At 38.8% G+C, this 72,089-nt stretch overlaps 2 protein-coding genes and 1 long non-coding RNA gene across 7 annotated transcripts in view; 1 reads left to right on the top strand and 2 right to left on the bottom strand.

Annotated features, from left to right (window-relative positions):
* The window catches only part of CPM (carboxypeptidase M), an 87,457-nt gene extending 80,729 nt beyond the window's left edge, over nt 1-6,728 (top strand). Inside the window, exons 7-8 of the mRNA XM_004386430.2 lie at nt 3,438-3,586; nt 6,058-6,728. Coding sequence (XP_004386487.1) covers nt 3,438-3,586; nt 6,058-6,300 — 392 coding nt within the window. The 3' untranslated portion in view covers nt 6,301-6,728. The remainder of the gene's footprint in view (nt 1-3,437; nt 3,587-6,057) is intronic.
* Nucleotides 1-8,559, bottom strand: part of LOC111822358 (uncharacterized) — a 10,993-nt gene extending 2,434 nt beyond the window's left edge. The window contains exons 1-2 of the long non-coding RNA XR_002825637.1: nt 8,277-8,559; nt 6,538-6,594 (exon numbers count right to left, since the gene is read on the bottom strand). This is a non-coding gene — a long non-coding RNA (uncharacterized LOC111822358). The remainder of the gene's footprint in view (nt 1-6,537; nt 6,595-8,276) is intronic.
* A 9,722-nt stretch (nt 8,560-18,281) lies between these two features.
* On the bottom strand, nt 18,282-47,003 carry MDM2 (MDM2 proto-oncogene). Of its 5 annotated transcripts, none has more exons than XM_012558391.2 (11): nt 46,620-47,003; nt 45,813-45,903; nt 42,302-42,376; nt 39,948-40,081; nt 37,904-37,953; nt 34,963-35,030; nt 34,732-34,828; nt 30,187-30,347; nt 25,997-26,152; nt 25,245-25,322; nt 18,285-23,624 (listed from the first exon to the last, which is right to left on the bottom strand). In XM_012558391.2, the coding sequence occupies exons 1-11, from the start codon at nt 46,631-46,633 to the stop codon at nt 23,052-23,054; spliced, it is 1,497 nt and encodes a 498-aa protein (XP_012413845.1). In that variant the 5' UTR covers nt 46,634-47,003; the 3' UTR covers nt 18,285-23,051. The 5 variants fall into 5 exon arrangements, with proteins under 5 accessions (XP_023596568.1, XP_012413845.1, XP_023596567.1 ...); XM_023740799.1 differs by having other exon boundaries at nt 46,631-47,002; XM_023740797.1 differs by lacking the exon at nt 46,620-47,003 and adding an exon at nt 46,595-46,613.
* Between the last annotated feature and the right edge of the window lie 25,086 nt (nt 47,004-72,089).

The following is a 72,089-nucleotide window of genomic DNA, read 5'->3' as shown; positions in this document are numbered from 1 at the left end:
TGAGCTTTTTTCAAAATCTTATTTTTCATTCTCCTGATGTAATAGTGCTGGCTGTCTTCAGTATCTGTCTCTCATCTTTTTTCAATGTTTCAAGTTCAGCATATAGAAATAAACCATATCTTCTGGTAAAACAATTACTTCCCTCTAAGTGAAAGGCTTGGTGATGCCTTGACAGAATACTGTAAAGACACATAAGATCTGAAGAAAACTTTCATTTGGCTGACAGCATGGGGTTTTTCTTTGAACAGGAATTCCATATTTAAGCATGGTCTGTGTTTGCTCAGTAACAGAGTGACGTTCAGATGCTCCAGGCCTCCATATTCTTGAAAAACCGTCTTTAGGCTTAGGTGAGAGTCATATGGAAATAAGTCTATGGATTTTGAGAGGATGGTGAATGAGAGTCAAACGGTGATAGGAAGACTTTTAGACATTCCCCCAAATCCAAATTATCCCTCTTTTTCCCATATCTGAGAGTAGGCAGATTATGGGTTAATTGAATCTTTGTTCATTTGTGACACATACTGATATGGGTGTTATATGGGTACATAAACCCTTTTTGTGCAACTGACACAAAAAAACAAGTCTGTTCTATTAAAGTGTGACCAATTCTAGCCAGGAAGGAATTTGCTACGCTTTGTTCAGGCGCCATGACTTTTTGTCTTGACATTTTTAGCCAACTACTCTTCACTGGCATCCTGAATCCTTTATCTTAGATGTTAAGGGACAGTGCGAAGTCAATCTCAAAGACAGTTTTGTTTTCTTTTTTATGGGTTTGGGTTTTGTTTTGTTTGATTTGTTTTTGGGGAAGTCAATGAAAAATGCAAAAGAAGCCAACGACACACTATCGCCACCACAAGCTATGCTGCACGAATTCATGAATTTTCTAAGTGGTGGGAAGGCTGTATGCTAACTCAGAGCCCTGGAGAAGAAAGGTACGCGTAGCTTCTTCCTTCACACATTCCTGTCCTTGTGAAGCAAGTTTTGAACTGAGATGCCAGAAACTTGTCTAATATTTCTGTCTCAATTTCAAACTTACTTAGCCACAGTCTTTCTATTCCATTGCACAGTTTTTCTTATCCAAATAAAAGAAAGGGATTAAGATGTGTTTGTTCTCCTGCTCTGTGTTACTTGCATTTAATCTTTACAAACATTCTGGGGTGTGGGGGGATTACATATTATACACATTTTACAGATGACAAATTTGAGGCTTGAGAATGTTTAGTGACTTGAGAACTAGGATCAAGTTTAGACCTATCTGACTAGGTTCTTTCTGTCACATCCAGAGAGCTGTGATGATTGATACATGCTATGTTGTCTAAGGTTTCAAAGGCTCTCCTTAACAAGGACACAATGTAAATAAATACCTCCTCAAAGAATAATGCCACTGAAATCTAAAGAATAATTGCATAATCAAGTTTCCAAATTATTAGCAATGTTTGTGATTGGGTACTACCCAAAGAGCAAAATGATACATACCAAGTAGTAGAAATAATGTAAATGGAACTTTTTTAAAAGAGAGATTATAAAGGAATAAATGACATAAAAATAGAGGTTTTATATAGTTGGCTTGTATTAAAAAGGTGAGAAGGAAATATGGCAATTCATAATTTCTACTCTGGAGGAAGAGAGGAGTCCCTGGGTGGTACAAATGGTTAAGCACTTGGCTATAACCAAAAAGTTGGCAGCTGACTCCACCCAGAGGCACCTCAGAAGAAAGGTCTGGCTATCTCCTTCTGAAAGATCACAGCCATTGAAAACCCTATGGAGCACAGTTCTACTCTGAAACACATGGGGTAGCCATGAGTCAGAATTGACTCAATAGCAAGTGGTTCAGTTTTTTGGTGTCTGGAGAAAGAAAAAGAAGAAAGAGACAGGAATTTTAAGAAAGTAAAAGGCAACTTGGGTCAGACAGAAGTTTGCTTAATGCTTGAGATAAAGATTTTGTTGCTAAATGTCAAATTTTTTATTTTTCATTTTAACCTTTTCTGGAGGAAACCATTTAAATTCTGCTTCATATTTTTCGGCCTTGGTAAGTAATTATTGAGTATAACTGTTTTGGGATAGCTTGAGGTCATCTTATCATTGTGGCCTGTTCTGTCTCATTTACGTCATTGGGTTGAAGTGGCAGCACCTAAAGATAAGCATGATTTGTCACTGGCATGAACAAAATGGAGTGTAAAATTTAGGATTTAAAATGAGAAGAATCTTCAAATAAAAACAAACCCATTGCCATCAAGTTGATTCTGACTTGTAGTGACCATGCAGGACAGAGTAGAACTGCCCCATAGGGTTTCCAAGGCTGTAATTGTTACCCAAATAGGGTCCATGCCCTGGAGCAGTTGAGCCAATGAAACATACTCCAAGTCAGAAAGAGAGAGAGTTTTAATTTGAAAGTGTACACCACCAGGGACCCAACAGCAATGCAGGCTGTCCTTAGGAGTCCCAAAAGGCATTTTTACATTAGAGCTTATATATGATTTTTACAAAGGTTGGAAGTGTTATTATTCATTCTAAAGTAATCACAAGAGACTGTTTATCATACTAAAGAGATAAGGAACCAGACATTTCCTTATCAGGCTAAAGATATACATCTCTGACATCTGGGCTCTAATCTTCCTGTGAGGGATCCCAAGTCATAAAACAAAGCCATTAACAAAGGTATGGGCAAAACAAAGCCATTAACAAAGGTATGCAAAAAGGGAGAAGGCAAAGAAAAAATTAAAAAAAACTTGTAGGTTCATCTTGGCGTTAATTATGTCAACTCTCAGTTGCCCATTTTTGAAAAGGAGAAAATATGCTGGGGAGTATTATGGTCATATAATCTTTGCAGAAGCAGACTGCCACATCTTTCTACCGTGGAGTGGCTGGTAGGTTCAAACTGCTGACCGTTTGGTTAGTAGCCAAGCGCTTTAACCACTGTGCTACCGGGGCTCCTATTAATAATAATAAAACCCTATCAACTGATTCCATGCTTCCAAGCAACCTTGTGAGTATAATTTTGTTTCCTATGTGGTTAGTCTGACCATGAGACAAAACTATTCAGTCCCTTAGATAGATAAGTATCTTATTGTAAATTAACACAGTGACATTGGGGGTTTTATTTTGTGTAAGACTTTATGGAATCCACCTATGCAATATTACAGTACCGTTTGTTGATGGAGTAAACAACTTGGAAATTGGAGGAATGGCTCTTAGATTGTCATCTGCGTTCTATCATGCTGATAATATGGGCTATAAATGGAATATTCAACAGCAACAGAAAATTTAAGCTATAAATGAGATTAGTAGCTTGACTGTATTTTACGTGGCATAAAAAATAAGATTACTTTTCCTTCTCTAATACTTTAACTCAAAACAGCTAATAAAATAATTACAAGAAATGTTTTTATTTGACAGAAAATTTGGTGTTTACATTTAATTTTCTTTTTGTCTTGTAGGTGTAAAAGGTCAAGTTTTTGATCACAACAGAATTCCATTACCCAATGTGATTGTGGAAGTCCAAGACAGATCACATATCTGCCCCTATAAAACCAACAGATTTGGAGAGTATTATCTCCTTGTCTTGCCTGGGTCTTATGTGATAAATGTAAGTTTACAGTCCTGGTTATTGTTATTAAAATATTATAGAATTCACAACACTTACTTGCCCAGAAGGAATCTAAAATAAAGTCTGGAAAGTCCAAGGGAAGATACTTCAGGGCCAAAGAAAAGGACAATGGAAAACGGGAGAGATAAGAACAAACCAGAAAAATTCATGTTTTTTCCCCAACTGGCAATTAATTTTTTTAAACAGAGGCCAGATCTTATTTCTTTCCACACTTTTTATGATTTAAAAAAAATGCAGCTAATTTTGTTAAGAATAGTTAAATGACATAGTAAAAGTACTTCTAAGCTTCATCAAATACCATTTTAACAACCACCCCATGAACCTAATTTATACTATTTTTTTTTTTAATGGATTGGGACAAGTTCCTTAGAATTCATTATAAGTGAAATGTGAACCACAAATTTTACCATTACATTAAGCAAGTGATAAACATATTTTGCAGCACTTCATAAGCAAATAGTGGTGAGCTTTCCAATTGATGCAAGTAAAATTCCGATTTTTAATTCTAAGATACATGTTTCGAAGTCATTTCTTTCTAAGGGAAGGAGACATAGAATAGTTTGAGCCTGAGTGGGTTTATGTGAATGAACTAAATGAGTAAAGTAGCTGATTTAGTTGGATAGATTGTGCTTCTTTCTTTTGATAGGACTTTTCTGTAAAAAAATTCAAGATTCTTCTACTTTGCTGGGTGGGCCTGATGCCAGCCCTAGCAGTCATTTGGCTGTGCAGAACTACTGCTGGGAGAAGGAAGCCACCTCTTCTGCAGTAAAAAATGGGTTTTTATTGCATTATTCCATTTTTTTAGACATAATGAAAGGCATAGCTTTTAGGTTATAAAGCACTGCAGGACTCAGAGCCTCCCTGCTGCATAGGACATCCCAGCATTGCGTGCAGTGGGGCTCATCCACGGCTGATCCTCTTCTTGGGGACCCTCCTCCTGCTGCACAAAGGGACAGAGCTGGACAACTTCTACTCACTGTGAATCCTCACCTAAAAAGACCTTCTGTTTTCCTGCTTACATACTCTAAAGTTTCCTTCTTTCCACGCCTGATTTTGATATTGCTTGTCCTTTGGATGGGAAGTCAGAGTGTATTAGGAATGTCTGAATACGTTTAATGATGAAGTGAATGACTGTACTGTTAGAGGCTGTATTAACTGTAAACCTCCTCTGAGGGGCAAATGCATGTTGATACCCAAAGGATACAGCATGATTTACCAATTTTAATAAATATTAAGCTTCATGGTTTATGGGGGGGTTATTTTTTTTTCTTTCCAAACTCTAGTATTTTTCTTTTTCCCTTTTTTCCCTTTGGAACGAGATAGCCAGAACTTTGGTCTTCCCAGTGTCTAGAAATATTAATTCTACTAGAATATGTGCTTTTCCCTGTAGTGACTCTAAATTATTTTTATGCAATCCCATAAATAATCCCTTATAGAATAAAGTTATGAATCATTCATTCACCTTTACCTAGGCTGACACAGTACACATTTGCTATAGCTATCAGCTCTAGGAAGGAGCCCTGATGGTGCACTAGTTAGTGTGTGGCTGCTAACCAAGAAGGGTTGGCAGTACAAACCCAAGAGCCACTCTGAGGCAGAAGGATGTGGCAGTCTGCTTCTGTAAAGATTTCAGCCTTGGAAACCCTATGGGGCAGTTCTACTCAGTCCTGTAGGGTTGCTATGAGTCGGAATCAACTCGATGGCAATGGGTTTGATTTGGTTTATTAGCTCTAGGACAAGAATGGAAGGCAAGACTCTGGAAGTTGAATGCATGGCTAAAAGGACCAATTAGTGATTATGTAAATGTAACTCCCGAGTCTTCTCCCTCTCCACTATATATAATAAAAGTATTTCTCAGTAGACATGGCCTATAGTTAATTCAGCATTTGTCTTATTTTTCCTGATTATTTCCTCCACCAAAAAAACAAATCTGGATGGCAATTCAGACTCACACAAACAAAACCGGGTCAAAACAAAGCCTTTTAAGGAAGCAATAGATTTGTACAGTTAGATCAGTCACAGGGAAAATGGAATAAATTAGGGAAAGAATTTTATTTATACGTAATCTTAATACCCACTGAGGATCCTAAGCACAGACTTAGGACAAAGTGAATAATCTTTACTTCTGCTCCAGGTCAATTAGCATGGAAATGGTGGTGGCAGGGTCAGTCTACTGCTTCCTTCTCCTGACTTATATCACCAGATAAGGGACTTGTCTTTCTTTCATTCTGTAATTCTTGGCAGCAGCATTAACAACTATGATCCACACGAACAGGCATTGGGTAGCTCATTCAGCAAGGAGGACCAAATCTGTTACTAGCCCAGGAGGCCTGGCCGACTATTACATACGTTTCACAAAGGCGCATTTTGCAGTGGATATCAATGTTTTCAGTATTGGCACCACGAGACATCTGAAATCACTCAGATAATTGTTTCTTGTTTCCTCTCAGGTTACAGTCCCTGGACACGAGCCACACCTCACAAAGGTGGTTATTCCAGAGAAAACCCAGAACTTCAGCGCTCTTAAAAAGGATATTCTACTTCCATTCCAAGGGCAATTGGATTCTATTCCGGTATCAAATCCTTCATGCCCTATGAGTCCTCTCTACAGAAATTTGCGAAGCCACTCAGCTGCAACAAAGCCTAGTTTGTTCTTATTTTTAGTGACTGTTTTGCACATATTTTTCAAATAAAGCAAAACATGAAATTCGACCCTTGTCACCACCTGGAATCAGGGATTACTCAAACCAGGTTACTGCAACTCTGATTTCCTCTGTGGGACCTCTATGGATAAATTCCACAGGCTTCCCTAAGATGAGAAATGGATGTTTCCAAATCCTGCAGCAAGCAATGTATGCTGATAATGAAAGGAATGATTCAGTCTTAATGATGCATGAAAGATACCTGCCTACCAAGTACTGCTCACTTACATTTAAGTTAATCTTGAAGATCGTCAGAAGTTAAACTTGAGAAGCAAAAAGAAGTTCCTACAAGAAAAAAAAAAAAGAACCAGAGAGCCAGATGAACATAAGCAATAAAGGTGAACATTTATCTATCACCTACTATATATACAAGACCTTGCCGAGTGCTATATATGAAGAGGAATTGCCATATATAATTAATTCTCAGCACGGAAAGAAATTATAGGGCTGGGAATATTTAGTTTTGCAAATGGTCTGAGGAAATGTGAGGGAAAATGGGCAACCACGTCTTAGTGGTACAAGAAAATATGGGTCTGATGGGATGACAAGGTCATATCTACAGAGCTGCAAATCAGTCAGCCAATTAAGTAAGTCTCTCTCCCTCCAGAGACAGTTTTCTTGCCTTTCTGCACCAGAATGCCATAGTCTTCTTTTGGGCTGATGACTTCCAAATGTGTAACTCTAGCCTCTTGCCTAAACTTCAGCCTCACATCTGACTGCCCGCTGGACACATCCACCTGGATGTGACCCATTTTTTTTGTTGTTGTTAGTGGTCGTCAAATTGGCCCCTGACTCATGGCAACCCCATGCACAATGAGATCTGACCATTGTGATCCATAGAGTTCTCACTGGCTGATTTTCAAAAATAGATCACCAGGCCTTTCTTCCTAGTCTGTCTTAGTCTGGAAGTTACTCTGAAATCTGTTCCACATCATAGCAACATGCAAGCTTCCACTGGCAGACAGGTGGTGGCTGCCTATGAGGTGCAGTGACCAGAAATCGAATCCAGGTCTTCTGCATGGAAGGCAAGAATTCTACCACTGAACCAACATTGCATTCATAGGCACCTCAAATGCATCTTGTCAAAAATGGAGCATACTTTTGTCCCTAGAGCTGCTCTTCCTCCTATCTCAATTAGTGTTGCCACCAAGCTGAAAACCAGGTGTCTTAGCTATCTAGTGCTGCTATAACAGAAATACAAGTGGATGGCTTTAACAAACAGAAATTTATTCTCTCACACATTAGGGGGCTAGAAGTCCGAATTCAGGGTGCCAGCTCTAGGAGGAGGCTTTCTCACTCTGGGGGAAGGTCCTTGTCTCCCTTCAACATCTGTGGGCCTGGCGTTCCTTGGAGATTGCCATGTTCCTTGGCATTAACCTTCTCCTGGGTCAAGGAGGTTCTTAGCACAGGGACCCTGAGTCCCAAGGATGCACTCCTCTCCTGGCTCTTTTTTCTTGGAGGTAGTGTGGTCCCTCCCCTCTCTGCTTGCTTCTCTCTCCTTTTATCTCTTGTAAGATAAAAGATGTGACTCAAACAAAGGTGTGACTTGAGTAAGGATGTGACCTGAAGGCTGTGACTTGGGTCATGCCCTTTAGATAGGGTGTGACTCAAGAGACACCTTACCCTAATCCTGCCTGATTACCATATAGAGGTTTAGGATTTACAACACATAAAACGGAAGATAATTACATAATACCACAAAATGGAGGAAAATTACATTAAATCATAAAATGGAGGACAGTTACACAATACTGGGAACCATCCCCTAGCCAAGTTGACACATATTTTGGGGGGGGGGGGGACACAATTCAATCCATGGCACCTGGGACCCATGCTTGATATTCCCTCCTCCTTCTTCACCCCATATATTGTCAGTCATTAAAGGCTGATGTTAATTATATTGATTGATTCTAGCCTTTTCTCTCCCTGACTGTTAACACTGCCAGGTTTAGGCCATCATATCTCACCTGCACCACTGCAACAGCCTTACTGGTTGGTCTCTTGCTCCCGCTCTTATCCTCTTCAAGCCCATCCTCCAGGCAGCACTGAGGAAAGGAGGTCTACTTAAAACAAAAGTCAACAATCAGCAGTGTGTAGTTCTTCCACACATAGCATGCTGTTTGTGCCCCCTCTGGAATGCCATGCTGACCACTACATTTTCTTTCCCCCTTCTCCTTTAAAACTCAGTCCAGGTGTCATCTCCTTCAGGAAGCCTTTGCTGACCACCATTCCATGATACCCCAACCTCTCCCAGTCAATCTGGGGTTAGGGCCCTTCCTCTTTGCTCCCCCAAATAAACTTTATTATTGAATTTACGACACTGTATGATGATCAGCTGCTTCCAGGTGTGCCTTCTCTGGTAGAGCTTGAGCTCTTTGAGACCAGGGTCTATTTAACTTGTTTGAAAAAATTCATTTTTATATCCTCAGAGTCTAGCACATAGTACTGAATGAATAAGTGAGTGGATGAACAAATTGTTCCAGCAACCTGCTATTCTCCGTCCCTCCCAGAAACTGCGTAGGGCTTTGAGACATTTTATGACATAAGGTCTTATGCTTTGTCAATCCCCAGCTCACTAGTAACCCTGAAGTGTGTTTTCATGTACGTATCAAGAAATAAACGCAAAGACAATGCTTTTACGGGACTTGGCATTTAGCCTAAGGTTCACAGTAAAGGTATTGTATTATCCGTTAATAGCACTACAGGCTATATTTTTTTATTGGAAAACAAAATTTTACCATTAGTACTCAGCTTGAAGCAATAGTTATCCACTATAACAAGAGTTAACCTATCTTAAAGCATTAGACATAGAAAAAAATTATATATAAGAATTAAGCAGGAAAAAAATCAAACAGAAAAAAAAATAGCAACTTTGGTAAGCAGATTTCTAAGTGCAGAGTATCACTCATGGAAAGTGAGTCATCTCAGTTCTTGTTTTAAACTGAAAGTTCTATACGCTCTGGAGACTGAACCATACTGGGGGCTTGGTACATGGTGAATGCTTAAGAATCACAAAGGAGTCGAGGGATAGATGGGCACTGAGGAGCCACTGCTATGCCAAGCTTATTCTACATTGCTGAAATCAGACATGTTACTATAAGCAAAATTTGTAGTCTTTTTTTAACCACTTCTTATAAAATCTGGTAACAACATGAATATTTTGATTACTTTTTAATTTAAATAAGCAGTAATTTATTATGTACTTGAAAGTATGTATTAATATATTGCAGACAACGATTTTGATGTATTACATACACAAGTATATCATACTAGATTTACCATTAAGCCTGAAACAGGTTTTTCAACTGGACATCCTGAGGTCTAACTTTTCTAAGATAGTAATCTTTGAAGGGACATGAACCAAAATCTGAATTGGTTCATGAGCCTTAATGTAAATTGTTTTACTCAAACAGTGTTTTTAAAATCAGAAATTTGTATCAAAATCAAACTTAAAATCATTTAAAGAAAAACAAAACAATTAAAATAATCTTCAAACCAAATCTAAGCCAAACTTGAATTTCTTTCAGAGCAGGTGTGGGTACATATTAATGCTATGGCTCTGTGCTCCAAATTGCAGTTCACAGTGAGGGTTTAGTATGGGGGAATTCCGGTTATGCCTGCCACTAACCAAGTGACATGTCCAAGAGGAGGAACAACCCTGGAATTCTGACTATAGTCAGACCAGGTCCCCAGACCTCCCTGCAGAACACCCTTCCTGCTATTTCTCACCCTCTCAAACTGGTGCTTGTACTCCTCTGGCTCTTAAGTTCATGTATAAATACTTCTATAGAGAAACCAGCATGATAAAGGTTTTCAAGATGGGAGAAAAGCAGATAGCAATGATGAAATAAAATGGTAATTAGAAGGCAGGAGTCCTAGGGTCAAGCCCTCCACACGTCCAGTTTCTTTATCTATAAAGTGAAGGTCCCTGCTTGACTGTGATTGTGACTCTTAGAAGCAGTGGTTTAAGATGCCACAGTTTGGTGCCATTTTTGGTGCTTGCCCAGGTGGACGAAGCATAATTAACACTCAGGTGACATAAATATTTTGAAGACAGTATATTATACCTTAGTAAAGCCCAAATCCTTTACCTCAAATATAAACAGAATTGGCCTGAAACATTAGTTAAAATGATCATTTAACAATATTTAAAGAAATTTTCATGAGATAACTTTTTCTCATGTACCGCCTCAAATTATGACAAGTGTTAACAAACATTACATGCCAATAAGCCAAGTTTGTTACTTGGTAATAAAATCACCTGCATGTAAATTTGACTTCAATAACTCAATAATTGGATATCCTTTCACGAATGAATCTAAATGGTGAGTATTTTGAGAAATGTTAAGTCTGCAGTATTGATTTTGGTGCTTAATTTATCACATTCAGACTAGAGCTGTTGGGTATATCAGAAAAGTTAAAATCCTCTTAACATTTCCAAAGTCTTTCTAAGTAACCAATGTTGCATTTTGTTCCAGAAGCAAATTTGCATTTGTAATCCATTTGTTTCTAAAAATGGCATAAGAGGTGAGCTCTACCTTTAAAAAGTAAAAAAAAAAAAAGATCTGAAGTTGGGTTGGAAATATCTTTTCTTTCCTAGGGGATCCAGAAAAATGAACATAGCATATTGTCCTACTGTAACAGGAAAAGTTGCTTATTGAGAAGTTTAATTCTTACTCTGTATATCAATAATATAGTTGATATTTATTTTGTGTGACAGATCCCTCTTATTTTTCTCATGACTTTTGATGGGGAAAGGGGGAGAAATGATGAACAGATTGCTTAAAGAGCACTGAAAATTCACAAAGCCTAAAACAGAAGTTTGGGGAGAGAATCCAGTTTCATTACAGACACTTACATTGCATAGATAATAAGCAAATATTGCACTGTATTGCTCAGAAACCATTATACTGTAGCATATGAACTACTCCATAGTCTTACAGATGTTTTATATCTGATTTTTGACGTTTTCTCAGTGAAAAATTGGAGGGAAAAATTCTGTACTATAATTAAGAACTTATTAAAATGCACAAATTGTCAAAGACTAAAGTTTATTGGGTAGGGGACATAACTACCTCTGAGTTTACTAAATCTACAATATTTCTTATTATCAATAAAGAATTAATATTCATGTAAATAATGAATGCTATTTCCTTCAATTCCATTATCTTGAAAAAATACTTATGTATGCGTAACACAGTGCACATATTAGAGAGAACTGATTACCATCAAATAAAACCTGGGAAAGACCAAATTAATGACCATTTATTAAGTCATTATGAGGAGCCCTGGTGGCCCAGTGGTTAAGCACTTACCTGCTAACCAATAAGTCAGCGATTTGAACCCACCAGCCACTCTGCAGGACAAAGATGTGGAAGTCTGCTTCTGTAAAGATTTACAGCCTTGGAATAAATGCACACATCCAAAAAGAAGAAAGGGTCAAAATCAAAATATTAACCCTACAACTCGAACAAGTAGAAAGAGACCAGCAAAAGAAGCCCTCAGGTGCCAGAAGAAATGAAATAGTAAGAATTAGAGCAGAATTAAATGAAATAGAGAATAGAAAATTGAAAGCGTTAACAAGACCAAAAGCTGGTCCTTTGAAAAGAGCAACAAAATCGATAAACCACTGGCCAAACTGACAAAAACAGGAGAGGAAGCAAATAACCCATACAAGAAATGAGATGGGTGATATCACAACAGAGCCAACTGAAATTAAAAGAATCATAACAGAATACTATGAAAAATTGTACTCTAACAAATTTGAAAACCTAGAGGAAATGGACAAATTTCTAGAAACTCACTACCTACCTAAACTAACACAGAGGTAGAATGACTAAATAAACCCATAAAAAAAGAAGAGATTGAAAAGGTAATTGAAAAACTCCCAACCAAAAAAAAGCCCTGGCCTGGATGGCATCACTGGAGAATTCTACCAAACTTTTGGAGAAAAGTTAACACCACTACTACTAAAGGTATTTCAGAGCATAGAAAATGATGGAATACTCCCAAACTCATTCTGTGAAGCTAGCACAACCCTGAAACCAAAACCAGGTAAAGATACCACAAAAAAAGAAAATTACAGACCAGTATCCCTCATGAGCACTGACACAAAAATCCTCAACAAAATTCTAGCCAATAGAATTCAGCAACATATCAAAAAAATAATTCACCATGATCAAGTGGGATTTATTCGAGGTAAGCAGGGATGGTTCGACATTAGAAAAGCAATCAATGTAATCCATCACATAAATACAACAAAGACAAGAACCACATGATCTTACCAATTGATGCAGAAAAGGCATTTGAGAAAGTCCAACACCCATTCATGTTAAAAATTCTCAGCAAAATAGGAATAGAAGGGAAATTCCTCAACATAATTAAGGTCATTTATACAAAGTCAACTGCCAACATCATCCTAAATGGAGAGAGTCTGAAAGCATTTGCCTTGAGAACAGGAACCAGACAATAATGCCCTTTATCACCACTCTTATTCGACATTGTGCTGGAGGTTCTAGCCAGAGCAATTAGGCTAGAAAAATAAATAAAGGGCACCCAAATTGGTAAGGAAGATGTCAAAGTATCTCTATTTGCAGATGATATGATTTTATACACAGAAAACCCCAAAGAATCCACAAGAAAACTACTGGAACTAATAGAAGACTTCAGCAAAGTATCAGGATACAAGATAAACATACAAAAATCAGTTGGATTCCTTTACACCAACAAAGAGAACCTCGAAGGTTCAATACCATTTACAATAGCCCCCAAGAAGATCAAATACTTAGGAATACATCTAACCGGAGACATAAAAGACCTATACAAAGAAAACTACAAGACACTACTGCAAGAAACCAGAAGAGACCTGCCTAAGTGGAAAAACATACCTTGCTCATGGATAGAAGACTCAACATTGTGAAAATGTCAATTCTACCCAAAGCAATCTATAGATACAATGCAATCCCAATACAAATTCCAATGGCATTTTTTTATGAGCTGGAGAAACAAATCACCAACTTCATATGGAAAGGGAAGAGGCCCCAAATAAGTAAAGCATTACTGAAGAAGAACAAAGTGGGAGGCCTCACACTACCTGATTTTAGAACCTATTATACCGCCACAGTACTCAAAACAGCCTGGTACTGGTACAACAACAGATACATAGACCAATGGAACAGAATTGAGAATCCAGACAGAAATTCATCCACCTATGGGCAGCTGATATTTGACAATGGCCCAAAGTCTGTTGACTGGGGAGAAGACAGTCTCTAACAAATGGTGCTGGCATAACTGGATATCCATCTGCAAAAACTGAAACGAGACCCACACCTCCCACCATGCACAAAAACTAACTCAAAATGGATCAAAGACCTAAATATCAAATCGAAAATGATAAAGATCATGGAAGAAAAAATAGGGACAACACTAGGAGCCCTAATACATGGCATAAACAGAATATGGACCATAAGTAACAATGCACAAACACCAGAAGAAAACTAGACAACTGGGAGCTCCTAAAAATCAAACACTTATGCTCATCAAAAGACTTCACCAGAAGAGTAAAAAGACAACCTACAGACTGGGAAAAAAATTTTGGCTACAACAAATCCGATCAGCGTTTAATCTCTAAAGTCTACAAGATACTGCAAAATCTCAACAACAAAAAGACAAATAAACCAATTAAAAAATGGGCAAAGAATATGAACAGGCACTTCACCAAAGAAGACATTCAGGAGGCTAACGGACACATGAAGAAATTCTCACGATCATTAGCCACTAGAGAAATGCAAATCAAAACTACAATAAGGTATCATCTCACCCCAACGAGGCTAGCATTAATCCAAAAAACACAAAATCATAAATGTTGGAGAGGTTGTGGAGAGACTGGAACACTTAGACACTGTTGTTGGGAATGTAAAATAGTACAACCACTTTGGAAATCGATTTGGTGCTTCCTTAAAAAGCTAGAAATAGCAGTACCATATGATCCAGCAATCCTGCTCCTTGGAATATGTCCTAGAGAAATAGCCATCACAGGAATAGATATATGCACACCCATGTTCATTGCAGCACTGTTGACAATAGCAAAAAGATGAAAACAACCTAGGTGCCCATCAATGGACAAATGGATAAACAAATTATGGTATATTCACACAATGGAATACTACGCAATGATAAAGAACAACAATGAATCCATGAAACATAACATGGAGAAATCGGGAAGGCATTATGCTGAGTGAATTTAGTCAGTCACAAAAGGACAAATATCATATAAGACCACTATTATAAGAACTCAAGAAAAGGTTTAAACACAGAAGAAAATATTCTTTGATGGTTACAAGGGTGGGAAGGGAGAGGGGTATTCACTAACTAGATAGTAGACAAGAATTAGGTGAAGGGAAGGACAGCACACACTACTACAGGGGAAGTCAGCACAACTGGACTAAACCAAAGCTAAGAAGTTTCCTGAATAAAACCAAACACTTTAAGGGACAGAGTAGCAGGGGTGAGGGTCTGGGGACCATGGTTTCAGGGGACATCTAGGTCAATTGGCATAACAAAGTTTATTAAGAAAATGTTCTGCATCCTACTTTGGTGAGTGGCATCTGGGGTGCTAAAAGCTAGCAAGCAGCCATCTAAGATACATCAATTGGTCCCAACCCACCTGGAGCAAAGGAGAATGAAGAACACCAAAGACACAGGAAAATATTAGCCCAAGAGACACAAAGGGCCACATAAACTAGAGGCTTCATCAGCCTTAGACTAGAAGAATTTGATGGTGCCCAGCTACCACCAGTGACCGCCCTGACTGGGAACACAACAGAGAGTCCCTGACGGAGCAGGAGAAAACTGGGGTGCAGAACTCAAATTCTAGTAAAAAGATCAGACTTAATGGTTTGACTGAGGCTGGAGGGACCCTGGAAGACATGGCCCCGGACCTTCTGTTAGCCCAAAACTAAAACCATTCCTGACGCCAACTCTTCAGACAAAGAATAATTGGACTATGCGACATAAAATGATATTCGTGAAGAGTGTGCTTCTTAGCTGAAGTAGATAATGAGATTAGAAGGGCAGCTCCTGTCTGGAGGCAAGATGAGAAGGCAGAGAGGGTCAGGAGCTGGTTGAATGGACACAGGAAATCCAGGGTGGAAAAGAGGAGTGTGTTGCCACAGTATAGGGAAAGCAACTAGGTTCACATAACAATGTATAGATTTTTTGTACGACAGACTAACTTGAATTGTAAACTTTCACTTAAAACACACACACAAAAAAGATTTACAGCCTTGGAAACCCTATAGGGCACTTCTACTCTGATCTATAGGGTCGCTATAAGTCGGAATCGACTTGACAGCAACGGGTTTGTTGGTTTGTTTGGTTGGGTTTTTTTGTTTGTTTTTTGCTGTATGAGGCAATAATGTTACAACAGCTCTTCACAACCCAGATATGCCTTTCAGAACATTTTATATGATATATTCCAAATTAACTGGTACCACAAAGCAGTGTGTTCCATGGACAAGATGCTGGATGAAAAGTGTGCTTACAGGTCAAAAAGATTTTGGAAAACTCTTGATGCAATTAATGTATTAAAAGGCTCTAACACCATAAACCTGATAGCCAAACCAGACAAAAACACCACAAGAAAAGAAAATTACAGGCCAATATCTTCTATGAATATAGATCCAAAAATCCTCAAAAAAATACTAGTGAACAGAATCCAACAGCATGTTAAGAGTCCTACACCATGACCATGTGGGATTTGTTCCAGGAATGCAGGGATGTTTCAACATTAGAAAATCAATCTACGTAATACACCACCTCAATACAACAAAGGAAAAGAACCACATGATCATCTCTGGATGCAGAAAAAGTATTTGATAAAATTCAACACCTTTTCTTGATGAAAACCCTAAAGAAGATTGGAATAGAAGGTAAATTACTCAGTATGACTCAGCATATATGAAAAATCAACAGCCAACATTATACTTAATGGAGAAAGACTAAGAGCTTTCGCCTTGAAATTGGGAACAAGACAAGGGTTCCTGCTCTCACAACTTCTATTCACCATTGTATTAGATATTAGAAGTCCTAGACAGGGCAATAAGACAAGAAAAAGAAGTAAAAGTTATCCAGGTTGGAAAAGAAGTGAAACTATATCTATTCATGGATGATATGATCCTACATATAGAAAATCCCAAAGAGTCCACAAGAAAACTTCCAGAGCTAATAGAGAAATTTAGCAATGTTGCAGGGTACAAGGTCAACAAACAAAAATCAGTTGGGTTTCTATACACCAGCAATGAGAATTCTGAAAGGGAAATTAGGGAAACAATTCCATCTACAATAGCATCTAATAAAATACCTAGTCCTCCCAACATGGAGCTTCCACCTTGTTAAAAAGTGCTTAACTCTGAAGAGATTTGGTCTTCTCACGTGCTTCTTAGAAAAAGAGACAAAAGAAAAAAGTCTATGAGAAAAGGTGAAAAAAGTATCTTTTAAATATAGAAGGATTTTTTTTTTAAGAAAAGCTTTCCAAAATTCTGTTATAATGCTGACACCATCTCTATCTTTTTGTACACAGGAATATCAGCTTCTAAAGCCCATTATTTTGTTAGAATGGTTTTTTGCCTCTTAGTAATCTATTGCGGGGACAGTATTTTTTTCAGTATGCTTTTTAAAAATTGTCCTTTCCCAATTTAATGACAAGCAACCCAATCAAAAAATGAGCAAAGGACTTGAAAAGACATTTCAACAAAGAAGATATGCAAATGGCCAAAAAGGTACATGATAAGATGCTCAGTGTCATTAGCCATTAAACCCAAACCAAACCTGTTGCCGTCGATTCCACTCATAGTGACACTATAGGACAGAGCAGAACTGCCCCATAGGGTTTCCAAGGAGCAGCTGGGTGGATTCGAACTGCCAACTTTTTGGTTAGCAGCCGAGCTCTTAACCACTGCGCCACCAGGGCTCCATTAGCCATTAGGGAAATGCAAATCAAAACTCCAGTGAAATATCACCTCACTTCCATTAGAATGGCAATGATCAAGAAAACAAAACAACAGGTGTTGGGAAGGATGTGGAGAAATCCATTGCTGGTGGGAATGTAAAATTGGACAGCCACTGTGGAAAACAGTTTGGTAGTTCCTCAAAAAATTAGACATAGAACTACCATATGTCCCAGGAATCCCAAACCTAGGTATATACTCAAAATAATTGAAAGCAGGAACACAAACAGAAACCTGTACACCAAAGTTCATAGCAGTACTTTTCACAATAGCCAAAAGGGGGAAACAACCGCAATGTCCATCAAGAGATACATGGATAAAAACCAAAGATTATTAGTGGTTACCAGGGGTGAGGGGAGGAGAAAAGGGAGAATTTTTGCTTAGGAGGCACTGAGTTTATGTTAATGGTGGTGGAATAACTTGGAGAAGGATAATGATAGTGGTTGTACAATATGAAGAATGTAATCAATGAACTTTGATTACATCAATGACATTTAATACATTGAATTGGCAATGTTTTGGTATGTAATTTTTACCACAATTTAAAAAGTGGAAAAAATTGTCCTTTCCTCTTCTAGAGGCAACTGCATAGCTGCTTTCATTCCAATTAATATTCTTTTCTGAATGCCTACTGTATACACGATGCACTATATCAGGTACTGGGGGGGAAGAAGGAGATTACAATCTGCTTGTGAAGGGAAGATACAACACAACATGTCAGGGAATATAAATGTAAACAGAGTACCTCGGTGTTGAGACAATGTAGAAAAAAAAGATAGGGTTAATTCAAGAAAGGCTACCGAATCTGGGTTTTGGAAGAGGTTACGGTTATAAAATGGATGTGAGAAAAATATTATTAAACAACTGCCATTTAATAGGTACTTGTTGTTGTGTGCCGTCGAGTCGATTCCAACTCATAGCAACCCTGTAAGACAGAGTAGAACTGCCCCATAGGGTTTCTAAAGCTGTTAATCTGTAGGGAAGCAGACCGCCACATCTTTCTCCCGTGGAGCCACTGGTGGGTTCAAACTGCTGATCTTTTTGTTAGCAGCTGAGCGCTTAATCAAGCTCCTTATAAAAGTGCTTACTACCAGCCAGACCCCATCCTAGGCTCTATACTTTTATTATCTCTAATTCCAAGGTCACGAAGCAAGTTAAGTACCAGATCGGTGATTTGATTTAGTCCTTCTCACTACACTAGAATGAAACAAAATCAAGTCCTGTGAGAGTCAGGAGCTTATGAACTTTGTTGCAGCAAAAAGGGTTTGCGAAGAGAATGGCATCCATTTCAGAGACAGCTCCAAGTCTAAAAAGGCAGAACATCTGACATTTTATCCAACAAGCAATAATTAAAGGTTTTTTTTCAATATTTAAATCAGAGAAGTGACACAAAGTTATCCATAAATTACCTATGAATGAACCCAAAATGGGGGAGATCAAAGGCAGTGAAGTTAATTTAGGAAGATAATACTCTGATCTAGAAGAAAGGTCTAATAAAGGGTGGTGGTCTCGGAAGGCGTGCACCAAAACACAAAAGTACTAAAACCTAATCCCGAGAAATAGATGAAATTTATCTAACATGACAGTAATGGATAAAATAGAAAGGGCTGAAGTTTTGAAATTAGGAATGTGAAAGGTACTATTTTGGTAAGTTATCTTTAAGCTGTTGGCAGGGTTTTTAAGTATGGAGTCATATTCTACAGAAGTACAAATGTGGGACTGAAAAAAGGATGAGAGGAAAATTGCAACTATGTTTTAATATCACGCCCTCCTAAAACCAGTCCAGTATGGTTTTATCCAAAACAGTATTACTCTAACAGTAATACATTCCAAAACACACGGGGGCTTTTCCCAACTGCTTATCACTTCACTACTCTTGTTCTATTTTCTGTTGCTTTTTATCAGTTCCACTCTGCTAGTGTCACTTTTACAGCTCATTAACATATTCAACACTTTTGGGCATCTTCTATGTGCTGGTGTTTTCAGATACTTTTAAAACATCATCTGTAAATGTCAAAAAATACTTACACATAGATAGGCAATATGGCCACTAACATAAACAACTGGTACTTTCCTAAGCTGAAGAAATATTTTGTAAATATTGTATTAAAACCCAACTCTGAACCCAAACCAGAAAGTGCCACTACAAACTTTTCACAATACAATGCCATGACAACTTGTATTATTTATAATCATGAGTCTACCGACCTACACACCAATTAGTATCTTTAAAACCCTTATTAGAAACAAAAATAAAAACCTAAACAAGATGATGCCAATAGCTAATCCTGTTCTGGCTTTGAGGTCCACGGGTTCCTGCTTTGAAGGTCCCAACACTTGGATTCCTTCAGTAAATTCTTACTAAACACCTACATACATGCGTGACAAACGAGGTTCTCAGCCTCATGGAATTCAGTCTCACAGGTGATCCAGAGGAGTAAACTGGCAATCACATCAGGGCTTTTCATGTCACCACAGGGCGGCCAGCCCTAGCTCCCTCCCTGTCCCAACTACACCCCTTCTGGACTGTTCACAATCACTTGTTGAGAAAGCACTTCAGCCAGTCTGCCAGGTGGTGGCACAAGTGAGCAAAACTGAGAGAAAACAGCATTTCCTGCCCTTAGCAAAATCATGCTCTCAAGTTGGTCTTAGTCAATGTCTTGGAGGCTCCCAACTGCAATCAAGCTGCCCAGTGATATGTATACTTCCAGAGTGGGCAGGCATGGCCATGCCAAACAAAGAAACATATTCCAATTACCCAAACAGATAATAGAATTTTTATTTTAGCAAAACTTTCATGAATCTGAAAATATTAGGTTTATAAGATCTAATAATCACTCCTGAAACATTTTTAATCAAACATTTAATAAAGCATTTGTGAATCAATAAATATGTATACTATAGACCTAAAAATTTAGACAATCAAAACATTAGTAATCCACATATACGCATGAGACTCTATCTACACTTAGATCTCAATGTTTTGTACACCGCATAAATCACTGCATACGAAGATATACTCTGTACATCATTTCATTTATACTATCAGCTCTCCTTGATAAGGATTAATTCTGTTTTAGTTCTAGTTGAAGTATCAGAAAATCCAAAATTAATAAAGCTATACTGTATTTGAAAACAGTTCTTTGGCTAAAGTACTGATGCTCTCAGCCATTTGTTTCCTACTAACATATACATTGGTAAGCCATGTTTGGGGCGGGGTGTGAAGTTGTAACAATCTACTGCTAGTAACTAGCATACAAAGTAGCTGTATAAAACTATCCTTCAGTTCCACTCCAAACTTAAAATTTTATTGTCCTCATCCTGAGGATGGACAACTGTCATACACAGCGGAAAAATACTGGACTTAAATCAAAACCCAACTTCATTTGCATAAAGCTTTGGTTAGTCACCATATTTATATACAGATCAATAAGTTAACTTACTCGGTTGAGCAATACTTTAGAATCTTATATTCTGACCTGTCATTCTTTAAGAAAAGTGATACATTTATGGGAGTTATGACCTTTCCTTCTAGTTTGAAAATGAACAATTCTTCTGTTTATCTCATTTCTAAATACCATCTTCCTGAATTCACTGGTTTCTAAAACTGGCCTTAAGCAAAGGTCTGTAAGCTAGGCAACTATCTGCGATCAGGTGACCCAGGCCCAAGAAGCTACTTCAGAGGGTCTTAGAATTGTTCTTCACATAGCGGGGGAAAACAATTCCCACCAATTCTGGAAACAAGATGTTGTAAGCGCCTGGTATGCCAGGTTGGACCTTCACCTCAACCCACCCGCCTCAGGACAAATCCACATTCTAAGTAACCTTAAAAATGTTTCATGTTGTGGATAAATGACAGCTAAAAGCCTTTACTTTTTGTGAAAATATACAAATCATACCCCCATTCAACAATTTCTCCATGTACAGTTCAGTGACAATTGCTACATTCTTCACATGCGTAACCATTCTTGCTATCTCTACCCATATTATTTCACCACCACTGACTTACTCACTGCCCCATAAACTTATCTATGCTTTAGTTACTGATATCAATATCTGATACAATTCTTCAGAAGAGTGCAATGCTCAAGGTGAACATTCTCTACATATTCAGCTACACTGCTGTTTAGCTTGAGATGACTTCAGCGGGAGTTATGGTTCAAGATTCAAGAATTTCCTCAGGCCAAGATGCAGGGGTTCCTCTAGTCTCAGTGGATCTATAAGAAATTTGATTCTATGACAGTTTGAATTCTATAACTAGAAACTCTGTTCCACATTCTTCCCCTTTTGATCAAGGACTCATCTCTTGTGTCCTTGATCAAAAAGTTCAGTAATGTTTGCTGGGCACCATCCAGTTCTGGTCTCATGGCAAAGGAGGCAGTAGTTCATGGAGGCAACTGGACCTACAGTCCAGTTCCTTTTCTGGTTCCTGTCTTCTTCCTCTGCTCTGCTAGGCAAAGACAGACCAATTGTTGTTGTACCTTGGATGGCAGCTTGCAAGCTTTTAAGACCCCAGACACTAGTCACAGAACTGGGTGGTAGATCAGAAACTCTAAATTAAAGCCAATTGGCTAGATAATCCCACGAAGTCATGACCCTAAGCCTTGGAACCAAGAAACCTAATTCCATGAGGTGTTTGGTTGTACCCAAGTAGTATCAGCAACTGCATCTTTCCCCCACCCCCACCCCCGAGGCAGCGAGTTTGCTGTTGTTATAAAATACAACATTTGCTATTCTGTCCTTTTTCTAGTGTAAAACTTAATGGTATCAGTTACTTCAGCCAAGTTTTGTAACCATTACCCTCAATCAATGCTAATTTTCCCATCACCATAGACATAAATTACCTGCTAGAGAACTGATTCCCTCTCTCCCTCTCCCCTCCCACCATAGATAAGCACCAGTGAGACCACACAGTATTTGTCCTTTTGTGATTGAGTTATTTCATTCAGCGTAATGTCTTCAAGGTTCATCCATGTTGTAGCATGCCTCAGGACTTTTTTTAACGGCTGAATAGTATTCCACTGTATGTATGCACCACATTTTGTTTATCCATTCATTTGCTGCCGAGCACTTAGACTGTTTCCATCTTTTTGCTACTGTGAATAGTGATACTGTGAACATAGATGTACAAAGGCTTCTTAACTGACATTACTCCCTTAATTACCATCTATATCCTTTCCTATGTGAAAGGAATTGGACAGTAAGAAGTACATTTTTAGCACCAAATACTACTACAATTTTTTATTGGTAAGAATATTTTAAGAGGCTCTGAGACAGCAGAGAAACCAAGGACTAGGGGGCTTAAGAGTATCTAAAATTTAAATATTAAATCTTGCACACAAACGCTATCTCCTTACATAAAAGACACTAAATAAATTACATCTAAAATGTCCTACTTATAGGGGGGAAAAAAAACAGGTATTTCTCATTTAAGATAAAATAGAAATGATTTAAAACACGAGGGGGAAAGGTAAAGTATGAGCTATAAATCCAATTTAAATTATATTAAAACTCCAAAATAAACAGATGTGAAATTTTCCTAAAAGAAGGTGAATATTCACTACCCTTCCCCCAAAGTAGGAAAATTACACTAAAGAAATTGATATGGACTGAGATACTTTCTCACTTTATGTATTTAAAAAAATAAAAATAAATTTCATTTTGGCAAAATAACTGTCTGAATTTTTAGGTTTATATAGATAGAAATATATAATTTTACTTTTATAGACAGGTCAACTAGAGGAAATAAGTTAACACAATCATTTGAATTGGTTGTCTACATACTGGGCAGGGCTTATTTCTTTTTTTTAGCTTCTTTGCACATGTAAAGCATGCCATAAGATGTCCTGTTTTGCCGTGGACGATGCAACCATTTTTAGGTCGATCTTGGCAAATCACACAAGGTTCAGTTGCAATAGGGCGATATCTAGATTCCACACTTTCTTCTTTGCCTTGTGTTTCTTCCCTCTCAAACTCTCTGACATCTTGGCTGCTATAAATGATGCTACTGGAAGTTGATGGCTGAGAATAGTCCTCACTTTCTTGAGAATGGGAAGCTTGTGTTATTTTATCATCATTTTCCTCAACACATGACTCTTTGGAGTCATTCACTGTCGTTTTTTTACAATCAGGAACATCAAAGCCCTCTTCTACCTGCACTGTGTTTTCTAGTTTAGCACTCTCATGCGTCTTCTCTTTATCTTTCCTCTTATCTTCAGGAAGCCAATTCTCACGAAGTGCCCAACATCTGTTACAATGCGGTGGAAGAGGAGGGTTCATTTCATTGCATGAAGTGCACTTCCAATAGTCCTTCAATGAAATAAGAGAGTTAATTTCTATAATCCTCTAATAACTAGTCATAGCAACGTTAACACCTTTGGTATGTCTAAGGTAAGTATCACACAGCACAGTTTTCAGCCTTTATGCTTTATATAAAACATTCAGTGTGCAACCGTCTCTCCTCAAGTCTGAGATTTTAAGTACTTTTTTTTTCTGGCCATACCATGCTGGAGAACCCTAAAACTAAACATGTATTCACTGTAACCTTAACCACAACAACTGAGAAGTTATCTGTTCAGGGACACAGATAATGCAGTTGTTTGTTTAGACGAAGCACGTGCTAGGGGATCTTTAACTCTGTAACAGGGCCTCTCTTAGAGGCTGAACTCTGGATTCTGTACCTAGAGTCCACCAATCTAGAGGACGCTTGCCTCCTAGAGAAAGACCAAAACCTCCCAGTCCCCCACAGACTAGGATTGCCTAAATTGTGCTCGAAAGCCAGGGCTCAAATGGGTGTTCCCTAACTCCATCCACAAGGGAAATGCTAAAACATTCATCTTTGCCAGCTAAAACCTGTTATCCTTGGCCACTATCCAGTATGTTTTTCTCTCGTCTATCCTTTTCTGTGTTCTCATCTCTGAAACTACTCCCTGCTTCTTCCTTATCCCAACTTCTCTCTCAAACCTTTCAACCATGAAATCTGGATAACAAAGTCCCCATATCACCAGCCTCTTTACTGAGCATATCCTCATCTCCCTGCCTTAAATGAAGCATGGTTCTTGCCTGAGGATACTGCACGTGTAAAGTCTGCCATACGATTCCTTCTCAACAAATAAGCCAGTAGCAATAAGGGTGGAGACTTCGTTCTCCAACACTGGTTCTTCAAAGTTATAAAAGTAGGTTTCTACTAGCTGATAAAACCAAAGACAACCGTTTTGCAATATAAGAAAAGAACGTGCTTCAAAGAGCCTATATTGCAAGATCTAGCTCTGAAACATTTCACTTGACTTGACCTCAAATGAACCAGCTAGTTACTTGAGTTGTTATTTTCTAATACAGCAAAAATTTGAGATTTGCAATTTCATCTTTTTTTTCATTTGGATAATTAATATTTGTTTCCAACTCAGAAAAAATATAGGACCTATTTCCTATTCAAATATAATAAAAGGCAAGAACAAAAGTAATAATTCTTAGCTAAAAAAAAATACAAAAAAAACCAAGCACTTCTAATACCTCAGGAACCCATTGAAACATGAGATGTAAACATTTAAATCCTAATTTCTTTAATGGCAAATCCTACCACATTCTCTAATACAAGTCAATACTAAAAAATATTTACATTCAATAAGGCTGACAAAATGTTGGTAATTGTTAAAGCTCTATCATCAGTACACTGGAGATACAGTATAGTATGCTATACATACTCGACATTTTCTATAATAAAGTTCTTTAAAAGCTCAAATTCCAGGACATAAAACTAAAAAATACAGCAACAGATTCTAACACAACAAATAAAGAACAATAATGCCATAAGTCTAATATTTTAACTTCATAAAAATTCCCTCATTTCAGCTCAGACTAGACATTATTTTTCTAATCTTGACCTCAGTGTCATTTTTTGATTCCTTAAAAAAGTAGATGTATACTTACAGCTAAGGAAATTTCAGGATCATCTTCAAATGAATCTGTATCACTCTCCTCTGCCTGATAGACAGTAACTCGATACACCTAATAAGACAAAATTCATTCGCATCAATTCATCATCATTTTTCTTCAACCAGAAAGGCTTCTTAGTGGTAAGCCCTCAACAAATAATGTCTACTACTATATATAAGAAATTCTGAGACAAGGGTCAAAATGGAGTAAGTGTAAAAACAGAAAAATGGAGGAGAGTGAAATCCTCACCCACCATGGTAAAAAGTCAATAGACGGAACGTTTAAAATGAATAAAGCAAAAAATTCAGTACAAGCATTTTTATTTTATAAATATGGAAGTATTACATGACAGTGGAAACAGTGAGAAATGTTGAAGGTAGTCAGTCACCTCCAGAAAACAGATTTAGGGTACTATTTGACTTTAACTGTGTGCAAGTTTTACTTCCATAAAAAGCAAATTAATTTTAAAAGGGGTGAATTGAAGTAAGTATTTTAAAAACCGAATAGGCCATTATAAGAATGCTCATCAAGGCCTACTGACTTTTTGGCATTAGTTATAAGAAACTAAATCAGACAATAAGGAACTGGAAATACTCAGGTACACAACCAACACTTTAGTTTGAACAAATTAAATGACAAGGATTTCAAGTAAAACCTGAATATATTAGTATTTCCATTTTATCAAAGTTAATGAACACAGAAGGTATTTAACAACTTTCTAATATAATTAGATGAAAAAAATCTACCTCATCATCTTCATCTGAGAGCTCTTGTCCTTCCTCACTAAGGTTATAATCTTCTGAATCAAGAGATTCAACTTCAAATTCTACACTGAATTGATCTGAAACTGAATCCTGGTCCAACCAATCACCAGAATGTTCACTTACACCAGCATCAAGATCCTAAAAAAAGAAAAAAAAGTGACTTAATAGGCACCACCTCTTGACCTCTGTAACAGGTTCCTAACTCATCCTTGTGCCTCTATTTCCTCCTCAAATCCAACCCATACTAGATTAAGATTCTGGGTTATTACTATTTCTCCATTCAAATCCCACTACATAAAGGAAAAAGGCCAAAGCCCCTTGGCATTAAAGGTACATACCAAAAAAAGAAACAAGAAACATTGCCATCGAGTTGATTCCAACTCATAGCAACCCTATATAACAGAGCTGAACTACCCCACAGTTTCCAAGGAATACTTGGTGGATGTGAATAGCCAACCTTTTCATTAGCAGCCGTAGCACTTAACCACTATGCCACCAGGGTTTCCAAAGTACGTAGAGTATGACTATATTAACATTCTCATGTTACCTCCAACTAGACACAAGCCCTCTTCTAAGTATGGACTATTCAGCTAGATCTAAATGGTTTTTCCTAAACCAATCTTGAGACTTTAACCTTCACACTTCCCTCTCTAACTAGAATAACTTGACAGTTTCCAAATCCTACTCATCCTTTTTGGTAAAGCCTCTGTCAATACCGTAACTGAAAGAGTTCGACCTCTTTTAATTATCTTTACTACTTACATAATGATTATATATTCTTACACATAAATTGTACAAAATATGATTTTGCATGCATGCTTCCTATTGGAATTGTAAACACTGTGAGTGCTAACACCATGTCCTAATCATCTTTATTTCATTCATACAGATTGGTAGAATGCTAGCTACAAGATACACAATAATTACGGGATTTATTTTTTTAAGTGAACTTTGAGAATAATTTTTGAAGAGCTTTTAGACTTAATTTTTTAAATTTTATTTTTAAAATTCTGTATCTGCTCATCTGATTCCTTATCTTAGGGCCCTCGTTAATAGTATAAGAACTTAGTAAGACCTTCGGTCCCCTAATCTTCGCTGTCAGTGGCTAAGGTTAGGGTCATATTCAAAGCAGAGGAGCCTAAAACAGCTAGAACTGGAGAGAGTACATTGGTCTAGAAGTCAGGATATAGACAATCTTATTCTAGATTTGCTAGCAAGTAGCTATTTAAACTTAGACATACCATTTAACCTCTAAAGACAACAGCTATTTCTTCTATAAAAGGAGTTTGGGTTAAATGATCTGTAATATCTCAATCATCTATAAATATCAAATAAAGTATATTATTTTACAACCACTGAGGGCCCTTGACACTCAGAAGGTTGATTTTTAGAGTATGTCAAGAAAGTAATACTAAAAGCGCCATTCATCAGGTTGCAGCTCCGATTTCCAGTGAGGGCTCTAATTAACCATTAGGTTAAAATCACAAGTCAAGCTGGAACAATAACATCTCTAATAAGATAACCTAACTAACTAGATACTTGAATTAACTAAAGTCTTTAGTGTACTGGAGCGCTGATGGCAAGGGCCAGCAAACTGGCCTAGCAGCAGTCTACTTCTGCAAATAAAATTTTATTCAAACACAGCCATGCCCAACATGTTATCTACAGTTTATGGCTACTTTCATGTTACAACAGTGAAGTTTAGTTGCTGCAACAGAGACCACGAAGTCCAAAATATTTACCATCTGGCCCTTTACAGAAAGGTTCGAGGGTACAATGAAGGAAGGTTCTAAGGTACCATGAAGAAAGCAATATTAAGAGTTGTTTTTAAAAGTTTTGACTGATGTTCAAAAAAGAATGACCTAGAAAAACTTTTAAATAGTGCATGTTTAAAAACCATCAAACATGTTTGATTTGGAAAAATAGACTTTGTAAAGAAATCCTTGGTTTTTATCGGAATTCCATTTGTGACTATTAACTAGTTGTGGCAACCTTAGATAAGTTACTAAAAATTCCCAAGTCTTAGTTGTCCAATGTGTAAAATAGAGTTTGAGGCTGCTGAGATAATAAAGTAAGACATCATGATGTACAGTGCCTAGCATAGAGCTTAGAATATAGCCTTAGTTTCTAAATTTATTAAACCTAAGAGAAAAGACTGGAGGAAAATACACTTTCCTTTAACTCTACTAAAACACCAAGAGGATGTTCTCCCTTCACAGTCAGTGGATGATGATACCAAATGATAACTTTAATATTCTCATGAGGTAAACTAAAATGGGGGGGAAAACTGGCCCTGCCAAAGGCTTTCACAACCAAGAACTTAGCCTTAAAAACAACAGAATTTTAATGGACATCATTTTTATTAGAGTGTAGAATAAGACTAACAAAAGGCGAAAAAAAAAAAAAAAAAAAAAAAAAAAAAAGAGATCCCTTCCACGTTGGTTTGATAAGGCACTGTCCCAGTTACAAAGCAAGAAAAAAGTCTCTAAATAACATTTAGCTAGAATTCTGATACAACTTTATCAAAGACTGTAAGCTAAATGGGGCAGAGTAGTTCTATTTTTTAAATCATTTACAAGGAATAAAACTAACCAAACTTGAAATGTGTGGACATGTCAAGTCTTCCTTAACTGGATTCAATTTTCAGGATCACATACACTAGTAAGCTCTGTGTTTTGCTGACGTAGTACAGTCTAGTCTGAAAAAGAATATTTTATCTTTTCATGTGCCCAGCTTCTGGTCAGAAGCCTAAGGTTGGGCAGATGAAACAATGAGCACTAATAGTCCGGATAACGGACAAATGTCATCTAGTTACCCAACAAAGTTTTTTCCCCACCTAAAGGCTTTTGCACATGCTACCTGTTCCCTCAACCTAACACCTCCCCCCCACTCCTTGATGATCCTCCTTTTCATCCTTCAAACATTTCTCTCTCAATTTACAAGCTGTCTCCTCAGAAAAGCCTTCCATGGCCACCTTATCTGAAGTTAGTCACTCTACCACCTGTACCTTCACTCCCCAACCCCACTGTTATTCACTCTGGATAACCCGATTTTTTTCATATCATTTACTAAATATTTTAATTATGTTTACTTGTTTATAGTCTCTCTCCCCATGAGGGTAGAGATCATGTCTCCTTTGATCATCACTGCACTTTGAGTGCCAAATATGGCATCAGGCATAGAAAAGGCACTTAAATATTTACTGAAGAACCTGGTCTCAGGCTGAGTAGTTCACTATGCCATCAAGTGGCCTCCACAGGTAACAGTTCTGTCAAATGTAACTCTAGAGGGTACGTCTGCATCCCTTCAATCACAGACAATGCGGAAGTAACAAGAATGCGTATAGTAAGAATGCAGCCACTATCACAATTGGTTCGTATCCTCTATCTTCTAGAACTATAAAACGATCACTAATATCCAGAATAATGACCACAAGACACTTCCTTACCACAAAGAAAGATTCCAATTTTAACATTTTTAAAGACAAATGTTTAATGGTAAGGAAGAAAACATTCTACTTGTCAGGCATTCTTGTTAGCAAAAATTCCTTTACCAAACTTCTTTCAATGCTATCTATTAGAAATGTTACTACTAATAGTTTGGAATTTTGTATTAGTAATCAGAAAGTATTAATACTCTCCCATCATCCAGGCAATAGCGGCACCAGTATTTCAGTCTTAGTAAACAGACCTTCCCTGATGTCTAGCCCTATGTATGCAAATGTTAAACTCAGACTATGCTGACTTATTTGCTGATGGCTGTAATAAAAAAGACATTTTTAGTATAAAAATTTAAGACATATTTGCTTTAGAATCCAAAGATGTCTAATTAAACCAAATTGTTATTTTTGTTCTCTTAATTTTTAAGAACTTCCAAATTCTGATAATTCTACACTCCGATTTATTTTAATCTGCTGTTGGTGCAGTGACCCACAAAGGTTCTCCAATATACAAGGTGACATTAATAACTTAATATTGGTACTAATTTTACCAAAACACCCCAGTGCAACTCAGCCACCTTCCACCATCCTCCCCAAATGTGGAAGGGGCAGGCGGCCCTATATAGCAGCAGTCTCATATCATACATGTGTGTTCTAGCTGCACACTTATTAAGATTACCAGATTTTTAAAAAAAAGAGAGTGAGCCTTGTTTTATTTAAAATGAGACGTTACCGGATTTGATGGGGTTTCTGTTGAGTCACTGCTACTGCTTCTTTCACAACATATCTCCCTTATTACACACAGCGCAACGCTTTCATCAAAGGAAAGGGAAACACTATCGGATCTGTGGCGCTTTCTTTGTCCTTCACTGGCTAATTCATCTGAATTTTCTTCTGCAGAAGGAAAAAAATTAATCAATTTGCTGTACTCTATTTAGAAATTTGAGCTGTCTTGCATACCTAACTATTTGTACTGAAATTCCAATAAAATTAAAGAGAAAAATAGTGACTTACTACTAATATTCCAAAAGTTAATACTTTTATTGGATTTGTCCAACTGAGAGTTACAGCAGAGCACTGTAAAAAGCATTTTAAATCTTTCAGAACTTTATCTCTATAAAATCATAATAACTAGATCTATCTGGAGTTTTTAACCAATTTACAATTTTTCTCTCAAGACCAAACTTCAGGATATAAGATTTCAACTTTTATTTTTCTGAAAAGAATAAAAATGTTTAATTTATTTAGAAAATATTCTAAATGTTTCAATTTCTTCAGTACCTTGTTATTTTCAACAGGAATCAAAACCAGCGAAAGTTGTCCATTTTAAATAATTATATGTGACTTTAAAAGTTAGAATGTTAATCATTGTCATTGAATTGTATCTGTAAAAATTGTTGAATTGGCAAATATTTTTTTTTTTTACCATAATTAAAAAGTAAAAAGGCAAAAGGATTGCGGGGAAAAAAGTCAGCACATTACCCAAATCTGTCAGGAACATAATTTAGAGCCCTACCTTATACCAGACATAAAAAGAAATTCCAAGTGGACTAAACATAGAGAACAAAAGAACACAAAGAACAAAACCATTCAAGTACCCTGTAATATTCTTACAATTTTGGAGGGGAAGAAGTGAAGTATGACATAACACCACAAAGCCTTCAAGAGACTATCAAGATTAGACTACGTTAAGATTTACGTGGCAAAACATCATGACTAGACAAATGTCAGACTAGAAGAAACTATTTGCAACATATATAATAGCAAATGGTGAATATCTATATTATTCGAAGTCCTCCTATACAAATCAAGAGAAAGACAAACTTGATTTCTAAAATAAGGTCAAAGATAAGCAAAAGCAATACGTAAAAGAAAAATAAACTACTAACAAACATATAAAAAAATACCCAACCTCCTAATGATCAAGGAAATGCAAACAGAAATGAGACAGCATTTTTCACCCATGAGAGTAACAAAAATTACAATTGAGATTATCATCCAGTATTTGTGAGAACTTGAGAGAAAGGACAATTTTATATACTGTTGGTAGAAGTGAATAGTTCAAAATTTTAAGGGTAACTTCTCTACCCTAGAGAAATACCTGCATAATTAAGGGTTTAGGTACAAGGATGTTCACTGCAGCCTTATACGTATCTAATAGGGTTATGAGAATAAATGAAATATAATCCATATGCCTGAGACAGGTACAACTCTCATACCTTTGCTCACTCTATTTCCCTCTTCACCTAGTCAGAAGTCATCTTTTTCCTCTGAATTCCCAGAACACTCTTATATCCTATACTGTATTTTTGTGTTCATCTCTGCAACTAGATCCCAAGTTCTGGATGTATGTTCTTAAGCACTCCCTATTAGAAAAGGGGATCTTGGTTAAATGATATGCGCTGGAAGTCTAAATCATGCTACTGGTAATTTGGTAGTCAAGGTAAAAAAAATAATGAATGTGGGGCTTTCTTTCCTGATTATTAAAGTGATGTATTACTCACTATAAAAATCTAAATAAAACAGAAAAAAAAAGAACAAAATGTAAATCCCCTGTAATGCTACCATTGAGATAACCACTATTAACATTTTACAGCAATAACTTCCCAATGTTAATTTCTTGAACTACTTACTTTCCTTTAAAAAAAAACTTTTTGAATCATACTGTATGTACAGCTAACAAGCCCTCGTGGCACAATGGTTAATCTAACTGCTAACTGAAAGGTTGGTAGTTCGAACCCACTCAGTGGCTCCAATGGACAAAGACCTGGCGATCTGCTCCGGTAAAGATTACAGCCTAGAAACCCTATGGACAGTTCTACTACTCTATCACATGGGGTCGTTATGAGTCAAAATTGACTCAACAGCACTTGATAACAATGTATGTACAACTAGGTCCCTGGGTGGCACGAACAGTTTTGTGCTCGACTACAAACCTAAAGATTGGTGGTTCAAGCCCACCCAGTGGTGTTGCAGAAGAAATGCCTGTCAATCCGTTTCTGTACAGATTACAGCCAAGGAAACTCTATGGAGCAGTCCTACTCTGTAACACACAGGGTCGTCACGAATCGGAATCAACTTGATAGTAACAGGGGTGTTTTTGATTTTTGTATGTACAACTGTTGCGTTGTTTTTCTCACATAACATCATGAGTCTTTTCCATGCCATTAAATATTCTTTTACGTTGTTTTTAATGGCTGCAGAATATATAGTGTCCATCATATAGGTTTATATACTGATTAGCACAACTGAACTATTTAATCCACACATTTGAGTACCTGCTCCGTTCTGACACAGTGCAAGGCAATGCATATAGAACACTGACGAGAAGTCAGCCATCCCCGCCTCCCTGTCTTGCAAGGGAATTTATCTTCAAACATCAAGGCAACAGAAATAATTATTCACAAGCTGAAATGAATGCTACGAAGGAAACAGAGCACAAAGGAAAAGAAAAACAAGAGGGATCTACTTTTCTGGGTGGCTAGGAACAGCCTCTCTGAGAAGGTCAAACTTAAGCAAAAACAGAAAAGTGAGAACTGGCCTTGAAAAGTGGAGGCAGAAAAGCTCCAGGCAGGGAAAAACTGTGTGCAAAGGCCTTCAAGTAGTAAAAAGTTTGACTTGTCAGAGGAACCAAAAATCAGTGAGGCTGAAACAATTTAAAGGAAGGGAAAAAGCCAAGAAACCAGGTTAAAGATAGATCAGGGCTTTGTGGGTCAAGGTAAGAAGTGTGGATTGTATTTGAAACCTAATGGAAAGTCACTAAAATAGCTAAATGGGGGAGTGACACAATCCAATTTATCTTCTACGATCTCTTCTGGTACTGTGTGAAGAAAAAGAAAGATCAAGAGTAGAAACAAAGAGAAAACTGGAAGGCTGACACAGTGGTCAGGGCAAAAGATGACAATGGCCTAGACTAGAGGGATGGATGGCATTCTCTACTGTTATATGTGGCATGTTCTCAATTACAAATGATGCCATAACAAATATTCCTACAAATAAATCTTTGAATTTCTCATTATGCAGGTAGGATTCCTACAAGTGGAGACACTGGGTTACTGGCAAGAACTATAAGCCTTTTTTCTAATTCATAAAAGTTTAACCAATTTATACACCAATAGTGTTATCAGTGAGGAGTCCTGGTGGTGCAATGGTTAAGCACTTGGCTGCTAACTGAAAGGTCAGTGGTTTGAACCCATCAGCCGCTCTGTGGAAGAAAAGACCTGGTGATCTGCTCCCATAAAGATTACAGACTAGGAAACTCTATGGGGCAGTTCTACTCGGTCCTAGAGGGTCACTATGAGTCAGAATGGACTCGATGACACACAATAACAGTATATCGGTGCCACATAAGTTAGGAAAAATGAGTCAAAAATTTATCTTTGCTAACTTGATACACCAAGACACTTTTGCATTCTTCAGTATCTATAAAGCTAAAATCCACACCTCTTCCCCCATATTTACAAGCCATTTCTATTTACTGTGAGAACTTTTTTTGCTCTGTTTATTTGGATCTTTAATGTTTTTCTTACTGATCTTCAAATTTAAAGGGAATATCTTTTAAATATGTTGTAATTTTTTCATTTATCTTTGAAACTCATTTAGAATTCATTTGGGACAAGGTGCAGGTATAACTTGATCCTCCCCCCCACCCCAAATAACTAACCATTTGTTCCAGTCTGCCTTTATTGCTCTCTGCCCTTATCTATAAGATTCTATTCTAGGTTTATCTATTTTGCTGATCTGTTGAACTTTTCTTCTACCTGAATCATAGTCTTAGTTATTATTACAACTTTTGATCAGGCAACAGCCTCCTGTCACCTTTCTTTTCTTTGTAAAAATGTTTTCAACTACTTTCTTTACCATTTCTTCATTTCTAAGATGTTATTTATTTTCTCTGTTTAAACTCATTGGTATGTTTTATCATTTAACAGAAACAACAATTCAAATTTTTAACTGCTAAGGCGTGTAAGAATAGTGGCTAAAGTAGACTTTATATCCTTGTCCCCATTATACTGAAGGAATAATTGAGAGCTGATATTATAAACTTCACTAGGGCACAGTGAACTGTGCCTGCTGTAGTCAGCCAGAAAAAAAATGTTGCTAAAAGAGCAATTTGAAACCAAATAAAGCCATATAAAAACAAGAAAGAGAAAAATCAGAAATGTGTTCATCTAAACCAAAAAAGCAGAACAATTTCATTAAACCTAAAAGTGCTAACAGCTTCATCAGAAGAGACCACAAGGCTGTCTGAATGTGCCAATTCAATATTCACACATACCTGTCTCACTGATTGCTCTCCTTCTAGATGAGGTAGTTGGTCTAGAAATCAAATTTGAAGATGAAGGTTTCTCTTCCTGTAACTCTTGCACAGAGTCCTAAGCATTCAAGGGGGGGAAAAAAAAGACCATAGAAGAACTAAACCTATACCACCAAGAAGCTAAAAATTCTGTTTTAAGTAAACCTTTCCTACTTTTAAGAAATATACTAGAATGAGAAGTTTAAAGATTACCTTTTGATCATTTCCATCTTCAAGCTGACAACTATTTTCACTCACAGATGTGCCAGAATTCAATGGCTCTGATAAAAAAGAAAACCACAGAATAACAAACTAAGAAAGAAAGAGCTAGTTAATAGACACCAGCCCAGGACAAACCTCTTACATAATTTAACCTTCCAACAAACATTAAATGTGTCCCCTGGGTGCCGGTCCCCATGCTAGATACAGAGATGTAAATGAGTAATTCAATTTTAATAGAGAAGAAAAATACATAAAAGATTAACTATAAAAGTGTAGTAAACACATTAAAAGAAGTATTATAAAATAGACTAGTGGAGAAGAGAGAGCAATGATTATTTGGTATAGAGAAGGCAGAGTATGAGTAGTAAGAAATCAGGAAAAGTTTCACAGGAAATGCATGGAAGGCAGGGCTGGGAAAGACCATTACAGATTGAGGAAACCCAGGTGAAAAAGCATTCAGAATGGAACTAACAGTGGCCTGTTGCAGGAACTAGAAGTTGCTCATTATTACTGGAATATAAGCAGAGTCAGATCATAAACGATCCTGTGTGTCCTGCTAAACAGCCCAAGACTGTCAACAAGCAGTGTTCATGATGTCATTCATGCTGTTACTTCCACATCATTGTGTTCTTCCCTGCTGATACTACAGAATCCTCCCTAATACAGTGTTGCACCCACCCACCATACAAAAGGTTTAGTCTAAGAGATAAAATTTATTTGCTAGCTCATAGCAAACACTTTATCTAAAGAGCGATAAGGAACCCCTAAACAGTAATTTTAAGAAGTGACAAATAACCCTCATGAAATAGACTGCAGAGACAGGGAAACCAGTATTAGACAGTAACTGCAATAAAACAAATGAAGAAGTATTAAAGCCTAAGTAAGGAATAGAAAAAAAGATCAATTCCAGAAAAATTAGAATGACAAAAATCAGTAAGACCTGGTATGTAATACACAAGGCAAGGGAGAAAGGAGTCAAGGAGTCCAAGATTCTACTTTGAATGAATAAACGGGTGGTACCATTCACCAGGAGAGAAACTTCAGGAAGGTGAACAGATCTGGATGGAAAGGTAATGAACTAAGGTAGCTGAGAATCATTCAGTCAAGACAGATTTAGTCTGTAGTTGGATGTATGAACCTAGCTCAAAAGTCAGAGTTTTAAATATAAAACATATGCAATTATCCGAGAGCATAATCAAATGTGGCAGCAACCCTTTAGGATATAAGGTAGTAATACTTCTTTAATAATAAACTGATCTCCTGTTTTCTTCTACATATACAACAATGGTTCTCAAAGGGCAGTGCTACCTACCCCCTTGGGAGCATTTTCACCTTAACAGTGAACTCATGTCTGAACATTAACATTTTGAAATATACACTATCATAAATCAGTTTATTTTTTCTTTATATTATGGTTAAGGCATTATATTGATTTTCTTAAGCTGAATATATATATTATCCAAAAATCCCATTTTAGTATAATAAAGATGTTACAAAATACATGTAATAAAAAGGAAACACTAGGATGTGACAAGGTTGAGAACACCGATACAGGAATTTTGAAATTAATTCTCCTAACCTGAAACAGAAAACAAACTGAATAAAAGTAACATAAGTAATCTACAGGTTACCATCTCATTAATGTAATTTTCCTAGCAAACAACAAAGGTTTATTTAAATGAATGAATGAATTTCTGATACATACATTAGAAAACTCAATATAGTACTACAGATACTACAGCTATATATATTAGAAAACTCTACAGTACTACAGATACTACAGCTATGTATTTCATTTGCCATTATTTGATTTCCTATATAAAGAGCATTAAAGCAATAAAATGTTAAGTAACCAGCCCAATAATTACTTTTATTCTGGAATAAGATGGTGATCCCCTTTCCTGAGTCTTAAATCTTAACTTTGGAAGAGTTAAGTAGTCAATTCAATTTACTAAATACCATATCAGTAAGACATTACACTGTGTAATGCAGAATGCACAACGAGAATAGGACAAAGGAAATATAAACAAGTGTAAAAAAGAATTTATAACAATGAAGTCTGAATATGGAATACTGGGGGCACAAGAGAGTGGTCAATTAATTTATTCGTGCAACTAAATAAGCCTCCGAGAGCACTTCTTAATTTTACTTGAGCAAGGGCTTCAAGAAGCCTATGGTGTGGTGGAGCCAGTTCCTATCGGCACTCATAAAGATCGTGCACATCTCTTCAGAACTCCATGTTCATAGCCTGAAATTGGCCATGGTGGAAGTATTTACACCATGAAAATCAACAACTGCTACAAACCAGGACCTTTCCCCCAGAGAGCTATTAAACATTTACCAGCATTTCACTGTAGGGGTGTGTTTGTGTGTTTGTATAATAATAAAAGAGGAAGATAAATTTAACAGGAAGAAATACATATGAACTAAAACAACATACATATGCATCTTTCTGGGAAGAGAACCCAGGATATGTGAGCCAAAAATAACCAGTTCAGTACTGTAAGTCTAAAGGTAGGTGAGCAAAATGCCACTTACTTATATAAATTGGTAAACAACATTCTGTCTACTAACAAAAAATACAAAAGACCCATCCTTTTAAACAGTCTTACCTGGGTATCTATACTTCTCAAAGCTTTTTAATATATTTTCAAGGTTTGATCACATCTCTACTAAGCAGGAGCTTTTCAAATTATTTATCTTCTTAAATGTATCCCATTAAATTAATATAACAGGATATTTAAATATCATAAAAGTCCACAGAACCTTAGTATGCTGTTTTAGTTCATATGTATTTCTTCCTGTTAAATTTATCATCCTTTTATTATTAACTATATAGCCAAAGCAACATTTTAAAAAAAACACAATTATAAAATCAATTACGTACAAAAATTTTCTTTGAAATGTGTTTATGATATTCAAAATTACTTACCCTGCTGATTGACTACTACCAAGTTTCTGTAGATCATCGTATATATTTTCCTTGTTGGGTGAAAAAATCAAGAAATGTATATTTTAAAATAAAAAATTTATTAAACTGGATTTAACTAGACTTTTAAATGCATGTTAGTATGAACTATTGCACACATTCAAAACCAAGATTTAAATTATTGCATTCAAATTGTATCACTGGCAAGATCCTAGGCCCTACAAAGCATCAAAGTAATTAGTAGCACAATAATTACACAGTTACTTTTAATGCAATCACTAAGGTCTCTCTAGCACAAAGATTTCACATCTCCACTTCCTGAAATGTGCTTCATTTTGGACTTTACCAAAAATATCTGGGAGTGGGTGTGCACACAGGAGGCAAATCAGTATGCTTACTTTCAAACAAATTTTCTAACGCTGTACTTAAAAGCAGACTGTCTAAAAAAGTAGTGGGTCATGCAAAACCCTCTATTATAGGAATTTCATTATAATCTTGACTTTTATCAACCTTGGACCAATCATCTAATGGTTTTTTTTCCCCCCACTGGCCTTATATTTTAAAAAAAAGCAGTACTGATTCAATAAAATACAGACTAAGCACCCACTATGATGCAGGCACTGATCTGGATATTGGGGAAAATATAATGAAGCAGAAAAAAATCTCTGCCTCATTGAGCTTATGTCCTAGTATTCTAGTATTCATTTATGTCTCGTATGTTTTTCTTTTTAAACTAATGATTTCTAGAGACTGTTGGTCACAGATATCATTTCTAATTCTCGTTAATTTTCAAGGGTGAGAGGAAAACTGCCAACTCCAACTATCTCCCTTTACCCACCCTTAAGTTCCTTAAGATGATAGAGTTCCTTAAGTTCAGAAAACAATATTCTTCTTCATATCCCTTTTCAAGTCGGTAATTTCCCCACTATTCAATCCCTCAACATATTAGAATTCAAGTCAAAGACAGTTTTCAGATTATGCTTTCAATATCAGAAACATTCAACATTATCATTAAGATTTAATATTCAAATGGCACAAAATCACCTATGTAATTATTTCTTCAATTTATAAAATTAAAGCTTACATGAAAAACATCTCAAGGCCAAGTAGAAAATGATAACAGAATATAAAATTAAATATAGTATGTTCACAATTAGGTTGAAACACACCATCATATAAAAATGACTGATAGAAACACCTTTTGGTGACAAACTATAGATTTTTTTTCCCCTATTCTTCTTTTTAGCTTTGTCTTTTCCTGATGTTCAATAATGAACATATAGTACATTTATAATAAAGTTGTAAAATATTCCATTTAGTTACCTTCTTTTTCACTTGTTATTGAGCATTATATACCAGTTAGAATCTAGTTAACTGTTTCAGAAGTAAAGTATCAATCCCATTTATTAAGATATACATCATAAGTTCAACACTGCTAAATCAAAGGGGGCAAGGAATTTCAGATTTAAGGTAAGAATGACTAAAAAATATAGTCTTCAGTTCCCAATAGAATAACTATAGAAATATCTCCTGGGTCAAACCCAGCTGATTAAGTACCACAATAGTTCATGATGAAGAAAATTATCTCCAAAGTAACTAAAGATCAAATTTAAGCCTTTACCACATGGTGGTATGAAGACTGCCTTTGGAAGTGACTGCAATAATAATAATCTATTATACATAATAACGTATCTAATATTTGAATGCTTTCTGTTTGCTAAACAGTATGCTTTCTACAGACTGTCCCTTCATAACCTCTCAGTCAGGTCCTTATATTATCCTTATTTTACAGAGAAAATAAGGTTTAGAGGATAAGTCAATTTACCCATCACAGTGCCAGTACATGACTAAGCTAGGTCTCAAATCCAAATTTATAAGATTCCAGAGATCAAATTCCCAAGCAACACACTGTATTGTTAAGAAATTAAATTTCCATATCTTTTACATATGTAGTAACAATTCTTCTCTGACAAAAGGGAGTAGGGATGGATACGAACTGAAACGTTTCCCGTTGTATTTTTACAATGAACTAAACTGAAGAATTTACCTGTGGTCTTTCACAGAGAAGCTTGGCTCACCAAACAAATCCCCCAGAAGATCATTTGAACAATATACCATATGTTGTTGCTTCTCATCATATAATCGTTTAGCCATAATATATTGGCCAAGATAAAATATAACCTGAAATGAGAAATATGATTTCTAAGCATCAAAGAAAACTAAATGTTAGTTTCAAATACATTCAATAATATTCTACTTACCTGGAGAGGGTTGAGCAACCAGCAACCACGTTCATAACCATGTAGAGTTAACAACCATTCTATAAATAAAGCTGCTTTTAAACCTTTTCCTTTTAATATAATGAAAGTAGATACTGTTTCTCTGATTTACTTAACTAAACCTTAAAATGTGTAGTTATTTTTTTCCTTGCAGACTTCAGCTCTGCCCAGATATCTAGGTACTATGTATTAGGAAGAAGGGAAAAGGCAGCAAAATGCAAAACCACCGACAGCAATAAAGTTGCAGAATCAAATAAACTTCAAAATACACCAACTAATATGAAGCAGTGACTGGAGTCATTTAGTAAATAATCACGAACACCTCAATGACCTGTGATGTTATCATAGAGGAAGAAGACAGGAAAATGATCAATTATTACTGCATGACAGCTTGGGACAATTCAGTGAATGAAATGAGTCCTCAGATATCATCATAATCTATACTATAATGATCAAAATAATGACCCTGAATCATTACTATAAAGTTAAATTACATTTCATGTGCTCACTAATACAAAGAAGTAAGCAATAATTTTAAGACATCCATATACAAACCTATTAACAACCACCTAAATTTCAACGGCGTTTTACAGTTTACAGTCTACTAGGATTAGCTCATTATCATTCTGATACTTCACAGAACTGTTATCACTATATTAGAAATGAGAAAATAAAAGCTAAGAGAGATTAAATAGTTTGCTGAAGACAGAGAACTAACATACGAGTTAAGACCTGACCCCAAGACTTCTGACTCTTAGTCCAATGCTCTATTACCCCATAATAGCTTTCATCACTCTCCCTTATGCCCCAGAACAAAAATCCTGGAACCTAAAACTGTTATCACATGGCATACATATTACTGTTACACAGTTTATAGTATAAGCATTCTAAGTCTTTAGAATCATCTCATTTCTATCTACTACCAAATTCATACTTTGTTTCCTTAACTGAACATATGATAAAAGTCAAATCCAAGTTAAAACATTTTTTAAAAAAGCCAAACCCACTGCCCATCGAGTCGATTCCAACTCGGAACAACCCTATAGGACAGAGTAGGACTGCTCCATAGGGCTTCCGAAGAGCGGCTGGTGGATTCGAACTGCCGAACTGCCGGCCTTTTCATTAGTAGCCATAGCTCTTACCCACTGTGCCACCAGGGCTCCAAAAATTCAAGTTAACAACCCTAAAAACATCATTTAACCCAACACTTCCCTACAAGTACTATAGATTTAACTGTTTAATTAAGCAGACTTCAGACTAAAAGGAATATTCCTACATGATTATGAATTGAAGAGATGGTTGCTCAGCAGTAAAAAAGGAAGAAGGAAGAAAACCTAGAGTCCTACCAAACACCCATTAAGGAAGCTTATAAAAATGTGGCTGAGCAGTGTTTTAAGCAACCTGGTCCCCATAAACTATGTGGGAGAAACGTGAACAGGCACATTTCATTCACGCTGAAATTTTGCCTAGGATCGCCCACACTCTCACCAAAAGTCATGTTCTGTGCAAAAATTTAAAGTTCAGTAATAAATACATTGAAATGTTGTATCCATGTAACTACAACATGTGCATCAATCAGGTCACCTCTGCCCCAGAAAGAATGGTATACTGTACTCATATATCTCTAGTGCAAAGCTTGTTAACCTGGAGGCCAGGGACTCCCAAGAGGGGCATGGACAGAATTCAGGGGGTCTACTAATTTGGATGAGGAAAAAAAATGTTTCTATCCTTATTTTCACTAACTGAAATTTAGCTCTTCCTTCAGTTATGAATGCAGGCAACAAACCACAATGGTATTAGCAATATCTGTGTTTCATTTCATACTATACTTGTTACAAACATCCCAAAATATCATTTATACTCCTCACTACTCCAAGATTGTATCTATTAGATCTGCTGCTAAATCTTATTTAATATGTTAATAGCTTCAAAATATAGTCCAAATTACCATAAACCCAAAAAACCAAACTCAAGTCAGTTTTGATTCATGTACTACATAATATTGCTGCTTATTGAAAATCCCTTTATCTAGCCAATTATCACCATGGTCTTAGAAACCGTAAGTATGGTTATATATAATAGTACAACATTAGTTATTTCTTTATTTCTAAGTTCAGCTTACCTCTTTCATAGTGTAAGTGTCTTTTTGTGCACCAACAGACTTTAACAACTTCAAAAGCAATGGCTTTGGTCTAACCTATAAAAAGCAAAGAGTTGCTATTATACTTCCAAATTTAGTCCAGAACTATAAGCCTCTCAGCAAACACACGTCACAGATACTCAATTAAGGTAGCAGACTCTATGTTTAACAATCTCACAAGCTCAGACCTCAAAAAATAGGTCATAGTGTTTAAAAAAAAAAAAAAAAATACTAGTTAGCCTATATGAACTATATACCATAGACTGTTAAGGGGGTTTGGAAAAAAAGCTGGGGAGGATCTAATATTATGCAAATATCACAGAGGGCTAAAGTATCGTTGTTGTTGTTGTAGTATGCTGTCGAGTCGATTCCGACTCATAGCGACCCTGTAGAATGGAGCAGAACTGCCCCACGGGGTTTCCAAGGAGCAGCTGGTGGATTCAAACTGCCAACCTTTTGGTTAGGAGCATAAGCTCTTAACCACTTTGCCACCAGGGCTCCTAAAGTATCATTAGTTGCTATCAAAAACAGTACCCATCTCAAGGCAATGAACACTACGCTTTTCCTTCACTATTGCTATCATCATCTGTTACTGCTTTACAAACTCAACTACAAATGGATTACTCAAATGAGCTTAAACTGTTACAGAACCCAAGAAAGAATAATGTTTTAGAATAGGGTGGGTCATTTTATCAATCTTCTCTTCTGCAGATAAGGTTCCTGAAGGCTAGAGAGCTTAAATAACTAACCCAAGCTGACACAGGTCACATACCTCAACTATAACCCAGATTTATTTCTTACTATATAATACTGCCTCTTGGTTGCTCTACAATTTAAATATCTACTTGACAAACATTTACTGAGCTTCAGTATGCACCAGACACTACTAAGTATGGTGGGGGGGGGGGGGACAAATGACCTGCACTCAAGCCTACCACCTAGATCAGGGGTCAGCAAACTTTTTCTGTAAAGGACCAAATGGTAAATATTTTAAGCTCTGTGTGATAGACGGTATGTCACAACTACTCAAATCTGCCATTATTAGTAGTAAAGTGTAAGAGCTATGGCTGCTAACCAGAAGGTCAGTGGTTTGAATCCACCAGCTGCTCACTGGAAATTCCATCAGGCAGTTCTATTCTGTCCTATAGGGTTGCTATGAGTCAGAATCGACTCAATGGCAATGAGTTTTTTCATAGGCAACATGCAGACTAATGGGCATGGCTGAATTCCAATAAAACTTTATTTACAAAAACAGGCAGTGGGCCAAATCTGTTTAACGGGCTACTAGTTTACCTGATCCTGATCAAGAGGCTCTGCAAGTGGCATTGAGAAAATAAATGGCAAGGGGAAAGGGATATAATGTCCTTATGCTCTCTCTCTACATGTTACTACATTAAAATCTGCAAAACTCAAGTATCCTTACAGCTTGCCACTCCCACAGACTGCCTCACACCTCTCTTCAATATGCCCCTATCTTTTGTCTAAACTTGAGATCTGACAGCATTCCAGTTTGGGATCTAACTCCCAAAACCAGATTTAAGAATATTGCCTATTTTCAGCTAATCAACAGAAAAACATTATTTACACTGAAAAACTGAAAATGCACACTAAATACTGGAACGAATCATTAATTATTTTGATCACACAAATTTCTTGTTATATACTTACATATGCATTTTACTTTTCAGCCTATGTAAAGAATGAATGCTATGCTAGCTTCAAGTTACATGAAATAACTTCAAAGTAAAAATCTGCAATGGAAAGCCATCGGTCTTTTATTAAAAGACTTAAAACATGTGCAAGGAGCCCTGGTGGCACAATGCTTAAGTACTCCACTGCTAACCAAAAGGCTGATGGTTTGAACCCACCAGCTGCTTCGTGGGAGAAAAGATCTGGCGATCTGCTGCTGTAAAGATTACAGCCTAGGAAACCCAATGGGCCAGTTCTACTCTGTCATACAGGGTCGCTATGAGTCAGAACTGACTTAACAACACACAACACACGCACACAAGATACATGCATTAACAAGGAAAGTATGATAAAAGACAACACCATTCTTAATTTTACATTTAAGAACAAAAAGATAAATTCCACTTGAAGATTTAGATATAAAAACAAAAATACTAGAAGAAAATACAGGAATGTATTTGCATAATCTTGGAAGTGGAGAGATTTTCCAAAATATATGAAGTTCAAAAAGGAAAAGATCAACAAATTCTGAGTTCAGAAAAATTCAGAACTTGTCAATGATGAAAAGGCAACATAAAGTTAAATGAAACCTCTGTAACAGATAAAAGTTAAATGCACTTCATTCACAGAAAACTACTACAAATTGTTAAAATACGGTAAACCTTAAAGAAAAATAAGACAACCGGGCAAATCCCAAAAGAAACACAAGTGACTTAAATGAAAAGATGCCCAGCCCCATCAGAAATTAGGGAAATATAAACAGTACCTTTTCTCCCTCTTCCAAAAAAATGGCCAAAAAAAAAAGATTGATGATAGTCAATCATAAGATTGTTAAGGAGTGAAAACTTACAACCCTTTTGCTGAGCAATCTGCCAGTACCTAAAAGATATGTGTATCCTTTAGGACCAAGAGGTCAATCTTTCTTACATAAATATACATATAACACTTGGTTTAGGATACATGTACAAAGCCAGTTTGTAATACCCAAAATCTAGAGACAATTTAAAAATCTATCACTAAAGGCATAAATAATAAAAAATGGTGGTACAGTGGTTAAAAGCTTGGCTGCTAACCAAAAGATCAGCAGTTTGAATCCACCAGCCGCTCCTTGGAAACCCTATGGGGCAGTTCTACTCTGTCCTATAGGGTCGCTATGAATCAGAATCCATTCGAGGGCAAAGGGTTTTTTGGGTATACTCATGTTACCGAATACTATGCAGCTGTTAAAAAGAATGTAGCAGGTTTTATTTATTGACATGGGTGGAGGTCCATATGATATAGTAAGTGAAAAATGCAAATTGCCGATCACCCATTTAATCCTGTTTTAGTAAAACAAACAGGAGTATAACATAGATTTAAACACACGTGACTATATACGTGAGCATACACATAAAAAAAGATCTAAAAGGATACATGGGGAAAGAGAAGACTCGAATTTTCAGTTTTCACTTTATACATTTCTGTGACGCCTAAAAGCTTTACAAGCATGAATTACTTTTGTATTTTTAAAAACCATTTGACAGTGCAAAGTAGGGGGGAAAATAAACCAGTCACATAATAAACATAACTTCAGCATCCATGCTTAAGAATGTAATGAAATTCATTTTTAAAGCTCGCTGGGGTAAAGGGCTAAAAAAATATTGACTGATTCTTCAAGTAAACTTTTATTCCAAGCAATTATGCCTGAGACAGGTGGCAGAATTTAAGCTATGTACTTAAAATTTCATTTAAAGAGCTATGTTATTATTGGGGTCTAACAAAATAAAATTTTATAAAAAGTTAGACTTGCAACAAAAATACCAACCAGGGTCTCTTGTTCTGAAGCAGGAATCTGTGAGGTGCTTGCAGCAGCACCATCGGTAGCAGACACAGACATGTTGGTATTGCACATCTGCCTACAAGTGTAGAAAGGGAAAAAACACACACAAATGAGGAAAACTTGAAACAATGAAACATCTGCGAAAACGACAAAATCATACAGAAAGGAGATAAATGATGCTTTTATTAAAACTAAACCCATTAGCAAGCCGGTTCTTACCTGGATTAGTAGTACAGAAAAAGGTGCTGTGCTGTCAGTGATCGCCAATGAACACAGCTGACAAAAGGCATGGTTTTTAAATAGCCTCAGCTGGAGGCAAGTCCGGGCTTAGCTCCTCTTACTGCAGACTCGGAACTTGTCCGAACTTGACCAGCCCAAGAGGAAAAGCTGAGTCAACCTGTCCACTGAACTAGCCCAATCTCGCCCAGGGGCGGAACCCTGTTCAGACAGGCTACCGAACAGGCACCTGTCATCATTCGGACCCCCAGCCAGGCGGCGACGGCGACCTGCAGCTCCCTGCCCACGTGACCTTTACCCTGCCTCCGGGGAGACCCCCACCCCGCTCTCGCCCTACCCCGAGCGCGGGCCCGAAACCCCGCCCTCCTCTAGGCTGTAACAACCTCGCCTCCTTCCAACAAAACCTCAACCCACGTGCCCTGCGACCCCTACCACCAATAACACAAAGACTGCGCCGCGGAGCGTGCGGAGAAGAGGCGAGACCAGCCCGAGCTAGGGCACCTAAGTCACAGACCAGACACAGGACTGACCGTGCGCTTCCGGGCCAATCAATACCTGCTTCTCACCATACGGGGTATTTCTGCGCCAGGAGCGGGGGAGTGGGGGGGATCCCTCGAGGCTCCGCGGTTCCCTTCACGGGGCGCGAGGAGGCCCGACGTCCTGGGCCTTGGCGACCATTCCACTCGCAGGGCCCACGCCGCTGGGGCGCTCGCACGCTGTAGGTCCGAAGGAGGCTCCCGGCGGCGAAAGCGGCGGGACCTCGCTCAGGGGGGTCAGGGCTGCCCCTCAGGCTCGGCTTTTTGCGCCATTTTCCTTCCTGTCACACAGGGCCGTACAGGCCCCGAAAGGAACCTAGCTTGTTGAGATTCCCCCCGTGCGCGCCTCCTACCGCCAGCGGGGAGCGCGCCGGAAGCTGCGGCCTATCCGGGCATTTGCGCGCGCGCGCCCAAGCCCCGCCGCCTCCGCCAATTGGGGAAGGGGTCTCAGCGGCGCGTGTGCAGGCTACCGTCGCCTCCGCGAATGGAGGTTCGAGGGTTCAGCGCCCGCGCGCCCAGGCCCCACTGCCGCCGCCAGTTGGGGGAGGGGTCTTGGCGCGCGCGGCTGGGGCCCGGGGGCCTCTGCAGGTGGGGAGAGGAGGTGCTCGGCGCGCGCCACCGACTGGCCGGACCTCGGCCGCGGTATCACTCCGAGGTGTTCGGCTTGCCCTGCCCGCCGCTCGCCTGGTTTGCCGGCACCGCTTGGGACTTCTTTCGTCGTTGTGCTGTTTTTGTATTTCGTGTGTATACACCTCCCGACTGCTGTGGAAACTGCAGTCAAATATAAACCAAGTCCCGCTGCTGCGGAAAGAGAAACAAAATTAACTGGTCTATGATATATTAAGCCCATACCAACAACCTCTGGAGTCGTATACAAATCAGAATTATTTCAAGCTTTTTTTTTTTTTTTAAAGTAAGATTTAAAATAGCACACAATATACGCTTGGACACAGGTGCACAGAAATGTTTTGGTTGGGAAGTAAGACAGTAGTGGATACCGTTGGAGAATGGGGGTGGGGGGATAAGGAAGACGGTTACTCTTCACTTTATTTTTAGAATATTTGCATTTGTTGGCTGGTTACCACTTGTCTTCTTGGTATCAGAGTGGATTCTGACTCATTGTGACCCTATAAAAAAAACAAACCAAACCCGTTGCTGTGGAGTCGATTCCGGCTCATCATAGGACAGAGTAGAACTGCCTCATAGGGTTTCCAAGGAGCGCCTGGTGGATTCAAACTGCGGTAGCTCTTAACCACTGCGCCGCCAGGGTATAGGACAGAGTAAAACTGCCCACAGGCAGTGGCATCACTGGGGGTGGGGGCGGGGGACCACACCAGGTGACACTGTCAGAGGGAATGACACAGAATGACTGTCTATAAAATTTTTGTGCAATGTTTCCACAGAAATATTTTTTATAAAAATATCCCTGTAGTAATAACAAAAACATTTTTCGTAAGCCCAGCTTACATGTATCGATATACCTACAAGGCTAAAACTCCGTGCTAATTTACTTTTTGAACCTTCTTTTGCCCTCCTGTCAAAGCTGTCATTATTACCCAATTACAATGACGCTTCAAATCACATGGTTTCATCAGCACCCGCTATAAGCACACACTGTTGTTTTCGGTTCTGCTAGTGTTTTGTAGTCTCTGGTTTTGTCAAATTTTCTGGTATTTTAGCTACGATATTGTGGTAATTAGCATGGGAGGGTAACACCATGAGTTACCTCACTGGGTGATGCCAACCCTAGTGACGCCACTGCCGGTATGGGTTTTTAAGGCTGTGATCTTTAGGGAAGCCACATTCTCCTCCCATGGAGCAGCTGATGGGTTCAAACCGCTAACCTTAAAGCCCTTAACCACTGTGCTACCAGGACTCCTTGGTTGGTTAGTTGATTTATGTTAGGCACGCATATCGCTGATACACGGAAAAACCTACTTTTCCCTTTTGGCACGTATCCATAGCGAGTATTTTTGATGCAGTGTTAAAAATGAACAAGGACACAAGAATTGAGTTGACTCAACCCAAAAAGTGCAGTCACTGCAAAGAAGAGCTTCTCCTCTGGCCAGTAAGTGATTAGTTAGTTCCTTGAGAGGAAAAACCACGTTTTTTTATAAAATTATATCCTCTTCTGTCCCTCCTTAACCCGCTAGAAAGGAACTTCCCTTAAACAGAGTGTTCATTCAATTAATTTAATTGCTAACAATATTAATTTGAGGGATTTGGTGTGGCTTTTTAAAAATCTTGTATTTATCGGATGAAATATATAAGATTTCTGGTTGTGAGACCTGGTGTTTGACACCAGATGCAGGTAACTCCAGAGGTGAAGAAAATGTGAACACAAAAAGAAATGATATGGCTTGGCATTTGTTAAATGCCGAATGAATGAACACCTGTGTGCTCTAACAGTGTAAAAACAGGATTGATCAGTGAATACTGGGACAGTACACAAAGGCCTCAGAGAGGGTCATACATATTTTGTGCCTCGAAGGATGGTAAGACTTAAAAACAGAAGACTAAAGAATTTGGATCCACCCAGTGACTGGGTAGGAGCGATACCTGGTTATCTGCTCCCATAAAGATTACAGCCAACAAAACTTAATAGGTAGTTCTATGTCATATGGGGTCGTTATGAGTTGAAATCAACTTGACAGCACACAACAATTTCATCTGCAAGAAAAATATGATTTAAAAAGTCCAGAAGTGAAAATGTAAGAGGAGTGATGAAAAACAATAAATAAATCAGTTTGACTTGCATGAAAGTTAGGAAAAAAGAAAAAAATTCTTAAGAACTTGAAGGATCTTTAAATGCCAAGCAAGGGAATCTGGGCCTTGGACAGAGTAGGCAGTGGGTAGACACTGGAAGCATGTAAACAGGTGGTTTGCTTCAAACTGTATCTTAACAGGACCACCAAGAGCCAATTCAAGCTCTGAATAGTTGGGCCAGCCCCTTCTGTAACAACTTTCATTGTTCAGACCCTTCTCATTGGCTCTGTGAATTATTAGAGCAGAAACAAAGGGCAGGACTAATAGGATTAGTGTTTTTCTAATGGAACTCAAAAAGGAGGGGCAGAAATGAAGAAAGAAGTGATAAAATATAGAGTTATGGAGGGAAAGGAAGAGAGATGAAGCAAGAAGTCAATCTTTCAAGGAATTGTTGAACACTTACTGTTGTACCAAGCACTACCCTAGCCCCAGGTGTGAGCAAGATAGTCATACTCCCTGTCATCATGGAACCTAGAAGGGTGTATGGCAATGAATTTCTCTATATATGGCCTTTCTGGCCCTGGGTTTGTAGTTCTGATAAGATAATTTGCTAGGCTACAATCTTGCAAAGAGATTGGTTAGTCTACTATGCAAATAAGGTACATAAAACCCCTGCAGGTTTTGGTCAATTACTATGCAGACTAGGTGGCTGTGGCCTACCGAGGCAGTTGGTCAGTTTTGCCATCCTGCTAGGCTTAAAAGAGCCAGTCCCACAGAGGTTGACTAGGGAACCTCAATACCACGAAGAAGAAGAGCTGGGAGTGGAGCATGTCCTTTGGACCCAGGGTCCCTGTGCTGAGAACCTCCTAGACCCAGGAGACAGAGAGCTGTAACACTGGAGATGGCGTGAGATAGCACGAGATGGTGCAAAACGGTACAAGAACGAGGAGACTGGCATGAATAGCTGTGGTAGGCTTCCTGGCCCATGAGAGCGGCAGCTGCAGTGGGCTTGTTGACCCATGGAGTGAGAGAACAAATCGCCTACAGGCAGGAGGCTTCCTGGCTGAGTAGGGTACCTCCAGGCACTTATCTATGGAGTTAAAGAGTTGTAACACTTGCCTGAGCAGGGCAGTGTGCCCAAGCAGAAGGGCCCAGCGGCAGTAGGAGCTGAGAGTGTTCTTGGTTGTAAGCCATCCTGACTGATGAACTGTATCCTGTCTCCTGAGTTGTTCATCTTACTTCCAAGTTGATCCTGATCCTGAATTGTAACCTGTTACTCCATAATAAACCCCATAATCATGAGTATGGTCTGTGACTTCTATGTGGCCATTGCAACAAATTATCGAACCCACCAGAAAAGTAGAGAGTGCTGTGGGGAGGATGGCTGGTGTCAGAATTGGTAAAAAGGTTGGAGAGTGGTGGTATGTCTGACCTCCACCTCATAGGACTCAGCTTTGTGCTGGTCTTGATTTTCATCTATCCCCCTGAAGTTACAGGACTTCTGCCACTACCGTGTTAGACAGCGTGACTCTCAATTTCTAGCCAAAGAGAATGATGATACTCTGACAAAAAATAAATGAGTCTGGAGGGGATAAAAAGTTGGGTTGTTGTTGAGTTTTAGGTGATGCACCATGTAACGGAGAGGTCAGTGATAGAAAATCGAAGCTCAGGGCTGAAGACAAAGCTTTGGAAGTGATGGTTGGCCCAACACTTAAGAATTGATGAGTTCCTCAAGGGAGGGAAAAGACTGACTTGGGATATGGCAGCAGAGGTAGAAACAGCAAAAGAACGAGAGAAATTACTAGAAGGCCAACCAACACAAGACCATATAATGGTGTCTCAAAAACCAGAGGAGTCAGTTAATAATACTGAGTACTGCAGACATCAAAGAAGATGAGGAATGAGAAAGGAAGCTGAATCTGTTCACTCTAAAAGCGGTTCCTATTGTTTGTGACCTTATCATAAAAAAAAGAAAAGAAAAAAGCAGACCAGCTGCTGTTGTTTCTCTGCATTCCACAGTTATCCTATTTCACTTTGCCCTTTGTTGTGCTTACCTGAGGCTTTTCTGGGAGCAAGCTTATGCTTAATTTCTAGTAGGATTGTTCTTGGCACTCTCCTTTGTTCCAAGAGATACCTTGAGAATCTTTATAGTCTTTGGGACCTAAACTCTGCAAATACATCCACAGTGGACTCTTATTCTCATCCAAGGGTGACTTCATAACTTGTATTTATTAATCACAACTGACCAGTCTTTAAAGAATGGTAGAAAAGAAACAAAGAAACAAGATTTATCTCAAAAATGATGTTTAGAGTATGTTTAGAATGCTGGAAGTTTCACAATATTTTTAAGACTGTATGAAATTGTACAGTTAGTTCACATTCCATATATCATTCCAAACATCTGCAGGTGAATGTTGTGAGTTGCATCGAGTTGGCTGCAACTCATGGTGACCCCATGTATAAGAGAACAAAACGTTGCCCAGTCCTGCACCATCTTCATGATTGTTGATGTGTTTGAGTTCATTGTTGCTGCCATTGTGTCATCGAGGGTTTCCCTCACATTCTACTGCCCTCCACTTTACTAAACACGATATCTTTCTCCAGTAATCAGTCCTTCCTAATTATGCGTCCAAGGTAAGTAAGTTGAAGTTTTGACAGTACTGCTATTTTATATCTTTTTTTCTATTTTATTTTCTATTTGGTTATTGCTTTACTGTTATGAATTGAACTCTGTCCCCAAAAATATGTGTTGTAAATCCTAACCTCTGTGCCTGTAGTTGGAGCCCTGCTGGGGCAGTGGTTAAGAGCTATGGCTGCTAACCAAAAGGTTGGCAGTTCGAATCCACCAACTGCTCTTTGGAAACCCTATGGGGCAGTTCTGCTCTGTCCTATAGGTTTGCTATGAGTCGGAATTGATCCAACGGCAACGGGTTTGTTTTTTTGTTTGATGCCTGTGGTTATAATCCCATTTGGAAATGGGTTGTCTTTGTTATATGAATGAGACAGGATTTGTATAGGATGTATCTTGAATCAATCTCTTCTGAGATATAAAAGAGATTAAATGCAAGCTAGCAGGTAGAGAAGGGGGAAGAGAGATGCCGAGCGACATGAAGATCTCCCAGGAGCAGAAGCTAAAAGAGACAAAGACCTTCCTGCAGAGCCAACAGAGGGAGAAAGCCTTCTCCTAGAGCCGGCACTCTGAATTTGGACTTCTAGCCTCCTAAACCGTGAGAAAATAAATTTCTGTTTCTTAAAGCCACACCCGTTTGTGGTATTTGTTATAACAACACTAGAAACTAAGACACTGACATACAGGATAATTACTATTTTTGTATTTTGACCTTTGTCTTAGTCATCTAGTGCTACTCTAACAGAAATACCACAAGTGGATGGCTTTAAAAAAGAGAAGTTTATTCTCTCACGGTCCTGTAGGTTATAAGTCCAAATTCAGGGCATCAGCTCCAGGAGAAGGCTTTCTCTCTCTGTCGGCTCTGGAGGAAGTTCCTCGTGATGTATCAGTCTTCCCTTGGTCTGGGAGCATCTCAGCACAGGAACCTCTGGTCCAAAGGACGCGCTGTGCTCCCAGCACTGCTTTCTTGGTGGTGTCAGGTTCCCATGTGTCTCTGCTTGCTTCTCTCTTTTATATCTCAAAAGAGATTGGATTAAGACCCTATCCAATCTTGTAAACCTCATCAGTATAACCTCATCACAAGTGATAGAATTTGTAACACATAAGGAGATCACATATAACCTGATCATAGTGATAGAGTTTACAACACTTAAGGAAATCACATCAGATTACACAATCATACAATACTGGGAAACATGACCCAGCCAAGTTGACAGATATTTTTGGGGGACACAATTCAATCCATGACAACCTTATAGCCAGCAGTACTGCTTCATTTTCTTTTATAAATATTATTAGTTTTTCAGTAGATTCTCTTGATTTTTATGTAGATAATAGTATCATTTGCAAAAATCATCAATTTGTCACTTCCTTTCTTATATCTCTTATTTCATTTTTTTGCCATGTAGCCATTAGACCAGTTATTACTTTACGGAATAGTAGTAATGATAGTGGGCATCCTTATCTTATTCTTGATTTTACCAAAACTGTTTTTTAAAGTTGGATGTTTGCTGTAAGTTTTAGGTAGGTTCCTTTTATCACATTATAAAAGTTGTGTTCTATTCCTGTTTGTTGGTTTTGGTTTTTAATATGAACGAGTGTTCAATTTTATCTAGTGCTTTTTGTGCATCTAGAGATGACCATGGGGTTTTCTCCTTTAATCTGTTAATGTGGTAAGATTAAGACAACAAATTTTCTAGTATTGAACCATCTGCATATTACTCAGATAAATCCTACTTGTTTATAATGGGTCCTTTTTTTGTTTGTTTGTTTAAAGACACTAATGAATTTATACCAAGAATAGTGTAACAGGATAATATGGAGCATAACTGAGATCTTCTCCTGCCCTTGGAAGTTACCAAGTATTTCAGGGATTTCAGTAGAGATATTGCCCCGTTGAGAACAAAGTTACTCAGTTTGCCAAGATAAGTTCAAATAAGGCCCAATTCTTGGCCTGAGACTCTCGTTCCCACAGGGGAAATACAGGCTGAACTGGTTTGATGACTTTTACAATGGAGAGTTTTAAGGGAGGACCAGTGACAAAAGATGCCACCGTTTGGAGGAATGAAGAGTGTATATAACCTTCCACACTCCCCAACTGAATCTGAGACTTGTGATCATATCTTGTCTGAAAATTGCTTAGCCACTGAACTGGCAGAAGAGGCATGGTGAGGTTGAGCAGCATCTCTACTCCTTGATGTGGAAAGGTTGTTGGAGTTTCCCACAGGTGAAGTGGCCCCTAAAGAAGATGGCAGGGGTGTAAAGCAGTTTTGCTGGTAGCTCCTAAGATGGCGACTATCTGGGTAGTAGAATTCTGACAGCAAGAGACTGTAGGTGTCTACTGGCAAGTGTGCTGAGTTGGGGAGAAAGAAGTTGAGCTTCGTTCAGATTTCCGCTGCCCAACTTCCCACAAAGACCATGCCATAGGACCCTTTGGAGAGCTATCATTTGGTCAGCTGGTACCCGGAGGAAACTGATGGTGTCTTAGTTATCTAGTACTGCTATAAAAGAAATACCACAAGTGGATGGCTTTAACAAACAGAAACTTATTTTTTCACAGTTTAGGAGACTAGAAGTTCGAATTCAGGGCACTGGCTCTAGGGGAAGGCTTTCTTTCTCTGTCAGCTCTGGAGAAAGGGCCTTATCTCTTTTGAGCTTCTGCTCCTGGGCAATTTTCATGTGCTTAGCATCTGTCTTTCCCCATCTCTGCTTCTCTTGCTTGCTTGTTTAATCCTTTTTATATCTTAAAAGAGATTGACTCAAGATATACCCAACACTAATCTTGCCTCATTCACATAGCAAAGACAATCCATTCCCAAATGGAATTATAACCATTGGCATAGAAGCTAAGATTTACAACACGTATTTTGGGGGAAGGGGGGCACAGTTCAATCCATAACAGATAGCCCATTGGAATTAAACAGAGAAACCAGGACAACCAACAGAGAGGGGACAGAAATGTCTATTTTCTAGCTGGGTGGTTAATATAAGGAAACTATGGTCATAACCAACTAATAAGAGAACAACAAACTCTTCAGGGTCAGTCATATAAAGAAATGTCATTTTTTTCCTCCCTCCTCCTTCCCACCCCTGTGCCAGAGGAGTATATGTATTTGTTTTCTATTGCTGCATAACAAATTACCACAAATATAGTGGCTTAAAACAAACTGATTTTCCCAAAGTTCTGTGTGTCAGAAGACTAGGTGGGCTGGACTGGTTCCTCTGCTCCAGGTCTCACAAAACTGAAATCAACGTGTTGGCCAGCTTGGGCTCCTACCTAGGGGCTCTAGGAGAGAATCCTCTTTCTAGCTCATTCAGATTGTTGGCCAAATTCAGTTCTTTATACTTGTAGTGTCCTTACTGGCTGTCAGGGGCTACTCTAAGCTCCTAAACACTGCCTGTATTCCTTGGCACACAGCCCCCTCTATCTTCAAGCCACCAATGATGTGTTGAATCCCGCTTGCCTTTGGAGGAAGGGCATGCAATGGCAAGCTGCAGTGGTTGTTGCTATGTTCAGTGGGTGCCCTGAGTGGGTCAGAGAATCCACGCCCTGGAGGTCAGCCGGCTCTGCCTGACCACTCAGTTTTATGCTGTGCTGGTTGTTGTGATGTTTGGAACTAAGCACTACAACCAGCCAAAGATATTTCTGCTGTTGATCCATCACATTGTTCTTCAAAGTGGTTACAAAGACGCCCTGCCTTCTCAGTTATGAGGAGCTGGCTCATAGGCATATGAATCTTCAGTTTTTTTCTAATGCGGCTAGGCCTAGAATGGACAGCTGACCTTCTGTTTAGCAGTCACCCAATTCAGGTCACCATAACGTCTGCTTTTTTAAAAATGTCATGATAGTCTTTGTTTCTTTATTGCAGTCAACACTATCACTTTCATAGCTTATGCCAGCCATTTGGGTCAAACTGTTCCCCAGAAACCAGAATAAACAGAAAGATAAGGCAAAGAAGCATAAACAGCCCACACCATAGGATATGATCAACTCAGGAGAGCACGCATTGGCTGAGAGTCTTGGTAGCATAGTACACTTACTCTCATTGGCTGGCACAAACAATCTAGATGCCTTACCAGCTCTAATTGGCTGTAGCCATAGGTGGCCCTGAAACCAGGAGAAAAATGTATCTATAAACACAATACTGTAATGGATTATTAGGTAAGCGGTGGGGTTGCACATATAACTTGCTACACAGCTCAGACATGCAGAATAAAAAGCAACGCTTTTACTTTGCCTACAATCATTCCTAAACCTGCACCTGGGGTTTAATAGGAAAACTAATTAAATGTCCAATCTTTAAATCCTGGCCAAATCTAATATTTTAAACAACTATTTAGGCAGTGTCCAGTCTCTCTTAAATAGAAATGTTCAGTCTTTCTCTTAGATTTCCCTCATCCCCTGCTTTTGTCCCTAAGTAGATATCCTAGTATGGGGGCTGAGCCTGGCCTTGTGCTGCGCTGTCAATTCTTCTCAGGTCCACTGATTTCCAGCCTGACGTCCCTGTCCACTTCCTCGCTCCACACTCTGCTAGCATCTGGTGCTGCCACGTGGAACTTAAAGCCCATCCCCAGCTAATGAAATCTGATCCCGCCGGAAGAGGCCTTAGCATCTGCTCGCTGCTTAGATTTTGGGGCTCCCTTTTCATTTCTCAGAAGACAGATGTGGCAGTCTGCTTCTGTAAAGATTACAGCCTTGGAAACCCTGTGGGGCACTTCTACTCTGTCCTATAGGGTCGCTATGAGTCGGAATCACTCGATGGGAGCGGGAACGTGTTTTTCATTTCCGGTAAAAAAAAAAGAAAATAATAGCTTTCTTGATTTCAAGCTAGGCTTTGTTGTTGTTCATTCCCGTCCAGTGGGCTCAGACTCACGGCAACCTTTAGTATAACAGAATGAAATGTTGCCTGACCCTGTGCCATCTTCATGATCGTTGGCATGTTTAAATCCATTGCTGTGGACATTGTGTCAAGCCATCTCTTTGAGGGTTTCCTTTTGTTTTCACTGGCCCTCTACTTTGCCAAATATGGTAGATTTTGTATTTGATATTTTATGCAGCATTTCTATATGTAAAGAGGAGTATGCATATTTCTCCTACATCAGTAATTAACCAGAAAACTGACTCATTTTTACAAATACAATTAAATACATTAATTCTCCACGTTAAAAAAAAGGGGGACATTATAGACAAGGCCAAAGTCCACTTCAAGCCCTACCAAAATGCCTGCCCCTCATCATCCCAAAGACAACATGCGTTATCATTTAGGCTTGCTTCCTCAGTTCTTCTTTCATACATTTTCATATGTCCCTTAGAAAATATGTCATTTCATTCTATGCTAATTTTTTAAAAAAAATTTTTACATAAAAAAGTATCATAGTGCTGAATCTCTAACTTGTTTTTTTACCCAATAGGATGCTGTGGAGATCTCTCCAAGTTAGCACAGACCTACCCCATCTTTTAATTGCCTCATAGCACCGCATACATAGCATGGGTCTACAACATTTTATCAGTCATTCATCTAACTTGGGACATTCTCGGTGTTTCTAGTTTTTCCCTATGAGGAGTCCTGCAATGAACATGTTTGAGCATGTTTTCTTGTGCATAACTGCTAGTGTTCCTCAAAGGAAGACACCAAGATCCAGAACTGTTGAGTCATAGCACACATGGTTTTGTTTTGGTCAATATTGCCAAACTGCCCTTCAAAACGGCTGTGTCAATTTTATACTCCCACTTGCAGTGGATACATGCACCTGTTTTCCCACAACGTTTATCAACACATTTTATTAAACTGTTTAATTTTCACCAGTATGATGATTGAAAATTATCTCAATGTTCTAAATGAAATGAATTTTTCTTGATAATTGGTGAGGTTCAGCTTCTGTTTTTATGTTCATTGGCCAATTGTATTTTCTAGATTACCTATACTGTTATTTTTCTCTGTTCCTGTTGGTTTATTTGAGGGTTGGTTTGTTTGTTTTCTATGAGTGCTTTGTAAATCTAAATGCTAATCCTTTATATGTTATATGTGTGGTAAATATTTTCTCCCAATCTGATACTTGTCTTTTAACTTTGCTTAGGATATCTTTTGTTGTCCAGAACTCTTAACTGCTTTCCAAATTTATCAATCTTGATGAAGTCAAATTTATCAGTCTATTCCTTTAAGTCTTTTTTGCATTTGGAGTCTACTTCAGAATGGTTTCCACTTTCCCAAAGTCATAAACATATTCTTTTTTTTTTTTTGATATTTTTACAGTTTTGTTTTTATGTTTGGGTTTTTAATCCCCCTGGAATTTATTTTGAGGAATGGTGTGAAGTAGCAAATCTAACTTTACTTTATCAAAACAAAGGATCAATTGCTCCAGGGCTATTTACTGAATCATTATTACTTACCTACTGATAAAAATGCCATCTTTATTGTGCATAGCAACCTAAAGTGGGTGAACTTAACCATCTGCAGGAACAACCTACTTTAAGAAAAAGCTTGCAAATATGCTACTGAAATTAGGCAAATACCCCATGATGTGTCCTTAAGATGAAAATTATAACTTAATTATTTTAGAGTCTGTCTGGAATAATATATAGTAATAGGAGTGTTGTGTTTATATACAGGAAATATATGAAAAGGAAAAGTAAATAGTAAAATTTGATCATGATTGTCTAGCATGGGCAAACCAAATGAAACCCATTGCTGTCGAGTCAACTCCAACTCATAGCGACCCAGTAAGACAGGGTAGAACTGCGCTGTAGGGTTTCCAACGCTTAATCTTTATGGAAACAGATTGCCACGTTTTTTCTCTAGCATGGGCAGATGAGAGTAATCAATTCACGAAAGAAATACATAAAATTTTCCAGGCCTTTCCATGGCTTGAGAAAAATAGCATTCTACATTAGTCTACTCCCTTACCTCTGATTATATACCCACTTAAAAACTATGCTAACCTATCCAGTTTCACAGATACCTCAATTCAAAGAAAGGGATGCCCAATAGAGAGGAAATGAGTATTCTAGGTATATCTACCTCTCTGAATCGAGAAACTAATATTCCAGTCTATAAATCACTGGACTTCAATTGTTTAATTTAAACAGTTCAAGCCTTACACGTTTTCTTAATTTCTAATCCTTTGGTTCAATCTCCAGGGCTTGTTTGCATAGTACTTGGTACACAGAAGGTACTCAGTACATCGGTTGAATAAATGTGTGGCCAAGACAACAGTGTTGTTTTGGTAGGTTAAAATTTCAAATGCTATAAATCATAGTCATTTTTTCTCTATAGTGTTATTGTTGTTGGGTGCCATCAAGTTGATTCCAACTCATAGTGACCTCATGTGATAGAGTAGAACTGCCTCATAGCGTTTTTAAGGCTGTAATCTTTACGGGAGCATATTGCGAAGTCTTTCTCCCACAGAGCCGCTGGGGGGGTTTGAACTGCCAAACTTTTCCTTAGCAACCAAGCGCTTAACTGTGTTGCACCAGCAGGGCTCCATGATGCTAAGCTCCAGGGAATACAATAATTTTACAAAGAAAGGAAGGAAGAGAGAGAGAGAGAGAGATGGTTCTTTTATTTAACCAAAGTTGAAGGTGGAGAGAGTTGCAATTGAAATTTGTTGGAAGTTCTCAGCAATGGGTTGAAAACACAGCAGGGAAACCAAGCTGTTTGTACTCAGAAGTGAGAAAATACTGGAAGTTATCAGCTGGAGAGGTCTATGGTCATCCAGGGTCCTACACATCCAGCTGAGGTTCAGGGGACAAGTGCAGGGTAAAAACCCCAGGTCTTTCCAGGGGACTGGGGAACCCCACAGATTAGTGGACCAAGAACTGTTGGATATTTAGGTGTTTTCCAAATTTTTACTATTATCAATAATGCTGTGATAAAATTTCCTGTGCAAAAATCCTTGTGTACATCTTTACTTCCTGAGGATAAACTCCTGCAAGTGGATTCTCTGGGCCAAAAGGCATGAGCATTTTTGGTACTTTTGCAAAAATGCTGTCCAGAAAGGCTATGCCAACTTACAGTCCCACGATCAATGTAGGAGAGTACTTGCTTTCCTGAATTCTTGGCTATATTAAATTTGGAAAGATAAGGATTTATAGGTCTCTATTAAAATAAAATGTTTGTCAGTTTTATATATTTAGAAATTCCATTTTTCATTTCATACCTAATTAAGCAGTTGGAAAGACATATATATTAAGTTTATAGAAAAGGCAATTCACTTTCTATTATATTGCTATGGCCACCAGGGTTTGGTTTGTATGTATTGATACTCCTGAGTCAAAGTAGAAGTGATCAACAATGCTTTAACTGGTGGGCTTCAGCTAGAAGTGTGATACCAAAACCAAAAAAAAAAAAACCCAAACTCGTTGCCATTGAGTCGATTCCAACTCATAGTGACCCTATGTGTCAGAGTAGAACTGCTCCATAGAGTTTGCAAGGAGCGCCTGGTGGATTTGAACTGCTGTAGCTCTTAACCTACACTACCAGAGTTTCCAGAGTTGTGATAGAAGGAAAAAAGAGTGGTGGAAAGGGATAAGAAAAAAAAGAAGAAAAGGAAATGAGAGAGAAAGGAGAATGATGGAGGCTGGAGACAGCCCTGCTCTGCCTGTGCTTGCTCATTTTCTTGGGTGATTGCCCTGTCTGATGTTTTGTGTTCAAACATTTAGCAACTGCAGCTTCCTTTATCATTAGAGGAGGAAATGAAAGGGCAAGCACAATTATGAGCTGAGGAGTAACTACTGGGGCCAAAATGAGAAATCAGCACAGTATTTTTTTGTTTTGTTTTGTTTTTTTAAAGGAAAAACCCATGTGTCGCAATTTGCTAGGCCATCAGGATTTTAATGTTCTGACCTTCAGACATCAGTCATTCCTTCCTTTTCTACAGTTGTCTGCCTAGTTTTTTATTTTTTTAAACTCCTACTCATGTTGTTAATAAACACAACAGGGCCCTTCAAACCTCTCTGAAGATTCTGAAAATGCATTCATATTCTAATAAGCAGCATTTCTAAGGGTTAAAATGTGTATGAATTGGCTATGTATTTTATCTTTGCCTCTCAAGATCTTTCCTATTTAAGGGGAGTCACTGAGTTAGAATTTAGTGTTAACTACTTCTAAGAGGCTTTGGTTTTAAGCTAACTGAAGAGGAAGTTAGAAATAGGTTTAGATTTAGAAAACCACTGGTAGCAATGGCTCCACCTAACGACCAGAAAATGACACAGTCTAACGGTGGTTTTGTTTTCAAACTTAGAGGCTGTCGTCTGCTTTAAAAATCTCCATAAGGCGAAATGTTTATCTCTCATCACCTTACTTAAAAGTGTTCTCATCACTTTTAAGTTATTTAAAGGCATAAAACCAAATACACCACATAAAAACATAAACAAAAATTAATAAAGTAATTTTTAAAAAGCAAGTCATTGTCTATTTTTTTTAAAGTAAACTAGAGTCTAGACCAGAGCTTTGCCCAGCATAGGTGAAAACAGTCATTTAACTCAGTGAGGAAAGATAAATCCTGTCCAGTCACTCATGTTGAGGGGGACACCATCAATCAGATTCTTCAGTCATGACTACAATCTTACAGGCCAGGTGTCAAAAGATTTTAAGCAGGAATTTGACTGTGATCACTAATTCATGTAATTAACAAATATTTATTGGTACCGTGCAAGGCATTTGACATGTAGCCTGATCAAAACATATATACTTCCTGCCTTTTTAGAGTTTTCAGTCTATTGCTAGGTTACATTGAGTTGTTTCCGACTCATAGCGACTATGTACAACAGAATGAAACACTGTCTGGTCCTGCGCCATCCTAACAATCGTTGCTGTGTTTGAGCCCATTGCTGCAGCCACTGTGTCAATCCATCTCGTTGAGGGTCTTCCTCTTTTTTGCTGACCCTCCATTTTACCAAGCATGATGTCCTTCTCCAGGGACTGGTCCCTCCTGATAACATGTCCAAAGTCTCGCCATCCTCATTTCTAAGGAGCATTCTGTCCGTACTTCTTCCAAGACAGACTTGTTCCTTCTTCTGCCAGTCCATGGTATATTGTTCGCCAACACTATAATTCAAGTGCATCAATTCTTCTTCAGTTTTCCTTATTCATTGTCCATCTTTCTTATGCACATGAGGGGCAATTGAAAATCAGTCTAGGGAAGGAGAAAGACGAGAAACAAACAAATATGTGTATAATTGCACGTTATGATGAGGCCTTAGAAGAACTGGGTCCCTATAAGCAAGACTAACAGGGGCATCTGGACATAGAGCTAAACTGCTGAGATCTGCGTAAGGGGGAGTCATCCAAGCAGAGGGTGGGGAGAGCTTCAAAGGCTGACGGAAACTCTGACAGAGACACCATGACTAACGATCACTCGATTACTCAGAGAGCTTCGTCATGTGGTATGGTTTGTGGTATCGTAATGTTTTCTTGTTCATGTGTGTGTGTCACTGCGTAACGTTATAAAGTGTTTTGCGTATGGCTGTGTTCTTTGGCCTTTAGATTGAGAGCTGTGTGATGAAAGGAACTGTCTTCTATTTCTTTTCACTTTTCTGGGTTTGGCACAGTGTGCCGTATAAGGAAAAACACAAATTGAAAATAAGAGGTTTTAATTTTCCCTCTTGAAAATAAGGGAACAGGCTCCCCTCTTCCCCTGTTCTTTCAGATTCCACTTTAGTTAACTTGTAACTGTAAATTCTTTGTCACTTTGAAAAGTATGTAAATCAAGGATGTTTCCTCCAGTGCTTGAAGTGCTTAGGAACCATCCTCCTCTGCAATGTAATCATCAGGGAAGATCACCCCTACCTCCCAGCTTCCTGTAAGGCGTCTAGCATAACTTCAGGTATCCTAATGATATTAGGAAATTAGCAATATTATCTTGAAAACATGTAATAGGTTGTATCAACTTAACTATATAAAGATAATATTTCTTTCTAGTTTTGCAATCTCTTTAGCAGATTGCCCTGTTACTATTGCCTTCCAATTGATTCTGATTCATAGCAACCCTGTAGGACAGAGTAGAACTGCCCCATAGGGTTTCCAAGGCTATAATCTTTATGAAATAGACTGCTACATCTTTCTCACACAGAGCGGCTGGTGGGTTCGAACCACCAACCTTTTGGTTTGCAGACAAGTGCTTTAACACCAGTAGGACTCATTATACTGGTGTTAATCTGACTAAACTCGGCACAAAATGGAGTCACTTGTGCTGAGCCCCACGTCAGCAAACAGAAACCTAAGTTTCTATTTCATATATATACCTAACCTTTCCAGGAGCCAAAATCCAAGTAAATCCATTCACTCTCCTGGAAATGGAAACCTAAACTAGCCAATCAGACTTGATTAATCAGGTTAACCTGATTCAGAATTTCCCCCTGATCCCAAATAAGGACGAAAATGCTCTCCAGCCATCCAAAAATTGCCCCGTTTATCTTCCTTGTTCCTGTTTGTCTGCCATTGCAAAAGCCTTTCCGAGTGTATCACGCTTTGCAACTCTTGTCTGACTTTTAGACTAGACATTTCATGGTTCATTAACTGAAAAATAAAACTTACAAATTCATACACAAATTTAATATTGTGAAATTTTTATTTTTAACACTGGTTTAATGCTTATTCAATAATAAAACTTTGCTTTCCCTTCTATTTTTGTAGAAAAGTTTTCTGGATTGGAAGTAAATTTTGTTTTTCAGTTATTTTTCCCCAACATGGGCTAGAAGCCCAAATGTAGAAACAATCCTGTTACGTTGTTGTTAGGTGCTGTCGAGTTTGTTCCGGCTCATAGCGACCCTATATTTAGCCCATTGTTGCAGCCACTGTGTCAATCCATCTCATGGAGGGTCTTCCTATTTTTCACTGACCCCCTACTTTGCCAAGCATGATGCCCTTCTCCATGGACTGGTCCCTTCTGATAACGTGTCCAAAGTACAAGAGACCAAGTCTCGCCATCCTCACTTGAAAGGAGCACTCTGGCTGTACTTCTTCCCAGACAGATTTGTTGGTTCTTTTCTCAGCATATGGTATAGTCAATGTTCTTCACCAATGCCATACTTCAAATACATCAGTTCTTCTTCAGTCGTCCGCATTCATTGTCCAGCTTTCGCATGCATATGAGGCCATTGAAAATATCATGGCTTAGGTCGGGTCACCTTAGTTCTCAAAGTGACATCTTTGCTTCTCAACACTTGAAAGAGGTCTTTTGCAGCAGATTTGCCCACTGCAATACGTTGTTTGACTCCTTGACTGCTGCTTCCATGGGTGTTGATTGTGGATCCAAGTAAAATTAAATCCTTGACAACTTCTATATTTTCTCTATTTATCATGATGTTGCTTATTGGTCCAGTTGTGAGGATTTTTGTTTTCTTTATATTGAGGTGTAATCCATATTGAAGGCTGTAGTCTTTGATCTTCATCAGTAAGTGCTTCAAGTCCTCTTCACTTTCTGTAACAAGGTTGTGTCATCTGCATATCACAGGTTGTTAATATGTCTTCCACCAATCCTGATGCCATGTTATTCTTCATATAGTCCAGCTTCTCGGATTATTTACTCAGCATACAGATTGAATAAGTCTAGTGAAAGGATACAACCCTGACACACACCTTTCCTGATTTTAAACCACTCAGTATCCCCTCGTTCTGTTTGAATGACTGCCTCTTGGTCTATGTACAGGTTCCTCATGGGTACAATTAAGTGTTCTGGAATTCCCATTCTTCGTAATGTTATCCATAATTTGTTATGATCCACACAGTCGAATGCCTTTGCTAGTTAATAAAACACAGGTAAACATATTTCTGGTATCCTCTGCTTTCAGCCAAGATCCATCTGACATCAGTGATATCCATTGTTCCATGTCCTCTTCTGAATCCAGCTTGAATTTCTGGCAGTTCCATCGATGTACTGCTGCAACTGCTTTTGAATAATCTTCAGAAAAATTTTACTTGTATGTGATATTAATGACATTGTTTGATAATTTCTGCGTTCTGTTGGATCATCTTTCTTTGGAATGGGCACAAAAATGGGTCTCATCCAGTCGGTTGGTCAGGTAGCTGTCTTCCAAATTTTTTGACATAGATGAATGAGCACCTCCAGCGCTGCATCCATTTGTTGAAACATCTCAGTTGGTATTCCATCATTCCAGGGGCTTTGTTTTCTGCCAATGCCTTTAGTGCAGCTTGGACTTCTTCCTTCAATACCATTGGTTCTTGATTATATGCTGCCTCCTCAAAGGGTTGAGCATTGACCAATTCTTTTTGGTATAGTGACTCTGTGTATTCCTTCCATCTTTTGATGCTTCTTGTGTCGTTCAATATTTTGCCCATAGAATCCTTCAAAATTGCAACTTGAGGCTTGAATTTTTTCTTCTGTTCTTTCAGCTTGAAAAATGCTGATCATGTTCTTCCCTTTTGGTTTTCTAACTCTAGGTCTTTGCATATTTCATTATAATATTTTACTTTGTCTTTCTGAGCCACCCTTTGAAATCTCTTCAGCTCTTTTACTTCATCATTTCTTCCATTCATTTTATCTACTCAGTGTTTAAGAGCAAGTTTCAGAGTTTCTGCCGACATCCATTTTGGTCTTTTCTTTCTTTCCTGCCTTTTTAATGATCTTTTGCTTTCTTCATGTATGATGTCCTTGATGTCATCCCACAACTCATCTGGTCTCTGGTCATTAGTGTTCAATGTGTCAAATCTATTCTTGAGATGGTCTCCAAATTCAGGTGGGATATACTCAAGGTTGTATTTTAGTTCTCATGGACTTGTTTAATTTTATTCAGCTTCAATTTGAAATTGCACATCAGCAATTGATGGTGTGTTCCGCAGTGGGCCCCTGGCCTTGTTCTGACTGATGATATTGAGCTTTTCCATTGTCTCTTTCCACAGATGTAATCAGTTTGATCCAGGTATAGCTGTAGCTATAATGGTTTTATTCAGCAAAATGAGTTTCTACTGACACTGATAGTTCAAAGGATCTTACTCTTCTCTTTTTATAGAGAATACTTATTCTCCCAGAGAATTTTCAACATGAAAACATTCAGAATGAACTGGCAGAATTCATAATGAATTAGGGATATCACAGATATCCCTAATTACAAATACTTACTCAGATTTACAATGAAAATGATGATTAATTTTTCATCCAAGTCACGTTGTATTCATGATTTAAGTTTATATTGCAATCACAAATCTTATATTTTTAAAAATGTTCTTAGGAAATTCAACCTGAATTTTCCTTCCCCAAAGTCATTCCTTTGCAACCACAGTTTAAATAAGGCTTTCCTGCTTCCTCCCCTCTGTGATGTGATTGTGCATTCACTCTGGGTTAGCACAGACTCTGAGCCTATTCCTTCTGAATCAGCGTCTGTCTAGAAGGTAGACGTTGGAGAAGACAATGCTTCTTTTCATAGGCTGGAGTGCAGCAAACTGCATGTCTCCAACCTTAGGTTTGATGGAGGAAATTCTTCAAATTAGTTAGAAAAGCAGAATATAGAGATTTTTTCCTTTAGTAAAAAGTGTAACTTTAGAAAATATTAAGATTTTAAAATTTCAAAACACACTTAAATAAAAAGAATAACTGACTTCAACTACTGTACTACAAAAGGGGTGAGGTGGGCAAACCCCACCTTTATCACTAACTGTATGGTAAGAATCAGCATGAATGCAATTTCCATCTGGAAGTGGACGCCGGGTGGGGCCTGTGTAGCCCCCTATTTATTTACACATTTTTAAGGAGTCCTGGTGGCACAACAGTTAAGTGCTGGCTGCTAACCGAAGGTTGGCAGTTCAACCCACCCAGCAGCTCCATGGCTTCATGGGAGAAAGACCTGGCAATCTGATTTCATAAAGATTACAGCCAAGAGAACACTGTGGGGCAGTTCTACTCTGTCACATGAGGTCACTATGAGTGAAAATCCACTCGAAGCACCCAACAACAAGTGTAGCCTGGCTATTTTAGAAAGACAGAAAAAAAAAAAAACCATTGTCATCGAGTCAATTCTGACTCATAGTGACCCTGTGTGACAGAGTAGAACTGCCCCATAGAGTTTCCAAGGGGTGGCTGCTGGATTCAAACTGCTGAACTTTTTGGTAAGCAGCTGAACTCTTAATCACTGCACCACCAAGAATCCTAGAAAGACAAAGACCAGCTTAATTGCTTGGGCTATTTTCAGAAAGCAGAAACAAAAGGCCAAATCCAGTTCTTTACCCCACTGTGATAAAGATAACCAGATGTTCACTATTAGGAATAATATTAGAAATTAACAATCGGGGCCAAACAGCTTCTGTCTGGAGATGAGATTGGAAGAGGCTGCATAGGCCCAGCTTGCTATTATTTACTCCCCATTGCTAACTATCACATTGTCTCATGATCTTGTTTTTTTATCCCCCCGGTTCCAGTCTCTACAAAAGGTTTAAGATTAACCAATGTTCCTCTTTTGGAGGGTGGAAAACAAGTGGTAATGATCTAAGGATGAAAACTGAACAAAGCACCCATCTTGGGACAAGAAAAACCAGGATGTCGCCAGATAATCCCCAAGAATGTCGCCAGATAACCCCCAAGAATACCAGTGAAAGATTAACTCATCTGAGACATGACCACCTCAAGGGAGGAACTAACACAAACTTCTAAGACCCATAATCTTGTCCCCATAAAAGCCTTCAGCTGATCTCCAGTTGGGGAGATGGGTGTTTTGGAGGAATCTATTCCCCTTTGTCTCCTATATATCAATATATAATAAAACTCTTGCTGCTCACCTCACCCGTCTCAGAATTGGCTATTGCGTCAGACGGCTCCAATCTGAGTTATTGCGGTAACAAATTTGGTGGCCCGAACGAGGAGCTTCAGCCGCTTGAGATGCAGCAGCCCCAGGGCAGGGCCAGGGGCTGATCGACAGCTCTCTCGCCAAGCGCCAAGCGGATGGGAGAGGTTTCATTTGCCTCTGGGGAGACTGTTGGCCAGACCTGGGTCTGCCACGGCACCGGTGGCTCCCAACCACACCAAAAGAGGTGGGTGAAAGAAAAGCAAGACCTGCATAGGAGGGATCCCAAGGTGAGTCTGCAAGTCCTCTCCCTATTGTGCTTAGGGCCGGGGCAGATAGGGCAGGCCCGAGGGTTCCAGAGCGGGACCTGAGCCCTTGGTTTCTTGGGCGAGAGGCACCTCAGATGACTGATCCCCTTGAGTAGGGTCACGAGAAGGGACTCCTGGTGACTCTAGAGTCCTGGTTCCTGGTGTGTGAGTGCTCATAAGTGTGTCTGGGAGGTTGAGATTCTCTAAGGTCACCTTTGTCAGCAGATAGGGCCATCTGAGAGGTTGAAGGGGTCAAGATCACCTCCATCAGCTTGTGGGACTTCTCGTCAGTGTGTCTGGGAGGTTGAGATTCTCTAAGATAACCTCTGTCGGTGGATAGGGCTGCCTGAGAGGTTGAAGGGGTCGAGATCACCTCCATCAGCTTGCGGGATTTCTCATGAGTGTGTTTGGGAGGTTGAGATTCTCTAAGACGAGCTCTGTCAGCAGACAGGGCCGTCTGAGAGGTTGAAGGGGTTGAGGTCACCTCCATCAGCTTGCGGGATTTATTTGTTTGCTGTGGTTTTGTGTCTGTCCTGTCCATTCATTTACTGTGGTTCTGTGTCTGTCGTGTCCATTGTGTGTAACTAATATTATACCATCTACTTGGGTGCCCTGATTCGGCTGTTAAGAGAAAACTTCAGAAAAAAGGAGGTGGATTTTCAGATAGACCATTTATAATAAATTACCACTGTGCTCAGAAAAGAGGGACTCACCCATTGGTAAAAAGGCACACTCAGGAAAAACACCCATCATGGGAGGAGGCCCGTCTATCCCAGCCAAATCTTCTCTAGGCTGCACTCTAGCAAACTGGAAGAGGTATAGCTATGAGCCTATGACAAGGAAGAAAATGATATGCTTATGTAACAATGTATGGCCCCAATACCAGCTGGGGGACCAGGAACATTGGCCCCAAACTGGGTCTTTGGCTTACGGCACGATTTTTCAGCTTGACTTGTTTTGTAGAAGGGAAAAGAAATGGGACGAAGTTCCCTATATTCGAGCTTTCATGTCTCTCTATCAAACTTTGAATCCCTCTAACCAGGTTCTTTTCCAGGGAAAGCCAAAGGCAAAAGTGCTTCCCGAATCCTCACTGGAGGATTCTCTTAGAAGGACTAACCCTGACAACTGCTTCGGCTCCCCGTCCCCCATTTGGGGAAGGTGCAGTGGAAGCCGACAGGTCGGGCCGAAGAACGACGACAGAATCCTCCACCAGAAGGGCCAAGTCTGATTCTAGTTCAGCCAGCTTGGGAGAAACTGGCAAAGGAATGGAATCGGGACGTAAGAGTCCGACTTCATCGGGTATGCCCCCCCCATCACACTCATCAGGGTACTGTTTTCAGTGAGGGTGCTGTCGGGGTTCAGGCAGGGCAATTTCCCTTAAGAGAGATCCCAGCTGGAATGGATGCTGAGGGACAGCCTCAAGGAACAATGCTAGTACACACTCCATTCTCTACTTCCGATTTGTGTAATTGGAAGAATCACAACCCCCCATACTGGGGTGACCCTAATAGAATGACAGAATTATTCCTCTCCATTTTCTCTACTCACCGCCCTACTTGGGCAGATATACAAGCCCTTTTAACCACTTTATTGACTTCGGAGGAGTGCTGCATGGTGTTAGAACAGGCTTAAAAAGAGGTTGATAGGCTCCATAATCTGAACCCATTAACCCGACCTTGAGGAATGGAGGCCATTCCAACATGAGACCCAGGCTGGGATCATAACCAAGAGGAGGGGGCAGATAGACTTAAACTATACAGGGATTGTTTGATTAGTGGACTGAGGAACGGGGCCCCTAAGCCCAAAAGCTTGCAAAAGGTTAGGGAAGTCATTCAAGGGGAAAAGGAAGATCCGTCCACTTTCTTAAGAGAGAGTGACAGATGCGTTCCGCCAATACACCGACATAAATCCTGAGGACCCTAACAATTCCAGGCTCCTAGATATGACTTTCATTTCTCAAAGTGCTCCCGATATGCGGAAGAAGTTGCAGAACTTAGAGGGAGGACTCAGGATTCCCATAGGGCAATTACTCAAGATTGCTTTTAAGGTCTTCAATAATAGAGATCAAGTAGCGGAGTTAAAGGAGAAACAAAAAGCAGCTTTGCTGGCAGCTGCCCTAGCCCCTCCAGGTCTGGGGAAAAAACAGGAGGCCAGGAGAAGGACAATCCCAGGGCATGGGATGGAGCCACCCCTGGGACCTGACCAGTGTGCTTACTGTAAAAAACACAGACACTGGAAACAAGACTGTCCCAGAGGAAGGCAGCCATGACCCACTACCCTCCAAGCCTATCAGGAGGGGTTGCCGCAGGGAGATGATTCAGAATGACAGGGCCGGGGCTAGAACCTTCATTGCCTATCTCCCACCGTGAGCCTTGGGTGGCCCTAAAGGTGGTTCTGAACATTGCTGAATCTCCTCTTAGTCTGCGCACTGCTCGGGTGGTGGGGGTCTCAGGGAAGCTTGCCACCCAACCCTTCCTCCAACCAGTAAATTGTGAAGTTGGAAAGAAATTGTTATATCATGAGTTCCTTTATATGCCAGAATGCCCAGCCCCACTTTTGGATAGGGACCTCCTATCGAAACTGGAGGCCCAAATCACTTTCAAACCATCCCGAATACTGGTGCAGATCCAGCCTGAAAATACATGCACCTTGCAGGCAGCACTGTTACAAGAGGAAACAGTGACACCTAGCGACATTCCTTTCTATATTCAACAAAAGGTGAATCCAGAGGTCTGGGCATCAGAAAGGCCTGGGCGAGCTAAGTCAGCCACACTGGTTAAAATAACTTTAAAACCCGGAGCACCTGTTGTAAACCAAAGGCAATACCCACTCCGTAAAGATGCCTTAGAAGGAATTGCACCATTGCTTTATCGATACATAGAAATTGGACTTTTAAAATTCTGCTAGTCTCCATATAACACCCCTATTCTACTGGTATTGAAACCAGGGACAGGAGAATATCGGTTTGTTCAAGACTTAAGGGAAATCAACCAAATAGTAGAAGATATTCATCTGGTTGTGCCCAACCCATATGCACTCTTGGTTACTATACCTAGTCAGTGTGCTTGGTTTTCAGTATTGGACTTAAAGGATGCTTTCTGTTGCATTCCTCTACACCCTGAGTCTCGGCCTCTGTTTGCCTTTGAATGGACTGACATCAAGACTGGGACTAAGAGACATCTCACATGGCAGGTTCTGGTCCAGGGATTCAAGTAATTCCCCACTATTTCTGGGGAAATACTAGCCAAAGACTTGAGGGCATTGAGGCTAGAAAGAGGTCTTGTCTTACAATATGTGGACAACATCCTTATAGTAAGTGAGACTAAAGAAGACTCTGACCAAAATACTATATTGGTTTTGAACCATTTGGCTGACTGTGGGTATCAAGTTTCTAAGAAAAAGACCCAAATATCCCCACAACAGATAAAATATCTGGGATTTCAAATATCACAGGGGCAATGGGGTTTCCTCCAGGATCAACGAGAAGCTATCATGTGGGTGGCACCCCCCACCTCTAGGTGGCAGCTTAGGGGTTTCCTTGGGATGGCTGGATTTTGCCAGATTTGGATACCAGGGTTTGGACTTATGGCAAAACCCCTATATGAGGCCCTAAAAGAAGAAAAAGAGGCTTTACTATGGACCAAAGAATGCCAACAGGCTTTTGAGAAAATTAAGAGCAAATTAAGGATAGCCCCAGCACTACGATTACCTGACCTTCAAAAACCTTTTGAATTGTTTGTACATGAAAGACAGGGGGTACTAACTCAAACCTTGGGACCAGCCAGGCGGCCGATGGCCTATTTTTCCAAACAGTTGGACGGTGTGGCCTGGGGATGGCCCCCGTCTTTGAGCTGTGGCTGCGACATGTGACTTGCTGCAAGAAGCTGAAAAATTCACCCTTGGACAAAAGGTAACAATCAAAACACCACATACTGTTCTACCCCTCTTAGAACAAAAGGGGGTGTTTTGGCTCATGGCAGGATAGATGGGAAGATATCAGGCAATCTTGCTAGATAACCCAAACGTAACCTTAAAGGCCATCTCTTCCCTTAACCCTGCCACCCTACTGTCCGTCTTGGAAGATGCTCCTATACATGATTGCTTGGAAATAAT

Source organism: Trichechus manatus, unplaced genomic scaffold (assembly GCF_000243295.1).
Source record: "Trichechus manatus latirostris isolate Lorelei unplaced genomic scaffold, TriManLat1.0 scaffold00164, whole genome shotgun sequence".
In the NCBI taxonomy this organism is placed as follows: domain Eukaryota; kingdom Metazoa; phylum Chordata; class Mammalia; order Sirenia; family Trichechidae; genus Trichechus; species Trichechus manatus.
This window is presented reverse-complemented; position numbering and strand designations above follow the sequence as displayed.

Coding starts and splice junctions, on each gene's coding strand:
- MDM2 (XM_012558391.2), bottom strand. Junction 40,082..42,301: donor ACACTTACACTATGAAAGAG/GTAAGCTGAACT, acceptor TTCTCATTTCAG/GTTATATTTTATCTTGGCCA. Junction 23,625..25,244: donor ATCCTGAAATTTCCTTAGCT/GTAAGTATACAT, acceptor ATTTCATTGAAG/GACTATTGGAAGTGCACTTC.